This window comes from Rhinoderma darwinii, chromosome 2 (genome assembly GCF_050947455.1).
Source record: "Rhinoderma darwinii isolate aRhiDar2 chromosome 2, aRhiDar2.hap1, whole genome shotgun sequence".
Classification (NCBI taxonomy): Eukaryota; Metazoa; Chordata; class Amphibia; order Anura; family Rhinodermatidae; genus Rhinoderma; species Rhinoderma darwinii.
This window is the reverse complement of record NC_134688.1, coordinates 364136846-364208934: the sequence shown is the minus strand read 5'-3', so window position 1 is coordinate 364208934 and position 72089 is coordinate 364136846.

The window sequence follows — 72089 nt, the reverse complement described above, 5'->3', positions numbered from 1 at the left end:
ACATGTCTGAAATTGATTTGTAAAGCGTGATGTCAGTACTCTTTAGTAACTGGTTTTCTATTAGTATAGATAAAATACAGTGGCTTATATTTATGACTTATGCATTTAGTTGAGACCCCACGGGATAATCCAAATGCATTTGTCAGATGTTGCACAAAAGCTTTTTGCTACATAACACGATATAGAAATTGTCCCTGACAAGTGGCTAATAATTTCAGATCCACTCTCCCCAATGCTACAGTAAACAATCTTTGACAGCATAACCAGTTCCTCAAATTTACAAGACAATGTGCCTTAGGCTAGACGATTATCAGAGACAAAGCAAATGTCACTGCTGTGCCACAGCTGAGAATACAGTTTTATGTTAATTTACTGAAGGCTTATTAAAGATTTGTGTGCATGGCCTTAGCCTACTGCATTTGCTTGATATGCTAGGAAAAGCTAATATCTACTATGTATGAAGGAACATTATACGTAACTTAACACATATTTATTATTCCATTATTGATGTTTTTGTTCATAATGTTTACTCAACTAATTTTTTTTAATAGGATTAAAGTTTATATGAATTATGCTATAACTTGTTTCTGGAATATCTGGGAATCATATCAAGCGTTAACATATGCATATGATTTGTATGACAAGATCAAGCAACATCAATTATGTAATAGGGTTACATTTGTAATGTAACTCTTTGGAGCTGCATTGTTAACTCTCAGCATGGTAATTCTCTTAGTTAAAGGGTTTTTCGATCCCTAAAAATCCCATTCAAGCGGCTGAAAATGTTAAAATACTTCTAATATACATACTCAATTGTACCAGCTGTGGTTAAAATGCTCAGAAATTGACCTGCGGTGCAGTTTTTTAATCCGCAGCATTCCAATTATATTTGTGTATATTCGCAGCTTTTTTGTAGCGGGTTTACCCCATTGAATTCATTGGGAGGTAAAACCCGCAACTAATAGCAGATGTTGCGATTTTTGTGGCAGAAAAGTTGTGATTCCGCCACAAAAATTGCAACTCAGAAAAAAATAAGCTTATAGTTACCCAGAATTCTGGGTTTGTTCGTCCAGGCCAGTCTCCTGGGATGAAGTTGCATCCCATGTGACCACTGCAGCCAACCAATAAACAAAATTATTATTGTCACGTTCGTAAAAGTCAGAACTATTACAATATAACATTATTTAAAGAGGCTCTGTCACCACATTATAAGTGCCCTATCTCCTATATAAGGAATCGGCGCTATAATGTAGGTGACAGCTGTGCTTTTTATTTAAAAAAACAATCTATTTTTACCACTTTATTAGCGTTTTTAGATTTATGCTAATAAATTGCTTAATGCCCAAGTGGGCATATTTTTACTATAGACCAAGTGGGCATTGTACAGAGGAGTGTATGACGCTGACCAATCAGCATCATGCACTCCTCTCCATTCATTTACACAGTGCATAGGGATCCTGTTAGATCCTTATGTGCTGTCTTATACTTACACATTAACAATACTGAAGTGTTTAGACAGTGAATAGACATTCCACGGAATGTCTATTCACAATCTCTGCAGTTTGTTACTGTTTCTATGGTAGTTACAGCCGAGGAAGCGTGATCTCGTTGTATCCTGTCATTTACCGCGTAATCTCGTGAGATTAGCGTCCTCTGCTGTAATTACCACAGACAGAGTAAGGAAGTGCAGAGATTGTGAATAAACATTCCGTGGACATGAGCCCTATTTCCATTAGTTTAATTGTATAGTACATTGATGATATTATTATTATTATTATTATTATTATTATTACTTTTACTATTGCATAAATAGGAATCAACCCCTTAAGGTTGTGTATAAAATTGACTGACAATCTGTCCGAAAACAATGAGGCGGTTTCCCTTACAGCCTCAGGTAGTTGAGGCACCTTGTTCGTCTAATATGTCAACGTGATTACCGCACTGTGCCCACATGATCACCGGTGGAAGGTTAGCTGTGATACACAGATACTCTCCGCCACATTTTTTAGGAAAAAAATAACAACAAACATATTAAAACACATATATAGTAGTATAATTCTCACAAATTTGGTATCCCCATAACTGTCACAATATCTGCTGTAAATATAGGGATTAAAAGAATTAATATGCAGTCCCCTTTTATTCATTTTTTTATTTTCTTTGCGGGAACAACTAAAATATTTCTCTAATATTTTTCGATTCTATTGGGATTTTTTTTACTTCATAAAGTGTATAAGTATATGAAGAAATTGGAATCCACATTTGTACATTACATTTCTGTGATGTTATTAAATTGGAATTCCTGTTTAAAAAAGTAGGAATACTCATGAGAATAAATGACAGTACTATAGGGAACCTTACAAAAACAATATATGGCTTAACTAAAGGCAATCAGATCTTTTTTCCTTTCCATTTGCATTTTCTTCAACACAATGGATTTGGGGCATTTTAGCTAGAATGCGGACAAAAAGCAATCGCAATCCAAATAAAACCATATTCTTACATGGCTGTTCACATACGCACAAAGGCAAATGCTGTTAAGCCCAGAGCTAATATTATGGAGAGAAATAATATCAGTACATTCTACAGTACTTAATATAATTATTATTTTAAATGTGTGGTATTATTTGTTCCCATATTTAAAATGTTAACATAGCTGTATTACAGATAAAAAAAAAGATGTAGCGGTAAAAAAGCTGTATAGTAAATCAATTGCAAGCTATCTTGAAACATAATAATGATAATCTTATCCCCCCCCCCCCCCCAATTAACCGGCATTGTTATTATAATTATTCTATTTTTTTTTTTCCCACAAAAATCCCTTTTATTATGTTTGGTTTTCTATTTAAAATTTCAGACTAAACAGCACTTCCTGCATATTTAGAGTTTACATCTCTCTATAGACATTTTTATAAACTATGAATCATTATAGTATTATTGAAATCACCTCAAGCTGTATCCTGAATATAATAAAGGCTACTTGTCCAACCCGGCCGCCTTAAAAAGGCTAAAGTAGAAAAACCACCAGATGGCTCAGTTCTGAGGTAAAGACAACCTGTCACCTCCTCTGACATGCCTGTTTTAGTAAAGACGTCATCATTTTCATTGTCAAATGGGCGTGTCTTTACAAAGTCTCACTCTGTCAGCTCTAATTGGACATTGTCCGTCTGTATAGGGACACACCCACAACTGGGGAACATAAGCACAGATGTGTCCTTTCTTACCTTTTCTTTTATTTCAACATATCCTGAGATGTGTGGCCCGAGAAGACCTGGTTGAAAAAAAACAACATGATTTTGCCTTACTCGGTCATGAAATGTCTATGCTATATGTGTCTATGTGTGGACACCCAGTGTTGCGATATTGTATTGAATTTGTTTCATGAGAAATTGTATTCCTTAACCAAATTCAAGCAAAGGTAAGGGTGGATACATCTGTACATACTAAAACAGACATGTCAGGAGAAGAAGCAGGTCCGCTTTATGTACAGTGATAGACACACCCTTATTTCTTATATTTATATGGACACTTAATTTTCAATCAACCTATGCTAATCTAATAGTATACTTGATATAGATCAACTTTGTCATTTAGTTACTGTTAAAATTTAGTCGTTTTATCCATGCAAAGTTTATGTGAAGTTACTACCACTAAGTGTATCCCTTCCTGTAATCTGTTGTCCACCCCATGTTGTCAAGCAAAATCCATCTCTAGTTACAGAGGAAAGGAGGTGGACTGCAGGAAGTGGGGGTGTATCTCTGCCAAAGCACTCTCCAGTGTTTCTACAACCTGCCCATAGAAGTCTAAGATGAGAGCAGGGCGGAGCAGGAGGAGAGAGCAGGAACAGAGAGAGAGAGACAGGGAGTTTCACATTACCCCAGTGCTGAATACTCAGCTACACTGCTTTTTCTGCTGTATGATGTCCTGGGAGAGATAATGGACCAGGATGTTTTCTACTCTGTATGTGCTGTGCATGGGAGATATGCTAGTAGTTAGGCTCTACCAAATTGCTCAGCTAAAACTGAGAATTAGAGATAGATCCTGCAAAGAGGAAAACTGCTAAAAAAAAATAATATAATAATATATACCAGTCATATAATGGCCAGGAATTGTGTTTCTCATCATGTACACACACATGGTAGCTTACTCTGAAAAATCACCTGAAAAGTTATGTATGCTTTAAAAATTCTATCATGACAGGGTCTGTTCCACAGGACTGGTGTGTAGCAATTGTGGCACAATTTTTTTTTCAAAAGGGGTCAAAGTTCAGCATGGAAACTATAGGTCTGTGAGCTTAACCTCTATTGTGGGTAAAATATTTGAAGGTTTTCGAAGAGATGGTATCCTAGATTATCTCAATTAAAAAAAAATGAATATCAGCATGGGTTTATGAGGGATCGGTCCTGTCCAACTAATCTGATCAGCTTCAATGAAGAGGTAAGTTCTAGACTGGACAGGGGTGAGTTGTTGGATGTCATATATATTTTTAGATTAAGAATTTGATAGTGTGCCACATAAACTAGTACTTTAGTTATTAATTTAATAAAATAAGAATACTTGGATTGGGGGTGGGAATGTTTGTGGGTAAAGTGGATAAATAACTGTCTCAGGGAAAGAAAACAGACTGTGGTTATTAATAGTTTATACTGAGGTTGGTTCATCGTTACTAGTGGGGTACCCTAGGAGCCCTATTCCTTTTAATATATTTATTTATGACATTGTAAAGGAATGGCATAGTAAAACTGACAGGGAAAAGAACATAGGGATATTAGTAAACATAACCATAGCAACCAGTGTCAGGCAGCTGCTCCCAAGGTAAATAAAATCATGGAGTGCATCAAAAGAGTATGGATGCACATGATGAGAGCATAGTTCTACCACTTTAGAAATCACTACACAGACAGCATACAGAATATTGTGTATAGTTTTGGGCACCAATGTACAAGAAAGACATAGTAGAGCTTGAACAGGTTATAAGGCACCTAACCCAAGTAATGGATGGAATGAATGAACTGCAGTACTCAAAAATGCTATTCAAATTGGGGTTAGATAGTTAAGAAAAAAGATTGCTGAGGGATGACCTAAAAACTATGTACTGTATAAATGTGTCAAAGGTCAATATAGAGATATGTCTAGTAGTAAGCAAATGTACCTTAACACCCAGGCAGTTTGTCCATAGCAGAACATCCCCTTAAATCTGCCACCAGACATGACATCAGTAGGACAAGCCGCTTGCAGTGGAAACCCAATGCAGCCGGTGGCTGGAGACAGGGAGCTGGTGGCCGTGAGAGGGAGAGCGGTGCAGGATTCGGCAGAGGTTAATAATACAAATCTCTAAAAATAGAGCACATAGCATGCAGTTATTAATGTTTTCTTTTTTTTAATCAAATCTATTTTTTATTAAAGAAAAGCACAAAGTATAATAGAGAAGAAAAAACAAACTCATTTTACAAATTAACAGCATAGTAGAGGGGCTCACAGCAGATGGCTCTGGTCACGGAATAGCGACGGAGCTGCAGTACTGCAGCTCTGCTCCTATTCAAGTGGATAGAAGAGCTGCAGTTCTGTAGCACGGCCGCTATGCAATGTACGGAGCCAAATGCTTCCGTCTCCGTGCATTGCATACTGTGCAATAACTTCCGGTGCCTGCAGGCAGCCGGAGCGGCTAAACAGTGCGGGATCCTGGTGTCGGACCCACACTGATCATTTACTGATGACCTATCCGGTGGATAGATCATCAGTTGTGCGGTAGTGCACAACCTCTTTAACACAATATCAAAAAACGTATGTGGTATAAGAGGTAAGAAACTCGCTCAGGTTATTTCCAGAAAAAAAAAGAAGGCATCAAAATAGGATGAGAAACAGCTATTCAGCAGATATACAGGTCCTTCTCAATTAATTAGAATATCATCAAAAAGTTAATTTATTTCAGTAATTCAATTCAAAAAGTAAAACTCATATATTATATAGATTCATTACACACAGAGTGATCTATTTCCAGCATTTTTTTATTTTAATGTTAAAGATTATGGCTAACAGTTTATAAAAATCCCAAATTTAGTCTCTCAGAATTTTAGAATATTGTGTAAAAGTTGAAGATTGTAGACTCATGGTGTCACACACTAATCAGCTAATCAACACAAAACACCTGCAAAGGTTTCCTAAGCTTTTAAATGTTTCAAAAGTCGGGTTCAGTAGGTTACACACTCATGGGGAAGACTGCTGACTTGACAGTTGTCCAGAAGACAGTCAATGACACCCTCCACAAGGAGGTTAAGCCACAAAAGGGCATTGCTAAATAAGCTGGCTGTTCACAGAGTGCTGTATCCAAGCATATTAATGGAAAGTTGACAGGAAGGAAAAAGAGTGGTAGAAAAAGGTGCACAAGCAACAGGAATAACCGCAGCCTTGAAAGGATTGTCAAGAAAAGGCCTTTCAAGAATCTGGGGGAGATTCACAAGGAGCGGACTGTGGCTGGAGTCAGTGCTCCAAGAGCCACCACACACAGACGTCTCCAGGATATGGGCTACAACTGTCACATTCCTTGTGTCAAGCCACTCATGACCCAGAGATAACGTCAGAAGCATCTTACCTGGGCTAAGGAGAAAAAGGACTGGTCTGTTGCTCAGTGGTCCAAAGTCCTGTTTTCAGATGAAAGTAAATTTTACATTTCATTTGGAAATCATGGTCCCGGAGTCTGGAGGAAGTGTGGAGAGGCACAAAATCCAAGTTGCTTTCGGTACAGTGTGAAGTTTCCACAGTCAGTGATGGTTTGGGGTGCCATGTCATCTACTGGTGTTGGTCCACTGTGTTATATCAAGTCCAGAGTCAACACAGCCATCTACCAGGAAATTTTAGAGCACTTCATGCTTCCCTCTGCTGACAAGCTTTATGAAGATGCTGATTTCATTTTCCAGCAGGACTTGGCACCTGCCCACACCACCAAAAGTACCAATACCTGGTTTAATAACCACAGTATCACTGTGCTTGATTTGCCAGCAAACTCGCCTGACCTAAACCCCATAGAGAATCTATGGGGTATTGTCAAGAGGAAGATGACAGACACCAGACCCAACAATGCAGACGAGCTGAAGGCCGTTATCAAAGCCACCTGGGCTTCCATAACACCTTAGCAGTGCCACAGGCTGATCACCTCCATGCCACGCCACATTGATGCAGTAATTCTTGCAAAAGGAGCCCCAACCAAGTTTTGAGAGCATATACTCTACATACTTTTGAGTAAGCCTACATTTCAGTTTTAAAAATCATTTTTGAAATTGGGCTTATACAATATTCAAACTTTCTGAGAGACTAAATTTTGGGTTTTCATTAACTGTTAGCCATAATCATCAAGATTAAAAGAAAAAAATGCTGGAAATAGATCACTCTTTGTGTAATGAATCTTTATAATATATGAGTTTCACTTTTTGAATTGAACTACTGAAATAAATTTTTATGATAGTCTAATTCATTGAAAAGGACCTGTAATAAACATCTAGACAATACAGTCAAAGGAATTATTTCTAATCCCCTGGTTCAGGACATGAGACAGCCAAGACTGCCACGTTTTAAGAAAGGAACTTCTGTTTTTGTTATCCCAACCCGCAAGATCTTCCAGTCTACAAATCTGCCTAACCTTATCTTTCCACATGGCAATCGAAGGTTGATCAGGTTCTGTCCATTTTAGTGGGATAAGAAGTTTTGCTGCGGTTATCAGATGAGTAGTAAGATCACTCTTGGAGGGTGAAAAGTAACCATCAGACCACCATAATAAAATAAGTTCAGTGCTGAGTTTTAGAGTATTAGAACAAATATTATTAATATTGATATTAAAGGGGTTTTCCAGGCCAAAAAATTGATGGCCTAACCCCAGGATAGGCCATCAATAGCTAATGGGTCGGGGTCCAACTACCAGGACCCCCGCCGATCAGCTGTTTTGAGCGCACGAGCGCTGCTTCCACTTCATTTCATCTTGCTCACTGTGAATCGTCAACACGCATTTAGCAGTGGTTTACAGGTACTGCAGCCTTTTAACCTATTCACTTTAATGGGAGAAAAAGCTTCATTAACTGTGAATCTCTGCTAAATGTGTGTTGACGATTCACAGTGAACAAGAAGAAATTAAGGGGAAGTGATACAGCCCCTTCAAAACAGCTGATTGGCGGAGGTCCTGGCAGTTGGACCCAGACCCATCAGCTATTAATGGCCTATCTTGCGGATAGGCCATACATTTTTATTGGCTGGAAAACACCTTAAACCTTGGACCAGAAGGGTTGAATTTTGTGGCAGTACCACCAAATATGTGAGATATTTCCATCTGGGTTATCACATTTCCAACAGTTGTTAGATACTAATTAGCCAATGTGATAGAGGTAGTCTGTAATTCTATACCATCTATTTATAACTTTAAAGGAGCTCTCCCGAATATGGATACGCCTTGAGAAGCCAAGTGAACGGGAGAGAATACACTCCACTTCCTCCTTGGAAAAAGTAGTGTGTAGCCACTATAGTGTAGCCACTAAATTGTAAGGTTTTTCTACTGACAGGTCTAATAGTAATCTGTGGTGCAACTTGGGGAGAATTTTTAGGGGCATTGAGGGGAGCAAAAGGAAGTTTTCAAACCAGGTGAGATCCCTACATTTTCTTTAACCCCTTAACCCCTTCCCGCTGAACTGTAACCTAAAAAAATAAATAAATTAGGCAATACTTCGCTTCTTACATTATACTGATAATGAGCCGTGCCCACCCCGAGATGACCGCAGTTTTGACCGTTTGTATAAGCGGAGACCCCTATCAGACCGTTTCAGTGCCCGGTTTTCCCAAGCATACACCCCCGAGAAGTGTATTTCTAATGATGAGTCCTTGGTACATTTTAAAGGGAGGGTTCAATTCCGCGAGTACCTGCTGGGTAAGATGGCAAGGTATGGCGTGAAGATGTATAAGCTATGTGAGAGTGCATCAGGGTATACCTACAGATTTAGGATATATGAAGGGAAGGACAGCAGTATTCAGCCCCCAGAATGCCCCCCCCTTACTGGGAGTTAATGCAAAAATTGTGTGGGATTTGGTGCACCCACTGCTGGACCAGGGTTACCACTTCTACCTGGATAATTTTTATACCAGCGTCCCACTCTTCAACTGCCTCGCTTCCAGTCCTGCGGCATGCGGCACTGCTAGAAGAAATCTGAGAGGCCTCCCTAAGACTCTGCTTGGGCAAACACTCAGAAGGGGTGAGAGCAGGGCACAATCTAGCAGCAACATATTGTGTGTCAAGTACAAGACAAGAGATATGTCCTTGTATTGACAACAATACATGGCCACACCAGTACCCATGTACCAGTACGAGGTACCAGTACAGAGACCCCCAAACTAGACTGCATACTGGACTACAATAGGTACATGGGAGGGCTTTTGAAATTTTCTTAAAAATATGAGAAATTGCTGTTTATGTTCTAAGCCTTGTAACGTCCAAGAAAAATAAAAGAATGTTCAAAAAATGATGCCAATCTAAAGTAAACATATGGGAAATGTGAACTAGTAACTATTTTGGGTGGTATAACCGTCTGTTTTACAAGCAGATGCATTTAAATTCTGAAAAATGCTATTTTTTAAAAAAAATTCTACAAATTTTGCAATTTTTCACCAATAAACACTGAATATATCGACCAAATTTTACCACGAACATGAATCCCAATGTGTCATGAGAAAACAATCTCAGAATCGCTTGGATAGGTTTAAGCATTCCGACGTTATTACCACATAAAGTGAAATATGTCAGATTTGAAAAATGGGCTCTGAGCCTTAACCAGTTCAGGACCGGGCTAGTTTGTGCCTTCAGGACCAGACACCGTTTAGCCATTTTTAGCACGTGTTAGTTAAATGGCTATAACTTTTTTTATTTGTTGTGCTAACTACGTGATTTTTGCGACGTTTTTTCCGTAGACAATGCAGGTTTCTTTTTGTATCGTTTTTATACGCACCTTTTTTGCTATTTTAGAATTTTTATTCATAAAGTTTAAAAATAATAGTAAAAAAATAAGCTTTTTAACGTTTCAGCTATTTTTTTTTGGTTAATAACATAGTTTTACCCTAAAATAGACCTTTTATTTGTGATCGTCATTGTCTACCGTAAATTTTAATATATTACATGTCTATATTAGGGTAATTGGGTCAGCGCTAGCGTTACAACAATGATTGGCGGGGGGGAAACGTTTTTTTTTGGGGTGGGTATTTTATGTGTATTTATTATTTAATTTTTTTTTGCACTTTACTTCACTATTTTTTATTACTATGGTCTGTCCCACAAAGGTCAAAAAAGACCTTTGGGTAACTTTATATATATTTTTTTTCTTTCTTTTACACCATGTTTTTCCACTGTAACTGGGAAATCAGCCCTCTTATAGTGACGATTGGCACTAATAGGGCTGTGCTGGGTCTAGTAAGACCCAGCAGCAGTCAGTCAGTAACGGCACCTGGCGATCATGTGACCAGTCACATGATCACCGGGAGGAATAGAGACAGCGGCGCTGCTGCTGTCTCTATTCCTATACGCAGCGTTCATTGAGCGCTGTGTAAAAAGACATCGGAGAAGACAGAAGCAACGAAAGCTGCTTCTATCTTCTCCTCAGGGTCCCCGGCAGTCACTGACAGCCGGAGACCCAACATTCAGCTTCCCGATCGCGCGGGCAGCAAGTTAAAACCCGAGCCGTAAAAAGTCTATGGTTTTAAGGACCCTGACCGCTGACCATAAAAATACAGCCAGCGGTCGGGAACCAGTTAAGGCCAAAACTAGGAACTAGGCTGCGTCCTTAAGGGGTTAACTACCAGGCCTTTTTTTGTTCTTTCACTGTCGCATTCTAAGAGTCGTAACTTTTTTTTTTATTCCGTCAACATAGCCGTATAAGGACTTTTTTGTGGGACGAGTTGTGTTTTTCAATTGCACCATTGTTGGGTGCGTATAATCTATTAACTGTTATTAACTTTATTTTAGGAAAGAATTGAAAATAAACAGCTATTCTAGCATTGATTTTTGCATTATAAATTTACGCTGTTCACTATGCAGCATAAATAACATGTTACCTTTATTCTATGGGTTGGCTGGATTACGGGGATACCACATATGTATAGGTTTTATGTTTTCCTACGTTTGCAATAAAACCCTTTTTAAAAACAAAATTACTTGTTTTTGCATGGACGCATTCCAATAGCCGTAACTATTTTATTTTTCCGTCGATGTAGCCATATGTGGGCTTGTTTTTTGCGGGACAAGGTGTCGTTTTTATTTGTAGTATTTTGGGATACCTGGGAGAAAAAAATAAATTTTGCCGTTGTTTTTTGCTGGCTTTTTTGGACGCTGTTCAACTAATATGTTAACGTCATTGTCCGACTTGTTACAATCTCGGCAATACCATATATGGGTATGTGTTATTTATTTATATTTTACACTTCTACTAAATAAAACCTCTTTTTGGGGGAAAAAGTGGTTTTATTTTATTTTTACTGAAATCTTACTTTTTTTTTCTTCCAGGGGACTTTACTTTGCGATCTCCTGATCGCAGATATAATACTTTGATATACTTAGTATACCAAAGCATTATTGTCTGTAAATAGTCAAGGGTTTAATTTTCCCTAAAGCCGGGAGTAAGCTGAGGGGTGTTCAAATCTGACATGTGTCACTTTATGTGGTAATAGCTTGGGAATGCTTTTACCTATCCAAGCGATTCTGAGATTGTTTTCTGGTGACATATTGTACTTTACGTCTGTGAAAAAATTTGGTCGATAAATTCAGTATTTATTTGTGAAAAACACCAATATTTAGAGAAAATTTGCAAAAAATAGAATTTTTCTAAATTTGAATGTATCTGCTTGCAAAACAGATATTAATACCACACACAATAGTTACTAGTTAACATTCCCCATATGCCTACTTTATGTTGGCATAGTTTTTTGAACATCCTTTTATTTTCTATGACCTCACAAGGCTTAGATCTTTAGCAGCAATTTCTCACATTTTCAAGAAATTTCCAAAACCAATTTTTTCATGGACCAGTTTAGTTCTGAAGTGGCTTTGAGGGCCTTATATATTAGAAACTCCCCATAATTCACCCCATTTTAAAAACTTCACCCCTCAAAGTATTCAAAACAGCATTCAGAAAGTTTCTTAACCCTCTAGGCATTTCACAGGAATTAAAGCAATGTCGAGGTGTGATTTACAAATGTAATTTTTTTTGCAGAAATTCATTTGTAATAGAAAAATTTCTGTAACACAGAAGGTTTTACTAGAGAAATGCAACTCAATACTTATTGCCCAGATTCTGCAGTTTTTAGAAATATCCCACATGTGGCCCTACTGCGCTACTGGACTGAAACACCGGCCTCAGAAACAAAGGAGCACCTAGTGGATTTTGAATCCTCCTTTTTATTACAATATATTTTAGGCTCCATGTCTGGTTTGAAGAGGTCTTGTGGTACCTAACAGTGGAAACCCCCAAAAAGTGACCCCATTTTGGAAACTACACCCCTCAAGGAATTTATCTAGTTGTATAGTGAGCATTTTAACCCCATAGTTTTTTGCAGAATTTATTGGCGTTAGTTTGTGAGAATTAAAATCTACATTTCTTCTGAAGAAACATAGACATTTTTAATTTTTGCAAGGAATAAAAGAGAAAAAGCACCCCAACATTTGTAAAAAAATGTATCCTGATTACGGCAATACCCCATATGTGGTCATAAACTTATGTTTGAACACTGTACAGCCCTCAGAAGGGAAGGAGCGCCATTTGGGTTTTGGAGCTCAAATTTTGCTATAATGGTTTTCGGTGCCATGTCCCATTTGCAACGCCCTGGAGGGACCAAAACAGCAGAAACCCCCCAAAAGTGACCCCATTCACTATCAGAATCCAAGAGAGCAAATGACTCTTCAGTGGTATATAACTTGCGGGCCATTTTTTACGTATTTTTTTTTTTACTTATTTTTTGTAACCGTTTTAATAAAAGTAACAAAGAAAAAGTCCACTAATCCATTGATCAATAAATTTATGAACAACCCTAAGGCCCTGTTCACACTGAGTTTTTTTACGAGTTTTTCGGCGGGGAAACCGCTCCGCAAAACTCGTCAAAAACCGCCCAAAAATGTCTCCTATTGATTTCAATGGGAGTTGGACGAGCTTTTTTACCGTGAGCAAAAAAAACGCATCGCGGTAAAAAGAAGCAACATGACCTATCTTGAGGCGGTTTCCTCCTCCAAAACCCCATTTCAATCAGTCAGAAGGGTAAAAAATACAACTCGACGAGTGTTTTGGCGAGTTTTTGTCAAACCACTGTGCAAAAAACCTATGGAGCCGTTTTTGCAGGAGGAATTTTCCTAGTAGCAGCGAGTGCTGAGAGATTCAGAGCACAGGGAGAGCGCGGTGCACTCTGTTCTGACACCACGTGAATTAACGGGCTGCAGGAGAAAAGCCCAGCACGGCAGCCCGTTAATCTACGTGGGCTGGTCGTGAAGGGGTTAAAGTATTTTGTAGAGATGGGAAAAGGAGAGTAATCCCTCCAAAGAAGACAATTTTTCCAGTGTCCTTATACATTTTTTCTAAGCTAATATGTATTTGTTTATCTTTAGGGTCAACCATATTTAACCACCTCGACAAATGTGCAGCTTGACAGCAGGTAAGTCTGGCAAACCAGCACCTTGCTTTTTCTTCTGGATCAGAATATTACGGTATAAGCAATTTAAGGCTTGCTAGAGAAATTTTATGAATACAGATTTAAACTTGTTAAAGAATGAGGCTGGTATATCGAGCAGTGTTTGTATCAAATATAAGATTTGTGCGAGAATGTAGGTCATCAGAAGGTTTTTCCTCCCCAGCCATGAAACAAAGGGGATATTTAATCCATCTAATTTAGATTTAACTTTCTGCAAGAGTGGGTAGTAATTAAGTTTGAAAGCTCAGTTAGGGTCTGATGGCAAAGAAACCCCTAGGTATTTTATGTTGTCTTTGGGCCAATGAAGGGGGACCTAAGTTTTATATCCTTAATTTGTTTACTTGGTACGGTTAAATTGAAAGCTTCAGACTTACTGAAGTTGATCTTGAAATTAGATAACCTGCCAAAGTGTTTAAAGTTGGATAAAATTGTTAGGAGTGCAGATTTTGGGTTAGTTATCAATAACAACAAGTCATCAGCAAATGATGCAATTTTATGAGTGAAGGTCCCAGCCCTAAGTCCCTGAACAGTCGGGTTCTGTCTCAGTGTCTTGATCAGGGTTTCTATAACCTGTATAAAAAGTGTAGCAGACAATGGGCATCATTGTCGGTTGCCATTACGAATAAAGAAGCGATCTGAAAAACTCCATTAATTTGGATTCTCGCCGACGGGGTGTTATATAAGGAATAAATAGCTTCAATAAAGTCTGTTGGAATACCAAATTTAAGCAAAACCTTTTTTATTAAAAAAATAAAAACAGCTCACCCTGTCAAATGTTTTCTAAGTATCTGTACTGAGGAATATTAACGGTACATTTTGTGTGTTAGCGTAATAGATGGCATTCAAAACTCTCATAGTATTGTGTTTACCCTCCAATTTAGGAACAAAACACGACTGTTCAGGGCCCACCAGAGTTCAAGTAAGGGCCTCAATCTATTAGCTAAAAGTTTAGCCCACCACTTGAGATCCGAGTTCAAGACCAAGATGGGGCTATAGTTACCACAAAGATTGGGGTCCTCCCCATCTTTAGGAATTACCGTGATGAACTCCTTAAGAGTGTGAGGAGGTAAATGGAAGCCTTGTAACAACGAAAAAGAAATAAGGGAGAAGAATCTCCTTAAACTTTTTATAATATACAATGGGTAATCCATCTGGTCCTGGACTTTTCCCGATAGGTATGGATGTGAGTACCTTATTTAATTCTGCTGTAATGAATGGGGAAGTTAAGGTGGTTTTATCTATCTCTCAAAATAAAGGCAAGTCTATGACCTTTAAAAATTCCTCGACTAGAGCCTCTGTGCATCCCTCTCTAGCAGCAGGTTCACACGAGGCTAGATCGTAAAGTTTAACGTAAAAACTCTCAAAATTCTTGAGCTATATCTTTGGAGTCTGAGACTAAGGTTCCTCTAGTGATTTTAATATGTGAAACAAGCGACTTCTCTCTTTGTTTGTTAGCGAGCTTAGACATTATTTTCCTGCCTTTGTCCCCATGTACATAGAATTTATGTTTTTGAATCTGTAGGCTTTTTGCTGACTTTTAGTAGATCAAGAAGGCTATTTTTCAAAGCAGTTAACTCCTCATAGAAAGATCTAAGGGCAGATATTTTGTGCTGATCGAAATTTGTGATATTAGGGAGTAAAGCAATTTGGATATATCTTTTTTAAAGAGGCTCTGTCACCAGATTTTGCAACCCCTATCTGCTATTGCAGCAGATAGGCGCTGCAATATAGATTACAGTAACGTTTTTATTTTTTAAAAACGAGCATTTTTGGCCAAGTTATGACCATTTTTGTATTTATGCAAATGAGGCTTGCAAATGTACAACTGGGCGTGTTGAAAAGTAAAAGTACAACTGGGCGTGTATTATGTGCGTACATCGGGGCGTTTTTACTTCTTTTACTAGCTGGGCGTTCTGACGAGAAGTATCATCCACTTCTCTTCAGAACGCCCAGCTTCTGGCAGATCACGCTGTGACGTCACTTCCCCAGGTCCTGCATCGTGTCAGACGAGCGAGGACACATCGGCACCATAGGCTACAGATGATTCTGCAGCAGCATCGGCGTTTGCAGGTAAGTCGATGTAGCTACTTACCTGCAAACGCTGATGCAGCTGCAGAATCAACTGTAGCCTCTGGTGCCGATGTGTCCTCGCTCATCTGACACGATGCAGGACCTGGGGAAGTGACGTCACAGCGTGATCTGCCAGAAGCTGGGCGTTCTGAAGAGAAGTGGATGATACTTCTCGTCAGAACGCCCAGCTAGTAAAAGAAGTAAAAACGCCCCGATGTACGCACATAATACACGCCCAGTTGTACTTTTACTTTTCAACATGCCAAGTTGTACTTTTGCAAGCCTCATTTGCATAAATACAAAAATGGTCATAACTTGGCCAAAAATGCTCGTTTTTTAAAAATAAAAACGTTACTGTAATCTACATTGCAGCGCCTATCTGCTGCAATAGCAGATAGGGGTTGCAAAATCTGGTGACAGAGCCTCTTTAAGTCTAGCACGTAGAGCTATTAGTTCACCCCTAATAAATGATTTGTGGGCTTCCCATTAAATCATTCTAGAAATCTCAGGTGTATGATTAAATTGGAAATACTATAAGCTTATTACTTAACATCTCGACATGAGCTGAATTTTCTAATGAGGTATCGTTAAGTCTCCAGATCGGGAGATCTCGGAGTGATAGGTCTACATGAGATGGGGAATGATCTGAAATGGTAATTGAACGAATCTCAGAGGATGTGACAAATAAAAGATGTATTTTTGAGATAAATGTATATCGTCTAAACATTGGTAGGTATGGTGTACATGAAAGAAGAAAGTAAAATCCTTCAAGAAGGGGTGGTGCACTCTCGAAACGTCACTCAGGTGTAGATCAGTAAGCAGTTTTTAAAATATTTGGTCTCCTTTGTCAAAATGGATGGTATTTTAGATGTGGAATCTAAGTCATGATCCAACACCAGATCTGATCATCCCCCACCAACATCAAGCCTTCTGCAAATTGCCTAAAGAGATTCAAAACTTTATGCAGCCAGGGGGATCTGCTGCGTGTTGGGGGCATATAGGTTAGCAAACAACACCATCTGGTTTGCTATTTTACCCTTCACAAAGAGAAAACTTCCCTCCGGGACATTTTGAGTGACTATGTGACCAAAAGGAATATGTCTACTAATTGCTATAGATACTCCTTTAGAAGCAGAGGAGTATGAACTATCATACCATGAATTAAAGGGTTTCTGAGGGAGTTGTGAATTATGATCATGTCTAAAATGTGTTTCTTAAAGGAAAGCAATGTCTACCTTGTCTTTCTTTAACCCCTTAAGGACGCAGCCTAGTTTTGGCCTTAAGGCTCAGAGCCCATTTTTCAAATCTGACATATTTCACTTTATGTGGTAATAACGTCGGAATGCTTAAACCTACCCAAGCGATTCTGAGATTGTTTTCTTGTGACACATTGGGCTTCATGTTCGTGGTAAAATTTGGTCGATATATTCAGTGTTTATTGGTGAAAAATTGCAAAATTTAGAGAAAATTTTGAAAAAATAGCATTTTTCAGAATTTAAATGCATCTGCTTGTAAAACAGACAGTCATACCACCCAAAATAGTTACTAGTTCACATTTCCCATATGTCTACTTTAGATTGGCATCGTTTTTTGAACATTCTTTTATTTTTCTTTGACGTTACAAGGCTTAGAACATAAACAGCAATTTCTCATATTTTTAAGAAAATTTCAAAAGCCTTTTTTTTAAGGTACCTCTTGAGTTCTGAAGTGGCTTTGAGGGGCCTATGTATTAGAAACCCTGATAAAACACCCCATTTTAAAAACTAGACCCCTCAAAGTATTCAAAACAGCATTTAGAAAGTTTTTTTAACCCTTCAGTTATTTCACAGGAATTAAAGCAAAGTGGAGGTGAAATTTGCAAATTTCATTTTTCTTGCTGAATTTCAATTTTATTAATTTTTTTACTGTAACACAGAAGGTTTTACCAGAGAAACACTACTAAATATGTATTGTCCAGATTCTGCAGTTTTTATAAATGTCCCACATGTGTCCCTAGTGCGCTCGTGGACTAAAACACAAGCCCCAGAAGCAAAGAAGCACCTAGTGCATTTTGAGGCCTCTTTTTTATTAGAATATATTTTAGGCAGCATGCCAGGTTTGAAGAGGTGTTGAGGTGCCAAAACAGTAGAAATCCCCCAATAGTGACCCCATTTTGGAAACTACACCCCTCAAGGAATTCATTTATGGTTGTTGTTACCATTTTGACCGCACAGTTTTTTCGCAGCACGTATTTGAATTGGGCTGTGAAATGGAAAAAATTTCATTTTTTCCAACAAAATGTCATTTGTGATCAAAATTTCTTATTTTCACAGGGAACAAAATACCCAATTTTGTTGCCCAATTTGTCCTGAGTGCGGCAATACCCCATTTGTGGTGATAAACTGCCGTTTGGGCCCATGGGAGGGCTCAGAAGGAAAGGAGCGATATGTGTTTGTTGGAGTTAAGATTTTGCTGGATTGGTTTTCGGGTGCCATGTCGCATTTGCAGAGCCTCAGAGGTATCAAAGCAATGGAAACCCACCAGAAGTGACCCCATTTTGGAAACTACACCCCTCAAGGAATTCATTTATGGTTGGTGTTAGCATTTTGACCGCACAGTTTTTTCACAGCACCTATTTCAATTGGGCTGTGACATTAAAAAAATGACATTTTTTCCAATAAGATGTAATTTTTGATCAAAATGTCTTATTTTCACAGGGAACAAAATACTCCATTTTGTTGGCCAATTTCTCCTGAGTGCAGCAATACCCCATTTGTGGCGATAAACTGCCGTTTGGGCCCATGGGAGGCCTCAGAAGGGAAGGAGCGCTGTGTGTTCTTTGGAGTACAGATTTTGCTGGTTTGGTTTTCAGGGGTCAAATCGCATTTGCAGAGCCCCAGAGGTATTAAAGCAATAGAAATCAACCACAAATGACCCCATTTTGGAAACTAAACCCCTCAAGGAATTCATTTATGGGTAATGTGACCATTTAGACCCCATAGTTTTTTCACAGAACTTATTTTAATTGGGCTGGGAATGAAAACAAAATTATTTTTTTCCAATAATATGTTGTTTTGGCTGAAAATTTCTTATTTTCACAAGAAACAAAATACCCCATTCTGTTGCCCAATTTGTCCTGAGTGCGGCAGTACCCCATTTGTGTGATAAACTGCCGTTTGGGCCCATGGGAGGGCTCAGAAGGAAAGGACCACCATTTGGACTACTGGGGATTTTCTAGTGCAAAGTCATGTATGCAGAAGCCCCTGAGGTACCAGTACAGTTGAAACCCGCAAGAAGTGACCCCGTTTTCAAAACTACACCATTAAGGCATTCATCTAGAGGTGTAGTGAGCATTTTGACCGGAGACCTACACCCCATAAACTGTAATGTGGGTTCTCCAGGGTATGGCAATACCCTCAATGTGGCTGTTATCAGCTGCCTGTGCACTCAGCAGGGCCCAGAGGGGAAAGACTAGGGGGGATAAGCTGTGCGGAGTACATCAGGGTAAGTAAAATTGGGGTAAATTATAAACCAAGGGATGTATGATAAATTTGAATACACTCTTTCATACAGAGCTCTGGTTTTTCGGGACACGTGTCACATTGATATAATGTATCATCCCTTATCGCCCTCTTATAGCAGACTTTGCACCTCTTTTGACTTTTTCCCTTCTTGCCAGTTTGGGGAACTTCTCCTGGAAAGTGTTGCCGCCCTGGTACGATGCGTGTGGCCCCGCTTCCAGAAGTACTGGGTGCCCCCCCTTCTTGGTCCCTAAAGATTAGGTTCTTGATAATCACCTCTTTAAATTCCAGGAAAGTTCCCCTCTGGCCTGTACATCGATGTAGCACGTACGCATTGTACAATGCCATCTGTATGATGTGCCCGGCCAGCTTCTTATACCGCACCGCATGGCGCTGTAGGACTTCAGGATTTGATCTGATAAGTCCATCCCTCCCACGTACCTATTGTAGTCCAGGATGCAGTCTGGTTTGGGGGTGGCCTTTCCTTCATATATCCTAAACCTGTAGGTATACCCTGATGCACTCTCGCACAGCTTATACATGTTCACGCCATACCTTGCCCTCTTACCCGGCAGGTACTCGCGGAATTGAACCCTCCCTTTAAAATGTACCAGGGACTCATCAATAGAAAAACACTTCTCGGGGGTGTATGCTTGGGAAAACCGGGCACTGAAACTGTATAAACGGAGACCCCTATTAGACCAACGGTCAAAACTGGGGTCATCTCGGGGTGGGCACGGCTCATTATCAGTATAATGTAAGAAGCGATGTATTGCCTAATTTATTTATTTTTTTCGGTTCCAGTTCAGTTCTGAAGTTGCTTTGAGGGGCCCATATATTAGAAACCCCTATGAAACACCCCATTTTAGAAACTAGACCCCTCAAAGTATTCACAACAGCATTTAGAAAGTTTATGAACCCTTTAGGTGTTTCACAGAAATTTAGAGCAAAGTAGAGGTGAAATGTTCATTTTTTTTTTTGTCAGAAAATCCTTTTATACCATTTTTTTTATAACACAAAAGGTTTTACCAGAGAAACGCAACCTAATACGTATTGCCCAGATTCTTCACTTTAGAGAAATATCCCACATGTGGCCCTAGTGCGGTAATGGACTGAAGCACCGGCCTCCGAAGCAAAGGAGCACCTAGTGGATTTTGAGGCCTCTTTTTTATTAGGCACCATGTCCGGTTTGAAGAGGTCTTGTGGTGCCAAAACAGTGGAAACCCCCTAAAAGTGACCCCATTTTGGAAACTAGACCCCTTGAGGAATCCATTGTAGTTTTCTTGGGGTGCATGCAGCTTTTTGATCAGTTTTTATTCTATTTTTAGGTGGCGTGGTGACTAAAAAACAGCAATTCTACTATTGTTTTTTTATTCTATTTTTTTTACAGCGTGCACCGTGCGCTATAAATGACATATTCACTTTATTCTGCGGGGCAATACGATTACGGCGATACCCTATGTTTATAGGTTTTTTTTATGTCTTATGGCGTTTGCACAATAAAATACGTTTTGTAAAAAATCATTCACTTTTTGTGTTACCTTATTCTAAGCGCCAGAATTTTTTTATTTTTCAATCAATAAAGCCGTGCGAGGTCTTATTTTTTGCGTAACGACTGTAGTTTCGAACAGTACCATTTTTAGGTACATGGATCTTTTTGATCTCTTTTTATTCCATTTTTTGTGAGGTGAAGTGACCTAACAATTGTGATTGTGGTACGGTTTATTATTATTTTCTTTTACGGCGTTCACCGTGCGGGATAAATAACTAAATAATTTTGTAGTTCAGGCCGTTACGGACGCGGCGATACCAATTATGTCTAGTTTATTTGTTTGTTTATATATTTTTATTAATAATAAATGACTGATAAGGGAAAAAGGGGGATTTTTACTTTTAATACTTTTAAAACTTTTATTTTCTTATTTTTACACATCTTTTTTTAACTTTTTTTTAACTTTATTACTTTGTCCCACTAGGGGACTTGAGGGCAGGAGGCCCTGATCGCTATTCTAATACACTCCACTACATGCGTAGTGCAGTGTATTAGAACTGTCATCTACTCACTGACAGCAAGCATAGTGGGTCCTGACGTTGTCAGGGCCCACTAGGCTTCCGTCTATGGCATAGCCGGACGCCATTGTTTGGTGTCCGGTTGCCATAGTCACAGCTCCTGTATGTGTCGGGAGGACGGCCGAAACGGCCGTTACTCCCGAGACGTACTATTAGGTCATGGAGCGTGAACGATACAGCTGCCATGACTTAATAGTACGTCCAGGAGAGGGAAGGGGTTAATAAATTTAACACACAGCTTCCTTTTTGGGGTGTTGAGACCCCAAACATTAAATGTAGAAATTTGGATTAATCCCATGGGAAGAAAAGTATATGAACGAGACCTGTAGCAAATAACAAGTTATACCACATCATTGAACATAAGTAAAAACTATATACAAGACAATACAAGAGAGCATAGATATGATTGTGATATAATGCCACCTCTACAACACTACAGGTAATGTTGCCATACCTCCCCTTAGGAGACAGAGGCATGGGCAACAAGTCCAACATGTTAAGTTAGGTAGGAGAAGGTGGTGGTGGTGGTGATGGGGGGGGACCTTTGAGATCTGGCAAAATGGTGATTTATAAAGGTAAAAACTTAAATGAGCCTAGCATAACATATCAAATACAATATAGAAAAAACACAGATGAATAGGAAAAGTAACTTGATCATCAAGAAAGTCCAAAAAGGCACGAGTGGGTCTGTCGCTCACTAGGAAAAAGGAAATAATTCTGCAGAAGGCCTCAGGTAGCATCCTTGGGAGCAGCACAGTGTTTGTTCTTTGGTGATTTGGTATTAGAGCATAACTGCAAAGAAGCCCGTTTTGGGAACGGTAAAGTGTCCGCCAGTTCCTTCAGCACAGGAGATAGGCCCTAAAATAGTATTTTCTTAAAAGATGAGCAAGAAAGACCTGCAGCTACATGATCTCCCACAACTGAATCAGTGCAAATACTATCACTCTACTCAGCTGAGTCGTCTCTCACTTCTGTGTCTTTTCCGGTCAGTGCCATCTTAGGTTTTTGCACCGGAAAGGCGGCAGGTCTATTCTTCAAGAATTTATCTAAATCTGCCTGGTGTTTTTTAGTTTTCAGAATGCCTGCAGGTACAAAATACAATGTAATATAAATTAAGTCAGCGCATAGATCAATTTAGGCAATTCATCACTATTAGTGCTCAAGGGTAACCAAAATGGATATATTTACATGACAATAGACGTGCCTTGGGATTATTTTCTTCAAATAAATTCTAGGTCAAGGTAAGCAATTCCCTACAGAACATGTTTTACCTAATACACAAGGTCATCCTTAAAGACCCTTAAAGACGCAAGAACTCACTATCAGCAGTAGAAAGTCTTAATTATTTACAAGGGTAATACAGTCAAATCTTTTCACATGTACTCATACTATATATAGCATTATGTGAAGAATTAACAAGATTTAGTGTATGATTTTTAAAAGTTTTCCTGGTTTATTCCTAAGTTGTACTTTTGTGTTGCCTGTAACCGAGCATCTCTAGTCAGGAGGAGAGTTTTAGACTTTTGGCAAAAAGCTGCACTGCTTATGATGGGTAAATGTGCCAATTGTTTTTGGTAAAATGGTATATAGGGGCCTAATATGTGAGTAGATATTTCCACATAATTCACACCACCACCAGCATGATCAAAAACAGGTCCATGAATTAATGTGGTTTACATCAAATTATGACCTTACTATATGCATAGTGTAGAAGAAATAGAGATTAAATGGACTAGTATTCAACTGTCCTGTTTTGGATAGCTTGTGCATAGAGAAACTTTTGTATATGAAAATATCAGGAGATCAGCAGTTCTTGAAGTTCCCAAACCACCAATTGTGGCAGCAACAATAATTTCATGGTCAAAATCATTCATATAGCATTCCTTTCTAATATCTTGGATACCTCCAATTATGTACCAACCCTACAGACATAGAAGGCATAGATTTAAAAAAAATGAAGCATTTATATAAAAATCTACAAATTCTTTCTTGAAAACGCAACACAAATATAGATATACTACAAAAAAATTTAAATGGTGTAGGGACGATAAACTTTTGAGTATTCTAATATTTGGCTGAACAACATAAAAACCTTTTGACCATGTAGGGATCCTTCTATGCATTGAGTTACTGGCTGAGCATCTGTTTATTTATATTTTATACTGATGTGTTGAGATCACTTTTTTAATGATTATTATTTAGCCCCTTAAGGATGCAACATATTTTGGGCCTTTAGGACGCAGCAGTTTTGGTTTTTTTAAATCGCCGCATTTCGAGAGCCATAGCTTTTCTATTTGCCCATCAACATCCAGTAGCTGTATGAGTGCTTGCTTTCTTTTTGTTTTGTTTTTGAAGGAGAACTTGTATTTTTTAATGACACCATTTTTGGAAACATTTAATTGAACTATGAATATTAGGCCAACGTTTTAAGATTTGCAACAAATAATTAGGCAGGATCCCCACCTCCCTACTATGAGCTAACTTAAAATTGATATGCACAGAACTACATCTATAATAAGGAAACCCATCAGGACCAAGCAGCATTTTTTCCCACAAAATACTTTAGTGAATGTTTGTCGCTTTTGCAACTCTTGGAAACTACAGTGTATGGGGATCAAATTAACATTTCAATGTTAACATTTTAATAATAAGCCAAGCACGAGGTTAGCAAATCCTCTGTAATACATCTTATTCTGAAAGAAATTGATTAGCATACAATAATAAATGGGCAACTAACTGACAACCACTAAAAGTCATGATTTCTAACACCACAGTTTGACACTGTATAGCCCCTTCTACCAATTTTTCCAATTCCATTATTTCTTAACCTACGTGTTGGTATTGAGGCTTTATACTGAGATGGGCTTATTAAGTGGTAAGGAACAGGTAGAATTCATCGGCAGCCGTCATATAATATTAGACTTTGTTAGTGTCTGCGACCAATGCTTTTTCTCTGACACCTTTAGGTGAAACTATAGACATGTTTGTCCCTTATTCCCATCAATGATAGCTCTTTCCTTTAGAACCATTGATGATCCGTCCTATAACTGACATTTTCTGGCACAAATATATTGATTAATATTGCGTTTGGGAAAACACCTTTCCTGCACCACATTTTACAAAACATATGACAACATGGTGCTATTTTTAGCCTATTTCAAATCACATAGTTACATAGTTAATACGGTTGAAGCAAGATACATGTCCATGAAGTTCAACCAAGGGATGGGAAAAGGGAAGGGAAACATTTCTACACATTGACATAGGAGCTGAAATAATCTGTGCACACTGGACTAGGGAAGAGATTGGTATTCTGCTTGTATATTGCATCAGCATTAATAAATTTCCTCCATTGTATTTTAACAGTTGCTTATTGAGTTAATTGGTATAAGAGTTAAGAGTATTGGTTAAGAATACGGTTTCTATTTTTGCAGATGATATCAAACTTTGTAGTATAGTTCAGTCAATGGTAGATGTTCATAAATTACATGCCAATTTGAACACACTGAGTGTTTGGGCATCCACTTGGCAAATTAGGTTTAATGTGAATAAATGTAAAGCTATGTATCTGGGCACCAACAATCTACATGCATCATATGTCCTAGGGGGAGATATAATGGGGGAGTCACTTGTTGAGAAGGATCTGGGTGTACTTGTAGATCATAAACGAAATAACAGCATGCAATGTCAATCAGCTGCTTCTAAGGCCAGCAAAATATTGTAGTGTATTAAAAAAAGGCATGGACTCGAGGGACAGGGATATAATATTACCACTTTACAAAGCATTAGTAAGGCCTCATCTAGAATATGCAATTCAGTTCTGGGCTCCAGTTCATAAAAAGGATGCCCTGGAGTTGGAAAAATACAAAGGTAACTAAACTAATAAAGGGCATGGAGAATCTAAGTTATGAGGAAAGATTAAATTAATTAAACCTATTTAGTCTTGAAAAGAGATGACTAAGGTAGGACATGATTAACTTATATAAATATATGAATGGCCCATACAAGAAATATAGTGAAAACCTGTTCCATGTAAAATCCCCAAAAAGACAAGTAGGCATTCAATCCGTCTGGAGAAAAAAAGGTTTAATCTCTGAGATGCTAAACCTTCTTTACTGTATGAACTGTGAACATGTGGAATAGTTTACCACAGGAGCTGGTCACAGCAGTAACAGTAGATGGCTTTGAAAAGGCATAGAAAATTTCCTAGAACAAAAAAAAATATCAGCTCCTATGTCAATGTGTAGAATTTTTGTTTGATTGTTGATCCAATTGGATTAAACCTTCCTCTGGATCAATAGGGGTAACACAAAGTTATATAATTTCTCCAATCCCTTCCCTTTCATGGATGTATAATATTTATTTTTTCGACCATACTACGTAACTATGTATGTAACTAAGTAACTATGTATAATGAAATACAGAATTACAAGAGTTATAATGAAAAATAAATATAGATATAAAGATTGTAGTTTGGGATTTCAGCAAAGAAATGCCTAGTTACCACTGACTATGTCATATCATAAATAATCACTTGTGACTGGCCTCTTATTAAAGCTCTTCCAGAAATCTCTTTTCTTTTTTCCTTATGCTAGTTCTTGGTTGGTTTAGTTTTCATTTGGCGTGCTTTAGCACTTCCCAGCTAACCTGCTTTTTAAAATTGTCTAGTAAGGCGCAAACATCTATTCATAAATTAGTCTAAAATTAAATGTGCCAAATTGTGCCACAATTAGGGGCATTTTTTGACACATTCTAAAGTGTAAATGTGCTCCATTGTTTGTCATTTTTCCAATATATTATCGAAATCTACATCTTTTTCTTATGTATGTGGCAGTTAGACAATATGGTAGACTACAGTGAAATTACTTTGTTTCTCAGAGTCTTACTGAATGTCCTAGAAAGGACATTTACACTTTATTAGTGACTTATTAGTGTCATAATTAGAAAAGGCAGAGTACACTACACACTACTGCTTTTGATGGATTAGCCTTGCAATAAGATAGATTATCCACAGCCCTGCTAGACAAGCAGCAGACTAAATAGGTGTCTGTGATATCACACACTGATTGAACAAAGTAGATTAACTCTCCAATTCTTTGCATATGCTTATAGTGTGGGTCCAAAATGCCACTATGAAATAATATATTGAAATAGAGGGAAAATAATCTGAGAACGCTAACAAATGACTGTGATTGAGTATATCCAATAAAGCAAGTATATTTTCTTTTTATATGGAATTGGCATTTAAATGTCACTTAATTTAATCTTCCATGGAAATTGGTGGAAGCCTCAATACTGTTACTTTTTGATTAGTGAAGAGGATATATAATAAATGTTTTCCTAGCTTAACAAAATAATATAAAGATGTAAAAAAGTTGTAAATATATATATATATATATATATATATATATGTATAGTGGATATAAGAGGGTTTTGCAGGTACTATTTAATGAAGCTGCCAGTTGAGGACCTGCGAGGCGTCTATTTCTCAAACTATAGACTCGAATGTACTTGTCTTGTTCCTCGCATTGGAATAGCCTTCATTTCTAAGAACAAGAATAGACTGTCGAGTTTCACATGAAAGCTCTCTTTTTCTAGCCATTTTGAGAGTTTAATCGAACCCACAAATGTAATGCTCCAGATTCTCAACTAGCTCAAAGGAAGGTCAGTTTTATAGCTCCTCTAAACAGCAAAACTGTTTACAGCAGTGCTAACATAATTGCACAAGGGTTTTCTAGTGTTTTCTAATCATCCATTAGCCTTCTAACACAGTCAGCAAACACATTGTACCATTAGAACACTGGAGTGATGGTTGCTGGAAATGGGCCTCTATACACCTATGTAGATATTGCATTAAAAACCAGGCGTTTGCAGCTAGAATAGTCATTTACCACATTAACAATGTATAGAGTGTATTTCTGATTAATTTAATGTTATCTTCATTGAAAAAAACTGTGCTGTTCTTTCAAAAATAAGGAAATTTCTAAGTCACCCTAAGCTTTTGAACGGTAGTGTATATATATATATATATATATATATATATATATATATATATATATATTTATATTTAGTTATCATATGTGGTTTACTGATATTTAGTGTGGTTTTCTCATTTGCTGTCCTTTTTGAGACTTTATTACAATTGTGAAACTGAACAAAACCATAACAAGTGAGTTAGGCGCTGTTCACACAACGTGTATTTGAGGTGTATTTTGGTGCATTTTACGCGCTGAAATACGCATCCAAAAACTCTTGATTAAGCTTCCCATTCAAATCATTGTGAAAATATGCAGTTAAAACATACAACACATTTTTTTTAGGTATGCATATTTAAAAAAAAGTAGTGTAAAAAAAAAAAAAGCATCAACTCAATTCTTTGATGCGTAAAACACGTAGAAAACACATCAAATGTTCCCATTGGGAGTTAATGGGTGTCCTAATTGTGCGCAAAAAAGTGTAAAAAAACATGTGGAAAATGCGTCAAAATCGCCTGAATTTTAAAGGCGCTTCACAAGAAAGGCTAGCATATTTGACATGTTTACACGTAGATATTTTTTGGAGCACCGTGTAAACATGCCCTTGGAAACTTGGTAGTATTACGTCTCAATATAACATCAACGTTTTACTAAGCTGTATACAGGGCACTTATAAATATGTATGGGGCTATAATGTACCAACATATAAATTCAAATAGTGGCATGCTTCATCGGATGTTGCATTTCTTCTATGGGAGACTAATTTCTATATACGTTCCCCTCACCAACAGACCACCATACAGCTGAACACAATCCCTGTGCATCCTTAGTACAGAGCCACAGGGGACTCTGTACATGCCTCTGCACTCCTGCACATGCCTCTAAAGGAGGCCGTATGGCATAAAGTTGTCTATCAAACATGCATTTTTAACCTACAAACTATAATAAATGACACAATAAAATGAATAGTGATTTTAATTAAAGTGGATGTTTATAACCAGGAATCAAAAGCAGCATCAGACAGCCGTAAGGCTGGGTTCACACGAGCACATTAACGTCCGTAATGGACGGACGTATTTCGGCCGGAAGTCCCGGACCGAACTCAGTGCAGGGAGCCGGGCTCCTAGCATCATAGTTATGTACGATGCTAGGAGTCCCTGCCTCTCTGCAGGACAACTGTCCCGTACTGTAATCATGTTTTCAGTACTGGACAGTAGTTCCACGGAGAGGCAGGGACTCCTAGCGTCGTACATAACTACGATGCTAGGAGCCCGGCTCCCTGCACTGAGTTCGGTCCGGGACTTCTGGCCGAAATACGTCCGTCCATTACGGACGTTAATGTGCTCGTGTGAACACAGCCTAACAAGGATTCCATCAGAACAAAGCAGGGAATTGTTTTTGTTTTTTTTAACTAAACCTTTAGAAAAAGTTTCTCTCCATTTAAACCAGAGGCGTAGCTAGGTTCTCCTGAACCCGGGGCAAAGATTCAGATTGGCACCCCCCCCAACTTATTTCCCGACATCTCCTTCCCCCTCGACATGTTTGTTTTCTCTACCAATCAATGAGGTGTCATTTTTTTTTTCACAATTTTTTAAATGTAACTCGAGCATAAAAGCATTTCTACATTTTACAAGCGATATAGTTCTATAATGTAATTAACATAAAAATAAATGAAAAGAAAATAAATTAAAGAGGCCACACACAGCCCCCTGTAGATAGCGCCACACACAGCCCCTCTCTTGCAACATATACCGCGGGCCGTCGCGGGGATCCGAGCGATACTTCTGGAGGCGCAGAACCGGTGAGCTGGAGGTTTCCTCCCTTCCTCTATATTGTAATGTACAAGAAGTTACAGAGAAGAGAGACTGAGACCTTACGGACCTGGTTTACGTTTGATGGGAGAGTCAGGGTATGTTCACAAGTATAAAAAAAAGTGGCTGAAAATTACGAGGCTGTTTTCAATGTGTTTTTGAAGCTGAAAATTAAGTTTCTTTTTAATTTAAAGCCGATTTTGAGGCTTTTTTTATGAGGTGTTTTTTTAATTCAGCAGCGTAAAAATACGCCTCATGCGAACAGCACAGTGTATTTCCCATTGAAATCAATGGGAAACTGCTTGCAGGCTTATTTCAAGTGTATTTTGGAGCGTAAAACGAGCCTTTTACGCTCCAAAATAAGCCCAAATATAAGCCGTTTGAACATACCCATACTACAATACTTGAAAAGGAGTTAAAATTATTTATGATTCATCAAACATTGTGAGCTGCAGAAAAACGCCACAAAATTTGGAAAATCAGTTCGATAATAATTACATTAATAACAAAAATAATAATAATTATGTAATAATAATCATCATAATAAATTACCATAAAAAACTTAAAATATTACATATAATGATATAATAATAATAATATAGTGTATAATACGTAAAATATTCATATTATTATTTTGAATGTTTTATGTATCTTACAGTATTTTATTATGATTATTATATTATTATTATTGTTACAGTATTTTTGGCTCAATAACATGTTAGCTTTTTTTTGGACATGAACTGTTAGGGCTTGTTCACATGTCTTGGAATTGCTGCAGAAAATTTCCGCAGCATTTCCGTTAAAACTAGCAGACATTCCGCTGTGGAAAAACCACACTGTTTCCTGCGTTTTTTACTGCAGTAAACTATGCGGATTTTGCTGAGTTTTTTGTCAATGCTGGGAGATGGTGATATCTCCTCTGAAAAACACAGAAATTCAGTCCACTTTTCGCAGCAGGATTGATGTGCTGCAGTACGAAAAATACGCACCACAGGTGGATTAAAGGGTCGGAAATTTTACGCAGTGTGTGGGTGAGATTTGTTAAATCTTAACCACTTTGCTGTTTCTGTATTCTGCTGCATATTTTCCGTCCGCAATTCAGAACGGAAAATATGCAGCAATTCCATTACGTGTGGACAAGCCCTTAGTGTTATTATTTTCTGGATAAAGTTCTATTTTCCATTAATATGTAGACTTGCATTATACACTAATAGGCTTTTTTTTAGTGGCTTTTCTGTACGGATAAGACACTAAAGTACTTAAATATTACATGTTTTTAAGAAACCTTTGATTTCTCATGGTTTCAGTGCAGCATGCTTTAAATTCTCAATCACATCAGTATTAAATTAAAATTTCTCGCACATTAAAAAGCCTGAAAATGCTATGATTTCATAAATTATAAAAAAGGGGATGCAGTATTAATGGTATAGCTCATATCACTTCGTCCTTTATTTTGTAAGAAGCCAGTGCTTTAATTAATTACTTTTGGAATTGATCTTACAACCCTTTGGCTCCATAAGAGAAACTCACTGCTGTGCTAAAGGAAGTTCTCAGATAGATTTGCTACTAAGAAATTTCTGAGCGGACCTGTTTCCATCTATATTTTCTCATGCTCACCTTGACATACTGTGAAATTTCCCCTCTACTTGTAAATTTATGCATGGCCAGAATAAAAGTAACAACCCCTTGCACTCATAGCACCGTCTGTTTTTAACTACTTTCAAATTAAGATCTTGAAATATCCATGAAACCTCCCATCCTTTTAGAGCTGAGATAGTTGGATTGAGTCCTACTGACAAATTGCTCTTCTACTGCACAATTTTTTTTTTTGTGAAGATCTCATTATCTAATACAGTCACATTATTTGTAAGCTAGAGAAACGTCTTTTAGAAAGACATGGGCCCACATTTATTATGACTGGCATTTTCTTTTTACATCAGTTTAGTGTAGCTGGATTGATATGTGCCAAATTTATTAAAAGGCGCATGATATTGAAAAAATTGTCTAAAAATTGCAAGAATTCTGTTGCATGCTTAATGACTGCGAAGCGCATCAGCCTTTAACCCCTTTCCTTCGCAGCCATTTTTCAGATTTTCAATTAAATTTTTTCCTCCCCACCTTCCAAAAGCCATAACTTATTTTTTTTTCCCGTCGATATAGTCCTATGAGAGCTTGATTTTTGCGGAACGAGTTGTAGTTTTTCATGGTACCATTTATTGTACCATATAATGTAATAGAAAACGTGAAACAAAAATAATTGTGCGGTGGTGTACTAGGAAAATGAAAAAAAAAACAGCAATTCCTCCATTGTTTTTTGTGCTTCGTTTTTATAGAATTCAATGTACAATTAAAAAAACATGTTAAATTAATTTTGCAGGTCGATACGATTACGGCAATACCAAATTTATATCATTTTTTTAATATTTTACTACTTTTACAAGGATAAAACTAACTGTGAAAAATACAATTTATTTTGTGTCGCCAAAACTTTATTTTTTCATCGATTGAGCAGCATGAGGGCTTGTTTTTTTGTGCGATAAGCCATAGTTTTTGATGGTACCATTTTGGGGTACATGTGAGGTTTTGATCACTTTTTATAAAAATTTTTGTGGGAGATAAAGTGACAAAAAAACTGTGATTCCGGAGTTTTATTATTTTTTACGCTGTAAACTATGTGGGTTAAATAATGATATATTGTAATAGTTCAGGCTTTTACGGATGTGGCAATACCAATTACGTTTATTTATATATTGTTTTACAATGCTTTAAGGGCAAAATGGGAAAACTTTTTTTTTTCAACTTTTACATTTGTTTTGTAAATAAAAAAAGCTTAATTTAACTGATTTGTAAATTTTTTATTAGTCCTCCTAGGGGACTTGAACCAGCAATCATTGGATCGCTTGCACTATATACTGCAATACTAATGTATTGCAGTATATCATCCTTCTGACAAACTTCTCTTAATCCCTGCCAGAGGCAGGGCTTAATAGGAGCACAAAGATGGCAGATCTGGGGGCTAAGGACAGGGAAGAATATAGGATAGCCAAGTATTTTTTTATTCTTCAAATTTGGGAAATTTCTTCTGGCTTTTTATAGGGAAACTACACTTGCATTTAACAACCACAATTTCACAACATCTGGGCTGGTGTGCATCATAAGAATTTCTCAGAATATGAGATCCAGGTATGCTCTCCACTCTATAATTGCTTTACTGGCTTGGTAATACAGGAGTTTTCATGAACTTCGGTTCATCAGGGTACAAAATCAGCGCAAGATAACATGCACTCTATCTATCTATCTATCTATCTATCTATCTATCTATCTATCTATCTATCTATCTATCTATCTATCTATCTATCTATCTATCTATCTATCTATCTATCTATGGTCCAAAAATCAGGCAGCACTCCAAGGTATAAGCAAGGTAGAAAAAGGTGCTTTATTGGTCCATACAAAACACGACGTTTCAGCTCAACACAGGAGCCTTTTTCAAGTGAACAGATTCATGTCATGACCACACATATATAGGAGAACCAATATTATAAAAAAAGTAGTGCCAATAAAGTGCAACCACATATATAAGGTTGCCAAAAAGGTATATAGTGAATTCATATATGCAACATTAGACAAGTAAGGGATGTATTACAAACGTGTTATCCAAACAGGACTTCAATACATAGCGTGGTACATTATAAATAGTTATACAGTCTAAAAATCTTTTAATTACACACAATTAGTAAAGATCATACATATGTGTAGGTATCACTACATTTGAGGGACTCACCGAGAATAAGGGTCCGACTCCAATGTAAACACAATACATGTGTGCTGTTATCGCCATTACCGAGCTGCTACTACGCAGACTCAAGAATATCGGGCTGTCAAAGGCTTAGTATTCGTACTGCGCATGTCACGCATGCGCTGTCCCGAAAAAACGCCATTCAGCCATATCTGAAGAAGGCAAAAACCAATCGCTGATATATGAAGAAATCCATGGTAAGTAATGGATTAGCGAGTGAAAGGGTATCCCCTGTCCCTCATACTTAATAAGGGAAGACAGTTTATACTGAAATGCAAAGTATGTATATGCATATATAAGTCTAATGAGATCCCAGAGAGGATGTCAACAGCATACTTTATTGAGGATTATATTCAAAACCCTGATCAAGGGTATTTTGAACAATAAATCAACTCCTTTCAGTTATATATATATATATATATATATATATATATATATAAATATACATATACATATCTGTCTAAGGCCTCATGCACACGACCGTATTTTTTCCCACCCGTAAATACTGGCGTAAATACGGGTCCGGTGTCACACGTATTCCACCCGTTTTGCACCAGTATTTACGAACCCGTGCTCGTAAATATGGGTCCGGTGTCACACGTATTTCACCCGTATTTACGAGCACGTTTTTGGCGGCAAAATAGCACTGCACTAATCGGCAGCCCCTTCTCTCTATCAGTGCAGGATAGAGAGAAGGGACAGCCTTTTCTGTAATAAAAGTTAAAGAAATTCATACTTACCCGGCCGTTGTCTTGGTGACGCGTCCCTCTCTTCACATCCAGCCCGACATCCCTGCATGACGCGGCAGTCCATGTGACCGCTGCAGCCTGTGATTGACCTGTGATTGGCTGCAGCGGTCACATGGCCTGAAACGTCATCCAGGACGTCGGGCCGGATGTCGAGAGAGACGCGTCACCAAGGCAACGGGCGGGAGACCGGACTGGAGGAAGCAGGAAGTTGTCGGTAAGTATGAAAGTCTTTTATTTTTATTTTTTACAGGTTTATACTGATCGGTAGTCACTGTCCAGGGTGCTGAAAGAGTTACTGCCGATCAGTTAACTCTTTCAGCTCCCTGGACAGTGACTATTTACTGACGTCGCTTAGCAACGCTGCCGTAATGACGGGTGCACACATGTAGCCACCCGTCATTACGAGAGCTCCATAGACTTCTATGGACTGTCCGTGCCGTTATTACGGCCTGAAATAGGACATGTTCTATCTTTTTCAACGGCACGGGCACCTTCCCGTGAGAAAACGGGAAGGCACCCGTCGCCAATAGAAGTCTATGAGCCCGTTATTAGGGGTCGTAATTACGACCCGTAATAACGGGAGTTTTTACGGTCGTGTGCATGAGGCCTAACCCATATTAATATCACACATCAAATATTGGCACGTCTCAATATATTCAGAAATACAAACAGTAGTTGTCATGATATTCAACAGAGGTTTTATTAAGCATATTTAATTAATATAAATGAGCCAGTCCCAATGTCGGTGAGTCGATCAATGTCGCGATGTAATATGAGAAACGTGATCTGTGAATAAAAAACAGTGTATTAAAATCATTCAATAAAAATTGAAAAAGACATGAGATAGTAATCAGTCTTAAAGAGGCTCTGTCACCAGATTCTGAAATCCCTATCTCCTATTGCATGTGATCGGCGCTGCAATGTAGATAACAGTAGCATTTATTTATTTTTTTTAAAACTTTCATTTTTGGCCAAGTTATGAGCTATTTTATATATATGCAAATGAGGTTTGAAATGGACAACTGGGCGTGTTTTTTTCGTTATGTCCAACTGGGCGTGTATTGTGTTTTTAACTGGGCGTGTTTACGTGTGTGACGCTGACCAATCAGTGACCAGTCAGCATCATACACTCATCTCCATTGATTTACACAGCAGCGATGTGCAGCCACATAAACAGAGATTAACGTTACTGCAGTGTCCTGATAATGAATACCCATGATCATCCAGCCTGGACGTCATGTGTATTCATTATCAGGACACTTCTGAATCTTTTCTGTGAGATTTGCAGCAAGGGAAACAAAATCTCGTTTATCTCCGAAATCTCGCGAGATTTCGTTTCCCGTGCTAGAAATCTCAAAGAAAAGATTCAGAAGTATCAGGATTCTGAATACACATGACGTCCAGGCTGGATGATCATGGGTATTCATTATCAGGACACTTGATTAACGTTAATCTCTGTTTATGTGGCTGCACATCGCTGCTGTGTAAATCAATGGAGATGAGTGTATGATGCTGACTGGTCACTGATTGGTCAGCATCATACACGTAAACACGCCCAGTAAAAAACACAATACACGCCCAGTTGGACATAACGAGAAAAAAAAACGCCCAGTTGTCCATTTCAAACCTCATTTGCATATATATAAAATAGCTCATAACTTGGCCAAAAATGAACGTTTTTTTAAAAAAAAGTTACTGTTATCTACATTGCAGCGCCGATCACATGCAATAGGAGATAGGAATTTCAGAATCTGGTCACAGAGCCTCTTTAATGCCAGTCTTAATGCCTACGTAGGGGTGGTGATAGAGTTAGACTGTTGAAACGTCGAGAGCTACAGTGGATTTATAGATTGGGTACACTTAAGCCAGGTGGTTTAAACGTTGAGTTTCCTCTGGGTACCGTTATCAAATAAATCTTTAATTTTCCTACAGTTACACCTCGTATATTAGGTATTTAGTCCACGTCATCATTGGCATTAAGACTAATTACTATCTCATGTCTTTTTCAATTTTTATTGAATGCTTTTAATACACTGTTTTGGCTGGTTGCAACGAGCGCCGATAGACATGACGACACGTTGATCGGTGCTCATTTGCTTCTGTCACAAGAATCTATGTATGGGGACAAGTGCTCGTTACTCTGATCGCTCGTCCCCATACATTATCATCATGTTGGCAGTGTGTCCTCCTGTTTACACAGGGAGATGTGCAGCCGACAACGATAATATTTTACTTTTTTAAAACGATAGGATCAGCAGATGAACGAGTGTTTGCTCGTTTATCTGCTGATCACTGTCCTGTTTACACAGAGCAATTATAGGCAATGAGCGTTCTATGAACACTTGTTTGACCAATAATTGGCCAGTGTTAAAGGGCCTTGTGTCTGCTGCAAGTGAGCATGGACAACATCCAGAGGGAGAAAGCTCCCATACCAAGACAGGTGGAGGCTCTGGATCCTTGTTAGAAAGACAGTAACCTGAGACTCAGCCAGAGAAATGCCACGTAGACCCTGTATACCGCAAATGCCATGAATTATTGAATTGTGTTTATTAATAGACTGAAACTGCCAAGTTCTGTACCCATTAAGATACTGCAAAAGTATTGTAAAAGTAGAAGGGTTTTCGTACTTGTGTCAGTGCAACAGACCAAGCTATTACATAGGTAAACCATAGGTAAAACCTATAAAGAAGTTTGAAGGCGTATATGCGAGCACTTAGGTGATATTGAGAATGCATATGTCTTGCATTTGTTGTCATGATTTTGTACCCTGAAGAGCTGAAGTTCGGGGAACCTGCTATGTGGGACATACATGTTACAAAATATCCCGATTGTAGGGTGTTCTAGGGTGTTGATCTGATAGGTTGCTATGTGGGCCGCCCCATTTGGGTCAAATACTCCACTTGTTCTTGAGAATACAGAAGTTAGGTGAATTCTAGTGTGAAGGTAGTGTGCTCATCCCCTTTCCCCCTTCTTTCCTATTATTGTGCTAGTGGTTTCTATTAGCAACATGAGTTTCAATACCTTCTTTTGGTTTAGTATTACATTGACCTGCACATGCACTAATAGGGTATATGGCGAGGGGTTGTCCACTTTTAAGGTCAGTATTTTGCATCAGTATTTGTTAGCTAAAACGAGGAATGGAACCTACACAGAGAATAAGTATAATCTAAAGATTTGTACCTTTTCCGTGAAATGAATCCATTCCTAGTTTTTGGCTTACAGACACTAAATTAAAAAAAACGAACCAAAATTTTGCCATGTTAAAGTACCTTAAATACAAATCTAAATTTATACAAAAAACATGAGTTTTAGAAGGCAAAACCAAATATATTTGTATCCTCTTAAAAATTAAAATTTACCGAATACACAAACTACTCTTGCTACAACTACTAATACAAATGGTACATTTAAAAATAATACAGAACAAAATTATAGAGATGTGTCTGTATATGAAAAGAAGCAGCATGCGGAATAATGGAAAAATAAGATATTTTTCTGAACTAAAATGTCACAATTCAAGGACTAGTGATTTAACTAATTTATTGAGTGATTTAAAATAAGATGTACAGTGTAAACTAGCTGAAGTAGCAAAAACAGTCACTTCAGTGATGGAAATGTAATCATTAGACTATTGAAGGATCTTAAGTTAACACAAACATATTGATGAAATTAATTGATCTTAATTAATTGATTCTAGATTTCTAATAAGATACAAGTTTAACACGAGCAACAAGAAGTGTCAGCATTTGTAAACAGTGACTATCAAAGTGTTGGTCAATAGAGAGATTCACAGATGATTTATCTAAAACAAATGGGAATGATATATGGACTGGAACTGATGAACGGTGGATTGGTCATAAATTGAAGCACCTGAACAATATACCTCAGTTACTTTTATAGTATTCGACTTGAATTGTGTCTTTATTTTTAGATGATTGCATATACAGCAAACAAGACGTGCTTATCCAATGAAAAGTAGTAGGATATGCATTGAATGTAATTTATTTACAATTCTTTTTCCATTTATATAATTTTTTGTAAGGGACTAAATAGAGTGGCTAAACTGTAGAAGAAACTTTCCGTTCTCAACATGGGTCATGCTACATATCTCAATGTCCCCACTTCTATTTCACTACATGACCATAAGTATGCATACACCCCCCCTAAATATGGGTTTCGGCTAATGCAGCTACACCAATTAGTAATCTTTATAGTTTAGGAAGCATACTACCCAACATAATATAATTTATCCTGTGCCAAGTTGTTAGCACTTAACTTTTGGGGTACAAACACACACAGCGTAAACACTGCCGATTTTCCACAACGAATTAATTGCGGAAAATCTGCAGCGTATTACAGTAGCAGCAGTGTGGGTGAGATGTCAACAAATATCGTCCACACACTGCGGAAAAGTGCAGCCAAAAAAAAGGCACATAAATTGACCTGCGGTGCGGTTTCTTCAACCGCAGCATGTCAATTAATGCTGCAGAATCGCAGCTCTTCTGTTGAGGGTTTTCGAAATTGAATTCAATGGGGTGCTTAAACCCAGCAACAAAGTGGTGCGTGTTGTAAACTTTTTTTCGCAAATAAGAATTAAATAAAGTTATACTTACACAGAGCTCCCAGCATCTTCTCCAGTCCGTCCCCCTGGGATGATGTTTCATCCCATGTGACCACTGCAGCCAATCACAGGCTGCAGAGGTGACATGACCTGCAACGTCATCCCAGGAGGATGGACTGCACGCAGAGAAGAGGAAGGGGGTAAGTATGAACGTTTTTGGGTTTTTTCAGGCGCTGCTTTATGCAGTGGAAATTCAGTCGGAAAAACGCACCAATGTGGCGTGATTTTTCAGACGGCATTCCCTGCGGTGTTCAGGGCAGATACGCTGCGCAGCTTGACACAGAGTATCCGCCTTGAACACGCTGTGTATCCCTAAAATAAATAATAGACTGCTTATCCATCTAAATATGGTGCCACTATCAAAATAAAGATGAAGTCCTGTCTCAATGGTAAACTAAACATAGAAGCATAGAAATACACAAAACAATCTAAAAAAATCCTCTCTTAAAGGGGCATTCCAGCAAAACATATGTATCGCTTAGCCACTTGACGGGTGACAAATGTCAGATCAGTGGAGGAACGATTATTGGTACCCCAATTGATTGCTACAGTGGGGACACCCTATCCCCCTTCCCCTCAGTTGCAAGACCGTGTTAGGCATGCACTCTGCTGACAGAAATAGCCAAGCACAGCACTGGGGGGACCAATCTAATATTCATTCCATAAACCAGTGGATAGAGAATAAAAGTTTTAGGCTAGAATAACCCTTTAATATATTTTCCTTTTATCTTAGTATGTCTCTATATATTAATTACAACTTTGATATGAACACATTTAACTGCTCTATATGTTTCCCAGAGGATCAGCCATTTCTCATCTTACTCACAAGTCTGTGTATCGCTGCGAGAACACTGGCTGCAGTTTACAGCATTCATTTTAAGGTTTAGTATTTCAGTGATACAGTTTTAAATAAAAAAAAAAAATGGTGAATTGCTCAAGCAAATCATTTTATTAGACACTCCATGCTATGCAACCAACTCTTCATTAGGGACCCAAGAAAACTTTTGCAGGGCAAAATGCCCACTAGCAGAATCATTTCAGATACAAAACCAGGATATATGCTAGTATGTAATTGTGGAATTGAGTCTAATAAGGCCACATTTTGATTTATAGAAAGTTTTTTCTGCTCTTTACGGAGACCATTTGTAATAATAAAAAAATATGTTACAATACCTGTCAGCAATTTGTAAAATTTTTTGTGTTTTTTATTTTTTTAGTGTTTGTACTCTGTGCATTGTAGAAACAAATCGAACTGCAATCTAAGAAACATCAACAAGCTGCTGTTCACTGATCTATAATTCTTATGTGCCTCCATTTGATGTGTGCTGATGTGCATGTCCGCCGCAAAGACATATATGATGAGGTCATGTGATTATATCATGCCACCGCAGTTAAATATTATATATAAAAGCAGGTTCTGCATTCTTAGCCTCACTGACATACACACAGTTTTACACCTGGTTCCTATTACAACCCAGTCATTTTTGTTTTACACTGGGTTTCCATAACAATCCAGCCATTTTTCTTTAATCGCCGTGAACAGATTGTACCTATACTACACTGTACCTATACTGGATTTCAGGATTCTCACAAATTGAACTCCTTTCAGACCACTCATGCCTCCAAAAAGGAACCCTGTACTTAGGCTTTATTGGATGTATTTTTGGCTTCATATCAGCAGGAAGCTAAATTTCTAACCACACACAAGTAACAAACAAATAGACAAACAAACAAACAAACAAATAGACCCATGCAAAGCCAGGATAATTATACTATATATATATATATATATATATATATATATATATTATATATATTCAAACAGAGAAAGCAGCAGCACTCAATCTCAGTAAGAGAAAGCTTACATATGTGAACGGGTGCCAGCAAACAGTCCAGATCCTAGGACTGTATCAATATTCAGGAGAAATAAATCTTGCGGCACTCCAACAGGATGAATGAAAAAACTGTGATTTATTCAAGCCAACATACAGCTTTGATGCTTGAAAAAAGTCCTAATGTTGGACTGAAACGTTGCACCGCTGTATGTTGGCTTGAATAAATCACAGTTTTTTTCATTCATCCTGTTGGAGTGCTGCAAGATTTATTTCTCCTGTATATATATATACACAATATATATATATATATATATATATATATATATATATATATATATATATATATATATACACACATAGTAGTTTGACCCAATGGATAAAGTGGCGCCCCGATGCGCGTTTCGCGTGTTGCTTCCTCAAGGGGTCAAACTACTACGCTATTGAATATGGGTAAGCACATAGTTGCGGTCTTGTCAGGCTTTATATACAGTCACTGTACTGTTCACCCTTAGCAGGCGTATGCCCTTATTTAAAATAAACTCTGCACCTTTCTTTCTTCTGTTCTGTCCTGACATACACCTACCTATATGGATAATTTCCTTATAGGGATACAAATTAATAAGTGTTTACTTATGCCATATATTGTTTGTATATAACTTTGAATTAATGTTTATTCATTGTTTGATCCAGTTATTTACTTGTTTTAGATTCTTATGTCTTGATCAATAAAGATTTTCTATTTTCCTAATATTTGAAATTTTTGGACTCTTTTTGAGTATACCAATGCATTATATAAGCAATTAGAATATTGCATTTTGAATTTCCCTAGTGGTACTAAAGAATTGTTCATTAAAGTTTAAAAAAGATTATTCTGAAAAAAAAAAAATTTCAATTTAAAGCAATTTTTTTTTCAATACAAAGTACAGTAGTTTTATTTATCAAAAGGGCTAAAACATAAAATAAAATATTACACTTATAAGGTATTGCCGCTATCGTAGCACTCATATAATATAGTCAGCACATTGTTAAAACCCCTTGGTGAACCACACGATGAACGATGTAAAAAAAATACGAAAAACAACGACATAATTGCTTTTTTTCCATTCCCCTCCCAAAAAATTTATAAAAGTTAATCAAAACATGGTTCTAATAAAAGAATTATGACTCTTTGCTCCTTACAGCTACATTAACAGAAAAAGTTATGGTTCTTGAAATGCGGCGACATGGACATATTTTTTTCTCCATGTTATATGCTTCTATTGTGCAAAAGTAGTAAAACATTAAAAACCTATACATATTTGATATCATCGTAATCGTACCGACCCATAGAATAAATGTAAAATGTTATTTATACCACACATTGAACGACATAAATTTTAACCGAAAACAACTATGGTGGAAATGCTTTTTTTTTTTTTTTTTTTTTTTTTTAAATCCACCCTTCAAAAAAAGTTAATGAACAATAAATAATCAATAAGTTATATGAAACCCCAATATTGTGACATTTAAAAAATACTGTTCGTCATGCAAAAAACAAACCCTCATACAGCTCTGTTGACAGCATGGAGAATAAGTTATGGCTCTCAGAATAAGGCAAAATAAAAAGTAGTAAAACATAACAAAACTATATAAATTTGGTATCGCTGTAATCGTAACAACCCACGGAATAAAGTTAACAGAGCTGATAAAAGTTTGTTAATACATTTTATGTACCCCATTATGTTACCATTAAAAAATACATCCCAAGGCCCAAAATAGCTGCGTCCTGAAGGTTTACATAAAATGTCCTAATAAACAACCCCTGTAAAGTTGTATCACAACAATGCTTAGATAAATTATTTCATTTAATTTGCTGAAAAAATTTGGGTTATTCTCCATTTAATTTACGGATTTTATATGTATTTTTATCTGCTTTCAGGATTTCACTATGATTGTAGCTAGACCATATCATTATTTTCCCTTTCTGATAGTGTATTTAATAATTTGTTCTAAGTAAAATTTATACTGATTATGTTAAACAAATGCCGAAGCAGATTGTACTATGAACTTCTATTGTACAACAAGACACGGAGGGTACCCATAGGGAACAGTAGCAAGGTAGAGTTGCCAAACTGTACAAAGGCAGATGCTACGTAGTGACAAGGTTATGGTATCAATTCTATTAGCAATTATTTTCCATTGGTACTTACATTTCCTGAGGAAGAAGAATATTCAATATCAGCCAAAAATGTAACTTAACTTATATTGTAAGTGTCCCATTGTATCCCTGTTTGTATGGTGATATAAAACCTAGCCTAAATTAATTAACTGTAAAATAAATGCCTCCGTTTTGAGTTATACAGTACTTGTTTCAGGCAGAGATGGGTGACCACCAATAACACCACTATCAAAGCTTCACAATAGCTTTTTGCCACTAAGTTTTATCAGTTGGAGACAAATCTTTTTAGTTATGCAACAATATGGTCACTGAATAACTAGGCAGCAGTTTAGGGCCTTTTTACACTGGCTAATTATTGGGCAAAACAAGCGTTCACAAAACATTGCCGATAATTGCCCTGTGTAAATAGGGGAACAATCAGACGATGAACGAGTAAACGCTCGTTCTTTGGCAGATTGTATCATTTACGCAGCCTAAGCTATTATCGTTGTCGGCAGCACATCTCCCTGTGTAAACAGGGATATGCGTTGCCGACATGATAGAAATATATGGGGATGAGTGATCGGGGTAACGAGTGCTCATCCCCATACATTACTGATATTCGCTCTGTCTCGTCGGGCCGTGTAATAGGACCCTAGGAATTCTGATTATATCTGTAGTAGTAACAATGTTTATTGGCATTGTCTCTCCCCAGGCAACCCCTTTCATATGGAATCTGCGGTCCCGACATAGCTGATTTTGACATGTACTTATATACAGTTAGCTGAAGTCTGTGAGGGCAAGAGTCGCTGTTTGTTGGCCATTCTCCTCTCTGGCTCATAGAGGACTGTCCTTACATCCATATGCCCCCATAGGGCTTATGGATAGGGGTTTACTTCAGGAGAACACCCCTTTAATAAAGTTAAACTATCTTTAATTAAGATTTTTGCCTTGGTATTAGAGATGAGTGATTCGATTCTAAACAAATCAAATTCAGTCTGAATTTCCTAAACGTTTCAGATTCGCCAAAATACCAAACTTTTGGGGTTGGTGGCGCACCACATCCGCCATTTTGCAGATTAGAACATGAAAGAGAGGAGAAGAGGAGATAAAACAAAATACTTACAAGGTCTCCCTTAGCGACGTGTCTCTGCTGGCTTGCTGAGATGATGTAATTTTGTCCCATGTGACTGCTGCTGTGACGAGTCCCTGGTAGCCTTCTGAAATTACGTTGTTTTTTCCGATGGGAATGCTGAAGTCAATCACAGTCTGCAGCAGTCATATGGGTAAAAACTACGTCATCTCAGGATGATGCCAGGAATGCAGTGCAGCAGCGGTCACATGGGACAAAACAACAGCATCTCAGGAGGCCGACAGGGACGTGTCACTACGGGAGACCAAGGGAGGTGATTATGTTTTTTTTTATTTTAGGAGTGGAATTGCAGCAAATTTATTTGGACTGAATCAAATTGGACAGCGGGAAATTTGCTCATCTCTATTTGGGATACTTCACTTTGCATTGTTACTACTTACGGATAAGAATGATATGAAAGATATACCAGTACAAGTTTCCACAGTCCTATGGGTAGAATAATACCAAACTGTCAAGGTACTCATCTGTACTTGATGCAGAGCCATCTAAGCCGCAGCTCAGATTTAGGCAACGTCTTGTTTAAAGTCATAGAGGATTAGAAAGACATAACAATTTTAATCTCAGATCTTTCCTTAGCTGAATTCTTCGTTCTACTAGCTCCATGGTATTGCATTTATGGAGTTATTCCAGTTCATGGACAGATATCCTATTACTTACTCTTCTCGACCTTGTCCATGCCCCTGCATTGTGTTCTGTTGCAACTGTCTCTACATTCTAGATAAAATGCTTCTGCAGTCCATGAGTCATTTGAGAGTACCAGCTATCTACGCCTGGAGAGATTGTGTATGTGCTGGTGAGATTTGTAATTACTATTACGCCATTAACCTCCAATCATTGAAATATCTCTAGGTGTGTGTGACACAAAAAGTGTTCCTGGGCATTATATTGTGTTCTGCTTTTGGTTTTTGTCATTTGAATCCAAAGTAACACAGTCAAAAGTTGGAGGACATCAATCAAAAGTTTGGGATTAATAACGGAGCAGACACTTGGTACATATGGTCCCGATGTCTGTGATCCCTAAGATGAGAAGCTAATGATTCAGCAACATGATATAGAGGAATGTTAAGTATGGGGGATTGGCAAACCTTTATCTCAGCTTTATTAAACTGCTTTATTTATATATGTTCTTTTCAAAAAAGGACATTTTCTATAGAACGGGCCTATACATGTCTTGTCAATGTAAGTCAATATCGCACATACTAAGGAGTATTAGAACACAATTTGTGTATTTTCTAAGTCAGAGATTGCATCTGTGTCTAGATCTGTTTTGGTGTTTTGGACCTTATAAAGCTGCTTAGACTCCGTTCACACTGTTGGGTTCACGTTGCTTTTATAAGCATAGTATGTTGCTGTATTCTATTCATTAAAAAAAAAAACAGATACCCAGTAGAAACCTGATGGACTCATTATGTCAATATTGGTAAACGGATCATAAAAAGATCATAATGAATACATAATATTAGTCTGGGATCCAGTAAAGATGGAATCCATTTCGCCATTGCGAACAGAGCCTTAGTTGGTGAGACATTTTATACAGGCACTGCAACCGCATAGTCTGCTATATGAACATAAATAATATTTCTCTCTCTCTCTCTCTCTCTACATAAGCATGCAATGTTCTCTGTGTAAGACATGCACTTGCATCATATTATATAAAAAGTATTAAAATGAGGGCTTTTGCGTGGAGCCTGTGCGGCAGTACACAGAGGCCATATGTCGCCCTAATATTGAGTCTCACAACCTTTGTGTGCTGCCATACAGGTTCCGTCATGTGCGGTATGTACAGAAATATTTTTCCCTAGAAGAAAATAAAAAAATGGAGAATGCCATGATTTTTACGTATCCGACTGAAAAAAATCCCTGTATGCCTCCATATAAATTTCATACAAAGTTACAGGAGAGGCCCCATGTACCTCTCTGGTAGCCCTTTTTTTACTTTGTGCAAAACTAAGTCATAATACGGCCATGTGCATGAGCCCTTATTGTATTTATGCAGATCATAGGATGTTCCTGTGTTTCTAGTTGGCTTTTCTTCTTTATACAGAGCAGTAATATCAGTAATCCAGACAACAAAGAATATATTTCATAATCATACAACAAAAGTAATGCATTTGGATTATACGTTATGTTAACAAACAACATTATACAATTTTATTTTGCCAGCATCTCTCAAAAACACCTATTGAAGATAAGAAAAAAAACAATATATGTGACCATGATTTTGCAAAAAGGGCCAGGAAACAAAGCAAAATAAAACATCAAACATGCATGCTCTTCTGCTTTAGAATTTAGAATGGTATGCTGTACTTGAAGGCTTGGTTCACACTACTGTCATGGGTTCTGTTTTTAATAGAGCCGTGATGGTATGATGAATCCCTTTTCAAGCAGATCCAAACAAATCCTGACAGATCCCATTGACTTATAATAGGGGTTGACAGGTTTCTGTCGACGTTAAGGTATTTTTGGAGGAATGGTGCTGTATACTACTCTATTATTGATGCTAAAAACAGCAGAACCCAAAGAGAACAGAAAAAAAATCGCTGATGTGAACAGAACCTTAGACATGTTCATAGAATAGCTAGAACAGTGTTTAAAAGAAAACAGATGACAATCATAAAAACTGATATACTTTGACTCGATATAAAAAAAAAAACCTGTCATGACATGATGTATTCAAATTGTTTTAAGTGTATTTCCATGTGGGTTTTATGTTGGAAGCGAGGTTTGGCCACAGTAATGGTGGTAATAAGCATCTTTTAATGCAAATGTGACCTATTTGCATTAGTTATACATGTTCTTGTGGGAGCTAAAGTTTTTGTTCCTAAACATATTTTCAGTGCACAACCACTCAAACACAAAAAAGAAATACATTTATAGATTTTAAGACATTTAGCCAGGTAACATATTTACCTTTTTAATTTCCAGTTTTTTTATCCTCAGAAAAATAAGACAAAGTTTAAAAGTACACAATGGGAAAATAAATTGTGTACAAAGGAAACTTTTGCATTGACATGCTATTAAAAGACAAATGTATCTACTCAACTGTCATCAGAGAGATCAGGGGTGATATACCAAATGTGCAGCTGCACAAGAGCCCAAAGGCAATAAAGGCCCACTACCTTCTCTAAATTAAAATAAGTGCTGTGTACGTGACCTACTGTCCATTTGATGGCATGTAAAGAGGTGTAAGTTATTGCCATGGTTCATAACTACTGGCGGATTACAATCTACAAGAGAAATTTGCACATTATTGAAGGACTTGCTACAAAAGGGTTTTTTATGTATGCCTCACTGTCAACAAACTATTTCCTACAAAAAGGGTCCAATTGCTTGTTTTGCATAAGGGTCCTATGCTGTCTCTGTCTGCCCCTGAAAGCAACAATCAGAAAGTAATTCTGAATAGTTCTATGGTGCTGAGTGAAAGTAGAATCTCTACTGCAGCAACTGTTTGGCATTGGTTAACTAGGGTGTGGAGTCTAATCTATCCTCCCATTCAACACGCTGAACCCCCTTACTTTCCCTTTTAGATCCCCACAACATGGTCCCCGGATTAATCTAGTAGGTGTGTAGGTTACAGAGTAGCCAAGGATCAATACAGGTGAGGCAGTGATAGTAGAGCAGAATGCCAGGGCATAACAAGAAGACTGAGCCAAGATCAATATTAGGAGGTCCCGCAAGGAAGGTACTGGGTGTAAATCTGAATGTAGGTATAGTGAAAAGTTTTAACCAGAAATCAGGTAATACAAAATTCAATAGAAAAGCTGCCAGCTATATGGAAAACTAAACTGGGGTTCTGGCAAGATCTGGAGGGCCAGGGGAGGCTAAAAAAAAGTTGCCTGTGGAAACATCATAGGGCTACACCTGTTGCAATGACAAATGGAAGAGGCTAGAAGTGAAAAGTAGAGACACACAGACTGGGAGCAGGAAAGTAGGGCTGGACTGCAGTAATGAAGTAATACGTGAATAGAGTGGGAGCAGGAAAGTAGGGCTGGACTGCAGTAATGAAGTAATGAGTGCATAGACTGGGAGCAGGAAAGTAAGGCTGGACTGCAGTAATGAAGTAATACTCGCATAGACTGGGAGCAGGAAAGTAAGGCTGGACTGCAGTAATGAAGTAATACGTGAATAGACTGGGAGCAGGAAAGTAGGGCTAGACTGCAGTAATGAAGCAATAAGTGCATAGACTGGGAGCAGGAAAGTAGGGCTGGACTGCAGTAGTGAAGTAATAAGTGCATAGACTGGGAGCAGGAAAGTAGGGCTGTACTGCAGTAATGAAGTAATAAGTGCATAGACTGGGAGCAGGAAAGTAGGGCTGTACTGCAGTAATGAAGTAATAAGTGCATAGACTGGGAGCAGGAAAGTAGGGCTGGACTGCAGTAGTGAAGTAATAAGTGCATAGACTGGGAGCAGGAAAGTAGGGCTGGACTGCAGTAATGAAGTAATAAGTGCATAGACTGGGAGCAGGAAAGTAGGGCTGGACTGCAGTAATGAAGTAATACGTGCATAGACTGGGAGCAGGAAAGTAGGGCTGTACTGTAGTAATGAATTAATAAGTGCATAGACTGGGAGCAGGAAAGTAGGGCTGTACTGCAGTAATGAAGTAATAAGTGCATAGACTGGGAGCAGGAAAGTAGGGCTGGACTGCAGTAATGAAGTAATAAGTGCATTGTTTGGTAAATTTACAAACCGTGTCCGGATTGTTAAGTTTGTATTCAGGTCCACGGCTCTTCAAACAAGCATGCCGTACCCTCCCTTATAATCTCGCAAAAGTATATCTACTTTTTGGTGAACATTGTGGACTGGCCTATGATATGTCTAGCTTTCTGAGTTTATTTTAGATCTCATCATAAAGCATATGTTTTTATAGTTTCATAGGAGACATAAGTATAATCAGTGGCGTAGCTATAGGGCTTGTAACGGTCGCAACTGCCCAAAGCAATTGGTACATTTTGGGAAACCAACTGCCTCTCCAAATGTACAGTGGGGCCTAAAACATTTTCAAGAAAAATATGAGTCCTGAAATCCTCCGGTTGGGGGTAAACATATATCAATAAGTGTTAACCACTAAACAATCCAAGACCACTAAGGATATTAGATATTAACCAATAACCACCGTAAACTACATAGATAAAGGATATCAATATTAATCTCTATTCCCCCTAGACCACCAGAGATACTAGGCTTCAAAGTAAAGTTGTCCCCAGACTATGCTACTATGTAGGGGCAGCATAGTATGGGTACAGGTCCCTCTTCTATTAGCCTAAACAATACATACAAATATTATGCCGTTTAACTAATATGAACGATAAAATAATACACCAGACACATACAGGCAACATATTCTGATGACAGGTCCACGTAAACCATTAAACTCCCAGTGATATTACAAGAATACTATTACTATGTACTTAACCACCCCTACAGTATGCAAAAATGTGCAATGTAGTAAAAGTTGAAAAAGTAAGTATAACCGGGGATGGAAGGGGAAAGAGATCATCTTTGCTATCTATGTCATGAGCACCAAGACGAACACGGAAATTACCCTTTAAAAATCCTGAATTTGCTCTAGCACCCTGTGCAGCCTACCTCATGTCTCTTACGGGTGTCTTCCTCTCAGTCCTACAGCACTGTAAGTGTTTAATTAACATGTAAGTACCCATAATTGACACATGAATACACACTATTCAGTGTATTCATATGTAATCTTTCCATACAGCAGGCACCCACCTATAGATATATGCCTACTGTGCCTATAGTTACATCCATGCCTGCTTGCATGTTATTATTGAATTATGTAGTACACTGTGAATCAGCATACTGAGGGGGATTCTTCTGGTGCAAAGGAAAGATAGAGCAGTTACCCATAGAAGTCAATAAGGTTGCATGTTTAATTTTAACAAAGGGCCTAAACATATGGGTTTGGTCATGATCCTAACATGATCTTACATTAAAAAATATTTAAAACTTGCAAGATTTTAGCAAGATGCACTTTTGTATTTAACTGCATACATTTGCTTTCCATTTAATAAAAGTCATAGTATACACTTGGACAGCTTTAAATCTCTTACGCTTCTGACGCCACAGTACTGTGACAGGTTGTACGTATTTTCTATGGAATATAAATTAAAGACACTCAGCCTCTATGGAAAAGGAGCTAAACCTCTAAATTCCTCTTCAAATTAATCCCTGTTGGTTCATGGTTAACCTATAGAGATATACAGGATAATTAAACAGAAATTCAAACATTAACAATCATAACAATTTAAATAAATGACTGATTTGCTTGGAGCTACAAATAATAAAATTGTACCCCCTGGAGAATGGTCAAGTGCATAATTATAAGCAGAGAACAACTAATTAATGGAAGGGTCAAATAATTATGAGCAGTTCAGACAAATTTTGCATACTGTGTTTCATGAATTAGAATTACTGCAATTATGGTGTTTTATATTATAGATATTGGCAGGGTATTTTTCTGCTAAATGGTGTTCTTTAGAAATATGAACTTTCCATTTTTGTATGCCATTTATTTTGAAATAAAATAATTTCCACAAAGTAAAAATTCTGAATATATTAAAAGTATGTTTTCTTTAACGACCCCTAAAACAACTAATACAAGTTTCCATTTAAAAAACAAAAATTTCTTAAGGAGATATTATTACTAATAAGAATTCTAGTACTAGTAAAATATGGGAGGGAAGGGACTCAGGAGCAACTTGAGGCTCTGAGGAAAGTTAATAAAGATTTTGGTATACCCAAGGCTTTAAAAATTTCTGCGTTCAGGTTTTTCCGTAAAGCTTTCTGATTTTCATTAGAACAGTCAGCAGCACCATGCCTGCCTCCAAAAATACATGATGTACAACTCTATTATGGTCGATGGGGTCCACCAGTGTTAGTTTAAATCTGTTGGAAAACAGACTTTTGTTATAAGTGCAATCTATGATGATAGTGTAAGAGCATTGAGACTATGGAACGTTCTGCCACAGAATGTTGTGTTGGTTGATTCTGTAAATAAGTTCAAGAAGGGCCTATGTAGTGCAATGTATTAGATCTGTGAGTCATTCACTTACAGCAAGCCGATTAGGCTACGCCTCCCGGCGGGGCCTAATCGGCTTCCGTAATGGCAGAGCAGTGCCATAACAGCAGTCGCATGGCAGGGCTGCCGATCTGCTAGCAACCTCTAAGATGCAGCAATCGCTGTATCTAAGGGGTTAATGGCAGGAATCAGAGCTAGCTCCAGTTCCTGCCATTACAGGTGGATGTCAGCTGTAATATATAGCTGACATCCACCGCTGATGACGCCGGCTCACCTCCTGAGCCAGCGATATCTTGCCGTCGGCTATGGAAGCTTGTCAGGCTCCGTCTCCGAGCGGGGCCTAGAAGGCTTCCGTGCTAGGCAGACCAGGAGGCCAGTATTAGGCCTCCGGTTGCCATTGCAGCCACCAGAACCGCGGCAATTTCATTGCTGGGGTGCCGATGAGCTGAAAACAACTTAAATGCAGCGAGCGCTTTTGACCCGGTGCCATGCATTTGTCGTATGGATACAGAAAAATGCGGGAAGGACTAGCTTTCCATGACTTATACATACGACAAATGCCGGGAAGGGGTTAAAGTAAATCTCAGGTGAAATTTTAAGAATGAGCATAATTAGTCATTTAATGCCATAATAACACATGCAGATTTTATATGGCAGTTTTTGATGCAATTTATACGCAATTTTTTAAACCAAACACAGGAGTGCATGCAAAAAACCCAAAGAATAAGTATATATATATATATATATATATATATATATATATACACATACACATATATATTTTTATATATATATATATATATATATATATATGTATGTATATACACACATATATATATATATATATATATATATATATATATATATATACACATACATATATAATGAACCCAAGACACTACTTGTTAAAAATATATGTTTTGAAATGTTTTATGATATTTTTTCACTTTTATGTACTGTCACTTTAAAATAACAAAGGTAAAGTCACAATGCACTATGTTACAGCCTATGCAGGAGTTGCTTAGATTATGAAGTTTCGAGAAGGTAGCAGAAGCTTAGGACATAGAAGGGTCTGGGTTCAGTCAGAGTCAGTTAGAGTTGGAGAGGAGTTAGCAGAAAACTTGATTGTTAGGGCCAGTTCACATCAGCGTTCCGTTCAGGGGTTCCGTAGGAGGCTTCCGTCGGGTGAACCCCTCAACAGAAAAAAAAAGGAAACCTTAGCTTCCGTTTGCATCACCATTGTTATCAATGTTGACGGAAACATTGCTAATGGTTTCCATTTGTCATCATTTTGGCAGGTTTCCGATTTTGTGACGGAATCAATAGCGCAGTCGACTACTTTATTGATTCCGTCCAAATAACGGAAACCTGCCAGAATGGTGACAAACGGAAACCATTAGCAATGTTTCCATCAACATTGATAGCAATGGTGATGCAAACGGAAGCTAAGGTTTCCGTTTGACTTTCCGTTGAGGGGTTCACCCGACGGAAGCCTCCTACGGAACCCCTGAACGGAACGCTGATGTGAACTGGCCCTAACAATCAAGTTTTCTGCTAACGCCTCTCCAACTCCAACTCCAACTGACTCTGACTGAACCCAGACCCCTCTATGTCCTCAGCTTCTGCTACCTTCTCGAAACTTCATAATCTAAGAAACTCCTGCATAGGCTGTAACATAGTGCATTGTGACTTTACATATGTTATTTTAAAGTGACAGTACATAAAAGTAAAAAAATATCATAAAACATTTCAAAACATATATTTTTAACAAGTAGTGTCTTGGGTTCATTACATATACATATATATATATATATATATATATATATATATATATATGTATGTGTATATATACTTATTCTTTTATTTTTTTTTGCATGCACTCCTGTGTTTGGTTTAAAAAATTGCCTAAAAATTGCATAATCTTATAGATTTTATAGTTGGGGTCGTTATGAATGCGGTGATATGTGTGACAAATATGTGTACTTTTTTTAACGTGTTAATTTTTTTCCTATAATAAAAAGCATTTTTTTTAATGTAACTTATAACTTTTATTTTTACACTTTTTTAAAACATTTTTATAATCTTTTTTTTTCCCTTTTTTTACTTGTCCCACTAGGGGACATTTAGACTTGCAGCACTGATCGCTGCTAGAACACATTAAACTACCTACGTAGTGTAATGTGTTCTGCCATTGTGACGTGACAGTCACATCTTGATCATCAGGAACGCGGGGGCGGACGGGGGGTGATCAGGGACTAATAGGGGGTGCTGGCCCTTATTTTGACCATTTCTCTCTTCTTTCACAGAATATATTCTGTGAGAGAAGAGAGAACTAACCGCCGCTGTTTTTACAGTAATCGCTGTTATTCAGTGACCGGGGACTGGACAAAACAGTGCTCTGTCTGTGCTCCGAGGCCTCAGCTACCTCTGCAGCTGAGTACACAGAGTTTAAGCGCCTCCCGGGGGCGCTATCGTATGCCAAAGCGCCGCCATGAAAAGGCGGCGCTCTGGCATAAGTACCCTTAATGGCCGCCGTGAAAACATGTATAGACGGTCATTAAGGGGTTAAATAAAATGGTTAGCGAGGATTGTGTGGGGGAGTTTTCATTTCAATAAAAAATATTTTCTTATGTCTCTGTGTTTTTTTTAATACTTTATTAGCGCCTTGGTAATGGCATTTGTCTGATTGACAGCGTCCATTACTAAGGTGGGGCTTAGTGTGAGCCGGTAAAAAGGCTGCAACTAACCCCCCATTATTACCCCTGTACCCAGCGCCACCAGGGTTGCTAGGAAGAGCCGGGTATGATCCAGTACTCGACCATCTGTAGTGATGGGCGGGCACTGGGGCGGCTGCAGGCTGGTATTATTAGGCTGGGAAAGCCAAAAAACAGTGGCCCTTCCTACCCCAGTAATTCTAGGCTGCTGCTGTGTTGTATCTGGCTGGTTATAAAAATGGGTTGGGACGCAATGTCATTTTCTTCATTTTGTTTTTATTTTTTAAAACGACGTGGGGTCCCCCACATTTTTCATAACCAGCCAGATACAACATAGCAGCAGCCTAGCATTACCAGGGTAGTAGGGGCCACAGTTTTTAGCCCTTTCCAGCCTCATAATACAAGCCTGCTGCTGCTCCAGTGCCCACCCATCACTGCAGTGTGGTGGGTACCGGGGTAATAATGTGGGTTAGTTGCAGCCTTTTTGCTGACTAACACCAAGCCCCGCCTTAGTAATGAACACTGTCAATCAGACAAATGCCATTATCCAGGCAGTAATAAAGTATTAAAAAACACATAAATAACAAACATTTTTTTTATTGAAATAAGAACTCCCCCACATAATCCTAGCTAACAATTTTATATTAAAAAAAAAAAGTAGATCCTCGAAGTAGTCCAACGAATCTACGACGTAGTCTAAACAGTCCAGCGGAACCTGCAAAAAAAAATAAAGTTAGTAATATTTACAAGAGGGGCTGTGTGTGGATAGCGCTAGACATAGTTCCCCTGTAGATCACTCCACACACAGCCCCCTGTAGATAGTTCCACACACAACTCCCCTGTAGGTAGCGCCACACACAGCCCCCCTTGTAGATCACTCCACACATAGCCCCCCTGTAGATAGTGCCAGACACAGCCCCCATGTAGATCGCTCCACACACAGCCCCCCTTGTAAATAGCGCCACACACAGCCCCTCTGTAGATAGCTCCACTCACAGCCCCTGTGTAAATAGTGCCACACAGCCCCCTTGTAAATAGCGCCACACACAGCCCCCCTTGTACATAGTGCCACACAGCCCCCTTGTAAATAGCACCACACAGCCACCTTGTAAATAGCGCCACACACAGCCCCAATTGTAAATAGCGACATACAGACCCCCCAGTAGATAGCGACACACAAAGCCTCCCTTGTAAGTGGCGCCACACAACCCCCTCTCCCCTTGTACATAGTGCCATAAAATCCCCCTCCCCCTTGTATATAGTGCCACACAACCCGCCTCCCCCTTGTACATAGTGCCACACAATCCCCCTTGTACATAGTGCCACATAACCCCCCTCTCCCCCTTGTACATAGTTCCACACAACCCCCTGAGGCCTCCCACTTGTACTTTGTGCCAATCTGCTGCCAGAGCGGAGAGCGGTAGAGGTAGCTTACTGCTACCACTCTTCGCTCTGCCTGACGTCACTCACTATTAGGAGAAGGCAGGAGGTCTTGCAGCGGCGTGCTGACTGGGGTCGATGCCCGCATGGGAGTAGTCCAGTCACCTGACCTGTCACCTGACTGGTGAGGTCAGATGACATGTCAGGTGACTGGACTGGTCCACTTTTGGGCCAGCATCGACCCCAGTCAGAACGCTGCTGCAAGACCTCCGGCCTCCTGACGCTGATCGCTGCTGCTTGTCGGGCAATCAGGTTGCCTGTCAGCAGCGTCAGCTGCTCTGCACCCTTCCCTCTCTTCTCTACCATTTTTATGGAAAACTTATGTAAAATTGGGCCGCGAGCAAGCCCGTTAAACTGCAACTTTAGCCTCCTGTCTTATTTTGCACCCATAACATCCAGGGCACCCCAAATCACCATCAGAACAGGAGCAGACACAGGGAGTGTCCGGGGAATTTAAAGAGACTGCCATCCTCATTAAGCAGTGCAAACCCCTCATCACTAGCTATGAGCAGGCCTTCAGAGAAAGGGACGGTGTAATGGCCACGGTCACGGACCTCAGACCGCTCTCATCCTGCCAACGTCTCCCTCCCTAGAGACTCCAGCACATGTGGCCGTCATGCCCTGCAGTGACCACTAGGGTGCGCGCGCGAGCTCATTCCCAGCCTTAAAGGGCCAGCGCACGCACATGTAAGGAATTAACTAATTACTCCCAGATCACCCTGGGTAATAAAAAGGGCCCTGCCCTTTTACTCCTTGCCTGAGCGTTGTTTTTATTCCTATGTTAGTCTTGCAAATGGTCCCTTAGTCATATCCTGTTCCCAGTGTTCCCGTGCCCTGCTACCTGTATCCTGTATCCCGTTTTGTATTTGTTCCTGTGCCCTCTCTAGTCTTGGAGTCATGTTGTGCCGTCTGCTATGCCTGCTGTTTTACACCACGTCTGGTGTCATCTGCCATGCCTGGTACCTCCTGCCACGTTTTGCATTACCTGTCGTGAAAGTTCCATCTGTGCCTAAGCCACTGCTACTGTCTGGACTGTTGCAGGTACCCATGTTCTTGGACTTTGCATAGACTTGGTACACTGTTGTTTGGACAGCTGCTACTCCGCTACGGTGGTGCGGCCTAGTGGGTCCACATACCCACAGATCGTGACAGTAAGCTCAGGCCATGGACCCTGCTGGTCAACCCAAGCCCTTGACGACATCACAAGTCATGCAGGCGGATATGCGGGACCTTCAGTCAGGACAGGACCAACTTCTCCAGGCGGTGAACGCTATTGCACATCGATTGGATAAGCAAGCTACAGTCTTCACTGTACCTGCTCCTATTGCTCCTGCTGTTTCTCCTACTACACCTCCTGGCAGTACCGATTCCCGATTCTCTCTGCCACTACCTCCTTGCTATGATGGAGATGCGAGGACCTGCAGAGGATTTCTGAACCAATGTCAGATCCACTTTTCTACATGCCAGAGCATTTCCTTCTGATGATGCAAAGATCACCTTCATAGTCTCTCTTCTTCACCAGAGACCCATGACTTACTGTGTTTCCTACTTACTATCCGCACAGTATTTGAGGAACCTGGGCGAGTTTCTTCTGCAGCTGCATCCCTGCTGACCCTCTGCCAAGGAGACTCCTCCGTGGGTGAGTATGCCATTATGTTCCGTACCCTGGTTGCAGAGCTGACCTGGAACAACGAGGCCTTGGTGACTACATTCTGGCAGGGTCTATACTCCAATATCAAAGACGAGCTTACCGCTCAAGTTCTGCCTTCTACCCTAGATAACCTAATTCTTCTAGGCACCCGGATTGACATGAGGATCAAGGAACGGTCTCAAGAGGTTCGCCGGGTCAGAAGATTTCCTAGGCTGGCCCCTACATTTCAGCAACCCCTGCTGTCCTCATTAGCTGTTCCACTAGAGGAGCCTATGCAAATAGACCGTCTCAAGTTGTCTGTCCATGAGAAACAACGCAGAAGCACTTCGGGCCTCGGAGGTTATTTTGTGTGTCTGTGTCCCCAAAAGCCAAAAAAAACTCCAGCGCCTAGGATTGGTTGGAGAGGCTCTAAACTCTCTCCAAAATTGTCCATTCCCGTGACCATAGTGTCTGGTAAAAAGACGCACCAGGTCTCTGCCTACCTGGACTCTGGGTCTGCGGCAAATTTTATCCAACAGGACCTATCCCACTGACCGGCCTACCTTCTGCTACTCGACTGGCAAATCTTTTCATTCAGCACATCTTCCGCTTGCATGGCTTGCTCCTTCATATCGTGTCTGATTGCGGGGTTCTGTTCATCTCAAAATTCTGGATAGCCCTTTGTAAACTCCTGGATGTGAAATTGGACTTTTCCTCAGCCTATTATCCCCAGTCCAATGGTCAAGTCGAGAGAATTAAGCAGATCATGGAGAATTATCTTCAACACTTCACTTCCATGCAGCAGGATGACTGGGTATAGCTTCTTCCATGGGCCGAGTACTCATATAACAATCACACAAGTGAGTCCACCACTTCCACATGGTTCTACATTGTCTACGGTCAACATCCACGAATCCCACTTCCTGTTTCGGCTACATCTCAGGTACCCACAGCTGACTCTACATTTGGGGACTTTCTACAAATCTGGCAGCAGACCCGGTCCTCTATTCTGCTGGCAGTCGATCGCATGAAGTGAAAAGCGGATGCAAGAAGAAGAAGTAGAGTGCCGCCTCAGTTTCTTCCGGGTACCAAAGTCTGGCTGTCATCAAGGAATATTCGCCTGAAGGTTCCTTCGTACAAATTTTCACCCTGGTTCCTCAGTCCTTTTGAGACCCTACAACAAATTAGCCCAGTCTCCTATAAGCGTTGGCTGCCTTCTACCCCCAAAATCCCCAACTCGTTTGGTGTGTCCCTCCTGAAATCTATGGTGCTGAGCCGCTACAGTAAGATTCCTAGTCCTGCGGTTGCTCCCAGTGGTTCTTCCGATGTCTTCGAAGTAAATGAGATCCTGGACTGCAAGAGAGTAGGAGGAAGGACTGACAGAAGGCCCGTTCGCCATCGTGAACCGAGCCGAGCCGGCTGCCACCTTGGGACCTTTTTCAAGCATGAAAAAGGTCCCAAGGTGGGACGGAAACGTTGCACTTGCCATGTTGGCACAATAAACCACTTTTTTTCACCTTGATTATCGGAGTGCTGCTGGATTTATTTCTGGGATATCTACATGGTCTTTGGATCAGGACTATCAGCTGGCACCCTTTCATTGCTGAACTACTTTTGCTTGGAAACCGAGTGCTGCTTTCTCTCTCTGCTGGTATATATATATATATATATATATATATATATATATATATATATATATATATATATATATGTATATATAAGACAAAAAAGAATGTGTGGAGCCGCACTGTAAAGTAAGGCCTCACAACTGCTGCAGGTGACTTCTTTCCATATACAATAGAGTAACATATAGTCAGGAAGCAGCACTCAAAAATAAAAGGTGGATTTATTTACCAAAGGTTTTCACAGCAACGTTTCACCATCTCAATGAAGGCTTTTTCAAGCTTTAAAATGCCCTCACTTTGTTAATGATGTGCAAATGATAAAAAAAATGGAAATATTCCAAACATCTTAATTTATTCTGTATAAAGTATGAGAGCAATGTGCATAAATGAACACACTTACACGCCTTAGCGTAACCTCTCAATGAGGTTATTAATGGTTGTCTGAGGAATGTTATGCCACGCTGAATGCACTTGGGCACGCAAATCATCAAGATTGGCTTCTGGCAGCACCCTTTGCAATTGCCGACTAATGACGTCCCAGATGTGCTTGATGAGAGACAAGTTCAGAGATGCTGCAAGCCATGGTAGCACGTTTAGGCCATACAGGCTGCTCACAGTAGCAAAAGCAACATGCAGCCTGACCTTGTCCTGTTGAAAAACGGCTTCTGGCACACTTGGCCATACCACTGGTTCCACAACAAATCAATGTAACGATAAGCTGTTAGTGTATTTGAAATGAAGACCAGAGGGGTCCGGCTACCATACATTATGCCAACCCACAACATAATCCCGTGACTAGGACTGGTGTGATGTTCCCTTGTGAAGACCTCTTCATGCCATTGCCCACGTGGTCTCCAGACCAATCTCCGGCTATCATTGCATCCGAGACTAAAGTGGGACTCATCGCTGAAGAGTATAGACCTCCATTCCAGCCTCCATTCCCGTTTTGCTGTGCACCATGATTGCCTTTGAAAATGGTGTTGTGTGATCAATGGAACAACTGTAGATGGACGTCTAACTCGTAGTTCAATATCATGCTATTGCCTTCTGATGGTTTGTGTCAACACTGGTTGCCGTCCTAGACTTGGGATGTGACGACCAATTTCACTCGAAGTACGGAGTATGGAGCACTACGCTGCATTCTTCCAATCAGACGATCTGTCCGTGCAGAGGTTCGTCACTGTGCACCTCTTTCTGTCATTCCCAATCGTTGTTGTTCTCTCAACCTCCGGGACATGCAATGTTGAACAGTGCTGACATCTCAGCCTAGGTGGGTAGTGATCTGCCGGAGTCTCAAGGTCAAGGATTCTGTACCTCTCAGTTTGCGAGAAGTGGCGATAACTGGTGAATTAACAAATAGGATGCATCACACAATCAACCCACACCACTTCATCCGATTTTTGGGGTGTCTTGTGGCTGAAAAACTTTTAATCTAGCTTTTATGCCCTTCCCCTCAAATTTGATAATTTGAAGGTCTTAGCGACACCTGCTAATTCTTCGATTTGCATAACCTTACTGCTTGCCCTTCTTGGTGAAGCAATTTTAATGTTGGGGACTATATATATATGTATATACTGTCTGTAGCTAAAGTGTCTACGTACGCCAGTCTCATATAACCATGCTCCTGGTGTTTATCTTCTTCTTGTTTGATATCTAGTGTACTAAACTCATGGTTATCTCCCTTCTCCTCCCTGAAGTATAGGATGTCACACATCACATCACATACCCTTCCTTCCTGTCTCTGGAGGGATTGTGTTTCACATGCTGGGCAGCAAATCCTGCAGTGTCATCCTGTGTTGTGGGCAAGGACAGTGAGTAATTACAGCTCTATATTTTGTAATAGAGAGGCATGCAGGCAGCTGTAAATAGAGGAAATGTCTGTGATATGATTAATAGGAACTGTAGTCCTTTCCATTAGTAATCCCACCAGCAGCAAGCCCTAGCAACATCAAAACATTTGTGCCGTTCAAAGCTGGGTAACAGGGGCAGACATAGACAGCAGAGGGCCCCTGAGCAAGATCACTCTATGGGCCCATTGCTCTCCAATCACTGAGCATTCACCCTAATCATAGAGTATCCCTTTTGATCTTCCCAACATTCCACCAGTTATTGTGAGCTATGAAATGCATTAGCACAGTCTCTTACATGCAATCTAATAGATAATATGATGCATCTAGCTATTTTAAGGTGGCAAAGGGCCCCCCTTACATGCTCGGCCCATGTTCACAGACTGCACATATGATATGTCCGCCGCTGTTGTGTAAGATAACTAAAATGAAAAACAAATACTTTTGAGATATGATCGCATCATCTGGTGAGCATTATTTTTAATAAGCACACAAAACCCCTTTAACATACCAGGGCCATTAATTCCTTCACTCTGGTTCTTCCAAATGCAAGTTTACAAGGTGCTCATTACCAGTAAAAGATGTCCGTGTCGAAAGCAGATGGCTCCAGTCACAGTACAGCGGTCGAGCTGCAGAAAAGTTGTACTTTCTAAAAGTACACTTTTGGGATATGTATATATTAGCCTTTGATCTTAATTAAATTAATTTTGATGGGATAAGCAAGAAAACAAGATTCTATGGTTTGTTTGTTTTTCTCTTTTTTTCTGATGCTGTTCATCACTGATCTATAATAAGTAATATAAGTTGTTATGGTTATGTGAATCCCAAATATGTTGGGATTATTTTAATTAATGAGTTTTTTTAATAAAATTGTATTCATAAAATTGTGTTTTGAGTAAATTCTAGCTTTTTAACATTTATTTAATTTTGTTTTTACAAAACTTTATTTTAACTTTACCCTGTTTTTTTATTTTTTATTTACACGATACTGGCATACTTATTTATGCTAATATGGTGTGCCATTACGTAGAAATATCCACAGGCACCTGTTAAGACATACCATTTAAAAGATGCAGCAATGGGGAAGTTTACAAGTCTGATCTCCATAGTGATGTTAGCCCTGGTGATCTTAGTAGCTGGGGCTGGTGATCTTTAGTGCAAGGGAGGTGGGGGGCTTCTCTCTTCTAAAGGGCCTTGATCAGGTTCAATTGTGCCACTAAAGGGGTTTACTTAGTGACCGCTAGGAGTGTGGCCGTGTATTACAGCTGTGCACTCTCCAGTGATTACATTGGCGTAGTCGCAGTTCTGTGTGATCAACTTAACATAATACTACATAGAGGTGCCTGAACTATCTTAGGTAGTACGTCAACATGATGAAAGTGAGTAACCGGAAGAATGTCCTATCTGTTAGTTTTGCAGCAGATTTGCATAAAAACTGGTGGAACTGTGATGCAGGGTCTCATAGAAGTAGTTCTAGGAAAGTTTAAAAAGATGATAAAATAAACGATGGCAAAAACTACAAGAATTTACAAGCAAAGTGCAGCAGTGTTGCGGATTTCTTGGAACACACCCTTAGATCTTGCCACATTCTGAAACATCTTCAAGCTATGGCATACAGGGGAGTCAGAGGCTTCTTCATATTTGAAAGAATATATTAAGAAAATTGCTCTCTCATAGTGTTTTTACGTCGGTCACTAACGGGCCTTATTCTGATGCAATAGACTTTTTACGTCGCTGCATCGGAATAAGTAAACAGAGCAGGGAACTGTCAAATCTCCCTGCTCTCAGCTGCCAGAGGTAGCTGAGGGCTGGGGGCGTCCCTGCTCAAACGTGTGAGATCGATATTAGTATCGATCAAACCAGTTTAACCCTTCAGATGCGGTGCACAACAGCGTGCACCGCATCTGAGTGGTTTTGGAGAGAGGGAGCTCCCTCTCATCCCACCGACACCCGGCGATAAGATCGCCGAGTGTCTGTGTCTCCGATGGCAGCCGGGGGCCTACTAAAGTCCCCAGGTCTGCCTGTAATTAATGCCTGCTCGGTCATGCCGGAGGCATGACCCAGCAGATGCCTGACCGTTTTACATGGACAGGCATAATACACTGCAATACAGAAGTATTGCAGTGTATTATAAATGCAATCGGATTATTGCATAGTGAAGTCCCCTAGTGGGACTAGTAAAAAAGTTTTAAAAAAAGTTTAATAAAAAGAGAAAAAAAAAAAAAAAGTGGAAAAAAGCATGAAAAAAACACTTTTTCCCCCTTACTGCTTTATTATTAACAAACAAAATAAAGTAAAAAAGTTACACATATTTGGTATGACCGCGTCCCTAACGACCCCAACTATAGATTTATTACATCTTTTAACTCGCACGGTGAACGTCGTAAAAAATAAAATAAAAAAACATGCAAAAATTGCTGTTTTCTTTGAATCCAGCCTTAAAAAAAATGTGATAAAAAGTGATCAAAAAGTCGCATCTACTCCAAAATGGTAACGATAAAAACTACAAGCCCTCCTAAAATTGCATCGGCAAAAAAATAAAAACGTTACGGCTCTTCAAATATAGAGACACAAAAACAAATAATTTTGAAAAAAACGTGTTTTCACTGTGTAAAAGTAGTAAAACATACAAAAACTATACAAATTTGGTATCGTTGCAATTGCAAAAACCCACTGAATAAAGTTATTGTGTTATTTATACCATACGGTAAGCGGCGTAAATTTAGGATGCAAAAAAGTGTGGCGAAATTGCTGTTTTTTTTCTATCCCCCCCCCAAAATGTTAATAAAAGTTAATCAATAATTTCTATGTACCCCAAAATGGTGCTATTAAAAATTACAACTTGTCCGGCAAAAAACAAGACCTTATACATTATCTATCTATCTATCTATCTATCTATCTATCTATCTATCTATCTATCTATCTATCTATCTATCTATCTATCTATCTATCTATCTATCTATCTATCTATCTATCTATCTATCTATCTATCTATCTATCTATCCATCTATCCTCTAGCTAATCTGCATTGAAACATTTAAAGCAAGGCAATATTTTAAGAACAGAGCATTTGTGTTGCAGTGAATATGATCTATATTCTCCTCATATCCTTCCTGAGTATAAAAACAATTTCTACATACATAGAGGATAAAATGAGGTCAAATAGGCAGTTCTAGGAGGCAGCTTTGCTAGGCAGGATATGTAGTTTGTGATTACCACATAAACCTTCAATCGAAAAAGTGTAGGAAAGAAAATGTATTTGAGCATTTTGCAAAGAGGTATCAGAAGTAAAATACTGTATTATAATATCACAAAGCTGCCTGAGTGCTGGTCCATCATTACAGACAAAGCATGACATGCAACTGGTAGAAATAATTACTATTAGAGTCAGGACGAACTTATAAAAAGATCTTATAGATGCAATTGCTTAACCCTAGAATCTTGAAATCAGTCAATTTTGTATCTAGAGTAAAATTACAATGTTACATTCTCTTAATACTTCTGGAAACATTTGACAATTTCTTGACCTCATTTGCACAACAACTGTGTAGATAACATTCATGTCTGGAAGTTGCATTTAACATTTTTTATTCAGGTTAAAATATTCTCTTACCATTTTAAGGAGTATTTTTTGCCAAGAAGGAGTGATTTGCAGTAATTCAAAGTAATAGTGCACGTAGTGCACAGATATGTGCTGTTCAAAACGCCCTATTTACGCAGGGAAGGATTGTTATAATTCAGTGCTCTCTTCAATATATAAGAATTTTTGTATATTACCTGCCTATTTTCAATAATGCACTAAATTAAAGGTGGCACAGGGACCCCCACCTGTCAAATATTTATGTCATATACTAGAGCTATGCCTAAATGTCTTTGGATGGAATACCCCTTTAAATATAGCTCGTCAGTAAACTAAATTAGTGTGATCCACTTAGTTATCTTGATGAAGGGACAGCGAACCTTCCATAGCCTAATGGTTTTTTTTACGCATTATTCTTGGGTAAAAGTTATACCTAGACAAAAAAACCTCATGTAAATGCACCCTAACACAAAATAATTTTTTTTCAGTTACTTGAAGAACGATCAGCACACGTGCGACTCTCACATGTCACATACGACTCATCGACAAAACGACTAGTAGAAAGGAGCCAGTCATCACTACAGCATGCCGCACAGCTGTTTAAAATTCAACATATCCCCTATGATGTCCAACAGCATATTACCCCTCCACAATTCAGCACATCAAAAACCCCTAACATGAGTAAGCCTCCAAAGGCAGAATATTTTCCTCTCAGTTTTTCTCCAAATAGCATATTGTCGCCCAGAAACACTAGCCGCACAAACAGCATATTACCGGCCTGCATTACGAGTTGTAATGTCCGCGGCTGCGGGCTGTCAGCTCCAACCCCCTCCTGACAGCCGCAGTCACGAGTCGGCAAGCGCTGGCCCCAGCCTCCTCCTCAGGAGACGCCAGCGCTCGCGTCCACTCACCTCAGCCGGAGCTCTTAAAGGGGCAGCACGCGCACCGGACCTCTTGATGAATTTTGACCCGTGAATACCCTGGACTATAAGAGGGGTCCAGCCCCCTTCTTCTTTGCCTGAGCATTGTTGTTGTTTCCTAGTGGCCTCCTAGTGTGTTTCCTGTTCCTGTACCTGTTCCTGTTCCTGTACCTGTTCCAGTTCCAGTTACTGTTCCTGTTCCTTGCATTCCATACCATCCTGGTCTAGTACTGTGCTGTGCCAAAGTTATGTCATGTTGTATCCACGTCTGACCTGCTTCACCTCCTCGCCTGACGTCTACCTGCTGCCTAGTCCCAGCTGAGCCTGCCCTGCTGCTGTCTGATAACAGTTTAAAGAGGCTCTGTCACTAGATTTTGCAACCCCTATCTCCTATTGCAGCAGATCGGCGCTGCAATGTAGATAAAAGTAACTTTTTTTTTTTCAAAAACGAGCATTTTTGGCCAAGTTATGACCATTTTTATATTTATGCAAATGAGGCTTTCTTAAGTACAAATGCTCGTTTTTGAAAAAAAAAAAACTTTACTCTTATCTACATTGCAGCGCCGATCTGCTGCAATAGGAGATAGGGGTTGCAAAATCTGGTGACAGAGCCTATTTAAGCTGCCTTTGAGAAAAATCCCTACTAGACGGATCCCTACTAGAAATGTATCCCTCCTATTTCCCCTATGAAAACACATTACTCACCAACTAGTCTCCTTTAAATAGCATACTATCCCTCCTGCTATGCTAGTACCCCAGAGAAGGATTTGAAACTTTCTCAAGAGACATTCTACTAAACAGAAGATTACCTCTCCCTAAACAATACTCCCTCTAAATAGCATCTGCATTCCTCTGCTACACTCGTTCTCCTAAACAGCATATTATCGCCCCTTCCTCAATGATAATAACCAAAAGCCGAACATGAAGCTTCTCTTACAAAAAGTATGTTAAAACCCATCAGCACCTTGAGACCATCAAAAAACGACAGCAACAACTAATTGCAATACAAGTTCACTTTGTGTCCAAAAGCATGTGAATTTGGAAATCCATGTGATCCATTTGCATCAGTAGGTTCTTTTAAAGAAGGAGAGCTTTCTGCTTTCCTAGTAACAACCTGCATAGGGAGCGCTGGGCAGCAGCAATAGACGTGACCATCACAGACAATCACTGGCTGACTGTGCCGATTACCTCTTTTGCGGCTGTCTAATGGTCCTGGTGCATAGAAAAATGCACTTCCATAATGCATCAGGGACACCATGGTCCTTTTGAAGTGACTACAGCGTATTTTCAAATGAAATAGCCAGCATAGATGTCAAGGTGTTATATACCTCTATCCCACGTGAACATGGGCTCTGGGCTGTGGAATTTTCTATTCAAACACAGGGTTGTCAGTACTGTGTCCACAGACAATTTATCCTCCAAATCCACCAATTCACTCTAACAAGAAACTATTACCTATTCATTGGCAAACTCTACCATCAGCTCAGAGGCACCGCAATCCGGAGCCCCTGTGCCCCCATGTATGCCAACTTACTCCTGGGCTGGTGGGAGGAGCTTTTAGGCAGGAAGGAGTGTAGGATATTATTAACATTAGTCTAGGAGCATGGTACATAAACAACATTTTCGTGATTTTCAGAGGCACTGAGAGCGATGTTAAAGAATTGGTAAGCCATCTCGATTTTAATTCGATAGGTCGATGTTTTACCTTCGAGATTCATTTTTGAAAACATATAAAGAAATCAGCACCTGTGGAACTAGAGACTAACATACTGTATATCGCAAAGCAACAGCGACTCACTCAGTTAGAACTAAGTTGACTTGATCAGAAATAAGCTTAGAAAATTGCTCAGGAGCACACAGGAGCTGCTGTCAGTAGGGCAGCTCACTGATCAATTCGGCTGACAGTGAGTTTCTGCTACTTCTAAATTCTGTGATACATAGAAGCTGCAGAAATGAAACAGTGTATTTTTTTCTTAAATAAATGGATTTCAATAAAGAAAATAAAAAGACCCCAAAGGTGTCCATTGCCTTTAACCCTTTCGCTGCCAGGAGTTTTTGGACATTTGGAACCCCCGTAGCCCGAACAATTTTCACACTTTATCGATAGGGGAGAATTTTTGATTCTAGGAGTACCCCTTTAATCTAATGCATTAACGAATACTGATTTTTTCTTGTGGAAATGTATTCCATCTACCAGAAATATATTAGTCATTCTTTTCTAGTGATAATAGATATCGCTATGACTGTAGAATGTTATAGATATTGCTAAAGAAGTGGTCAGCGGATTTTATGCTAAATATCAGGTACGGACAGGATAATGACATTTAAAATGTACAAACTTTATTGATGTTTAACAGTCATAATCAATCAAGTTCGATTATCAGGTTTGGCGTGTTTAAATTGGAGAATAGGTGCCCAGAGTGAAATCAAATCTGGAGAAAGTTGAATGTCTATTGCACAAATCTCTTTATTTTTCTGCCTTCCCAGGTGCCAAAAGCATTCTAGTTTCTAGCTGGAGAACCAAATATGGGACATTGATCAAAGGGTGGAGTGTCATCTCCAACACTCATCAATAGGAGATAGTGGGGTTGTTTTTAAAAATGCTTAGGTCTTTCACTGAGGTCAATGTCTTGAAATAATTCTCTTGTACTCTTGGACTCTTACACAATTAAAAAAGCTGGGAGAATGAAAGGTAACGAAACTAACATCCTCATCAGAAGATTGACCGCCTCATTTCTGTCTCACAGGCTTTGAGATAATTTAGCTTATAAAAAATTTAAATATAGGGTAACATTTTTAAAATACGTAAATAGAACATAATATTTTCACACTGGCGGGTTTAGCAATTTTCAAGCACTTGCATAAGATGCACAGGCCTTTGTCTGGCAACAGCAATCTATGGTTTAACAACATAATTGACTCCTATTGTGCTTGTTTTAATGTCCTACTGAGTCCAGGAGACAAATAGTTGAAGATGTTGAAGATGAAGAAGAAAAAAGTTACCTTCTGACTCTATAGCATAAATTGGACTGTAAGCTTGTCCTCCCTAGCAACAACTCCTCTTCAGTGGGAGGGGGTTCAAGGTAGCTCTAAGTGCTCTTCTCAACTACATTCGCATGTTAAACTGCTAAATTTTTCAGCCTGAAACCTATTAAGAGATATTTAAAAGACATTATAACAAATACCAATCATGGCGGTCCTATCCTAGTATTATTCTCAACCTTCAACCGAAAACAGTGGCTTTAAAGGACTAGGGATACATGGGCTTGTCAAGAGAGATTTCTAACAGAATAGATACCTAGTTTCAACGTAATAATGTAATGTAATAATTACATTGGTTGATATTCACTCACCAGTTCTATAATAACCTCTTGGAGACACAAATAATTTTTGTTTTTCCATTGTCGCTTTTAAAAAGCCATAATATTTTTGGCATTTTTATCGACGCAGCCATATAAGAGTTTATTTTCCTGCAGGATGAGTTGTATTTTTTAATGGTACCATTTAATGCATTATATAATGTACTGAGAAAATTTTAAAATATTATTTTGTGGGGTGAAATTAAAAAAAAAAGCAATTCAGCCATAGTTTTTGGGGATTTGTTCGTATGTTGCTCATTGTGAGGTTAAAATGGCAAGTTATTTTTATTCTGCAGGTCAATACGATTACAGTGATACCAAATTTATATATTTTTTTTCATCTTTTACTACTTTAACAAAGTAAAAACACTTTGTTAAAAAAGAAAAAAATTTGCGTCGCCATATTCTGAGAGCCATAGCTTTTTTAATTATTCATTAATGTAGTGGAAGGTGTTAAGGCTTGTTTTTTTTTTTTGCAGGGAAAAATTTGTTTTTTTTGTACCATTTTGGGGTACATATGTATTGTTATCTCTTTTTAATCAATTATTTTGGAGAAGCAAAGTGACCAAAAGCAGCAATACTAGCATTGTGAATTTTGTATTATACAGCGTTCACCCAGTGTGTTAAATAAAATTTTATTAGTTCTGACTTTTACGGACACAATGATTTTTCTGTTTACGCTAAATTGCCTACATTGTTTTTTGCAAAAAATGGGAACAGTTTTGTTTTTACTTTTAGGTTATTTTTATATATTTTTTTATCATGGGGAGGGTGCGATCAGGGAACAGAGGAAGCCCCCTTCCACTTTATAACTTCTCAAGTGCTGCGGTCGCTATTGGCCGCAGGATATTTAAACGGCAGGGAATATAATTATCTCTGATACCGGCTGTTGTAGGCTAGTGTCAACTGTTTGAAACAGCCAGCACCCACCCTGTATGGCGCGGACTCAGCTTCTCAACCCACGCTATATTATGGTAGTGCACATCCGCCGTACACAGGGTTAAATAAATCTATTGTTACAAGAAATGTTTGAAGATTTTGCAATTATTGTCTGATTTACTTTCAATAATTACTGTTGCTAGTCACATAACACAAAGGGCTGTTACATTTGATTTTGTAATTGTTAAAAGGCTAGACATGCTGTACAGTGTTAAACAAATTGTGAAGAATAGATGTACAGATAGTTTTCTACTGAAATGTATACTGTATTTCCGAGGGATGAGAACTTATAACCTTACAAATAGTATGTAGAGTCATAAGAACCATCGCTGATCTTAAACAGAGAACATTTTTATTACTCATATCTCCCTTAAAGTGCTCAAGCTAATACTACCAAATTAAAACCCAGAGTTGTTTATCATTAAGCTAGATACTGAAGTCAAAGAGAGAGGAAAAATAGGACCAAATATGCTAGGCGCTGCTGTACTAATTGTTTCTCAATTCATTCATTAAACAAAATTAGTACAGCAGCGCCTAGCATATTTGGTCCTATTTTTCCTCTCTCTTTGACTTAATTCCTGGTGGTGAAATTCCATTCACCGGCTTTTGGACCTGGGCAGCAGCTATACTTTGGATCTGTCTACACACACCCTGGGTGTGTCTCCTCTTCACGCATCCCTATAGCGGTGATCTGCATGGAGGCTTGACTCATACCTTTTAACAGCGTTGTGCCTGGTCAGCATAACCCCTCTAGGTGAGAATAATTTGCCCTAGTTTTTGGTTTCTCATGACCCGTGGATAATTGCACTATGTGGCGCCGTGTGTTTTTTCTCCTCCTCTAGTAAGCTAGATACTGGTGAGGGTTCTGTAAAGGATCTGCCAGGCACAGCTTCGGGGTTAACTCCCATAATTAATCAGTCAGCACCTGAATCTACATCCCTGAGACTGACTCCAGCTTCCACCACTCAGGCTGGCAGGCTTAGGAGTGGGAGAGCCTATCGCAACCTGGCCAGACTCAGCTAGCTCCCGCCCTCGGTCTATTTAAGCCTGCCCTTCCTGTCCCTGTGCTTGTGATTCTTTTCGTGTGGTTTCCTGGCCCAGCTACAGCTCCTTCTATTTTGATCCTGCTCCATACAGACCCTGGCTTACTGACTACTCTTCTGCTCTTCGTTTGGTACCTCGCACACTCCTGGCTTGACTCGGCACGTTCACCACTCTGGTTGCTCACGGTGTTGCCGTGGGCAACTGCCCCTTTCCCTTGCTTGTATTCCCTTGTATGTTTGTCGTGTTTGTCGCGCACTTACTGAGCGCAGGGACCGCCGCCCAGTTGTACCCCGTCGCCTAGGGCGGGTCGTCGCAAGTAGGCAGGGACAGAGTGGCGGGTAGACTAGGGCTCACTTGTCCGTTTCCCTACCCCCCGTCATTACATAATCACAAGCCCATACCTAGTCTACCCTGGACCCTGACACCACTATGGACCCCCGTGAGACCCTGGCTCAGCAAATGCAGGGTCTCTCCCTACAGGTCCAGGCCCTGGCTCAGAGGGTCAACCAGCCTGATGCTACCTTGGTAGTTCCCCTCACCTCACCTCTTGAACCCCACCTCAAGTTGCCCGACCGGTTCTCAGGGGACCGGAGGGCTTTTCTCTCCTTTCGGGAGAGTTGTAGGCTTTACTTTCGTTTAAAGCCCCACTCCTCAGGTTCTGAGAGCCAGCGGGTGGGTATAATTATGTCCCGGCTCCAGGAAGGGCCCCTAGAGTGGGCCTTCTCCTTGGCTCCTGACGCCCCTGAACTTTCCTCCGTTGATTGTTTCTTTTCTGCTCTCGGACTTATTTATGACGAGACTGACAGGACTGCTTTTGCCGAGAGTCAGCTGGTGACCTTACGTCAGGGTAAGAGACCTGTTGAGGAGTATTGTTCTGACTTTAGGAAGTGGTGCGTAGCTTCTCGGTGGAATGACCCTGCCTTAAGGTGCCAGTTTAGGTTGGGTCTGTCGAATGCCCTGAAAGACCTGCTAGTTAGCTATCCCTCTTCTGACTCCCTAGACCAGGTTATGGCTTTAGCGGTACGACTTGACCGACGTCTCAGGGAACGACAACGTGAACGTTTATGTGTTTTCTCCTCCGACTCCCCCATAATGCCTCCCGAAGTTCCGTTGCTTCGTTCCTCCCCAAAAGACTCAGAGATACCTATGCAACTCGGGGCCTCCGTGTCCCCCCAACAACGTAGAGAATTCCGCAGGAAGAATGGTCTCTGCTTCTACTGTGGGGATGACAAGCATCAAGTGAACAACTGTCCTAAGCGTAAGAATGCAGCCAGAGAACTTCCGCGCCTAAGTGATCATCGGGGAGGTCACTTGGGCGCACAGGTATTTCCCGTAAATAGGAAACGTACTAAGATCTTGCTTCCCTTTCAGGTCTCTTTTGGTGGTAGGTCTGCTACCGGCAGTGCCTTCATGGATTCAGGGTCCTCTACTAATATCATGTCTGTGGAATTTGCTATGTCTCTTGCTATGCCTCTGATTGATTTGCCTAAACCTGTCCCGGTAGTGGGTATCGACTCCACTCCTCTTGCTAATGGTTATTTTACTCTGCATACCCCTGTTTTTGAACTCCTTGTTGGCTCCATGCATTTGGAGCAGTGCTCTGTACTGTTGATGCAGGGATTATCGTACGATTTGGTTCTAGGCCTTCCCTGGTTGCAGTTGCATAATCCCATGTTTGACTGGAATACTGGGGAGCTAACCAAATGGGGTAATGAATGTTTTACGTCATGTTTTTCTGTTAATTCTATTTCTCCCCCTCAGGAGGCGAACACGCTACCCGAGTTTGTTCAGGACTTCGCTGATGTTTTCTCTAAGGAGGCCTCCGAAGTGTTACCTTCTCATAGAGAATACGATTGCGCTATCGAATTGGTACCAGGAGCTAAGCTTCCTAAGGGTAGGATATTTAATCTTTCTTGTCCCGAAAGTGAAGCCATGAGAAAGTATATCCAGGAATGCCTGGCCAAGGGTTACATTCGTCCCTCTACTTCTCCGGTAGGTGCTGGCTTCTTCTTCGTAGGGAAGAAGGATGGTGGTCTTAGGCCATGCATTGACTACCGTAGCCTGAATAAGGTCACGGTAAGGAACCAGTATCCCCTTCCTTTGATTCCTGATCTCTTCAATCAGGTTCAGGGGGCCCAATGATTCTCTAAGTTGGATCTACGGGGGGCGTATAACCTTATCCGCATCAAAGAGGGGAATGAGTGGAAGACTGCGTTTAACATGCCCGAAGGCCATTTCGAATACCTCGTCATGCCCTTTGGGTTGTGTAATGCCCCTGCGGTCTTCCAGAATTTCATAAATGAGATTTTGAGAAATTACCTGGGGATATTTCTTGTAGTGTACCTTGATGACATACTGGTGTTTTCCAAGGACTGGTCCTCCCACATTGAGCATGTCAGGAAGGTGCTCCAGGTCCTTCGGGAAAACAAACTGTTTGCCAAAACCGAAAAATGTGTGTTTGGGGTACAGGAAATAAAATTTTTGGGTCAAATCCTCACTCCTCATGAATTCCGCATGGACCCCGCCAAGGTTCAGGC